At 36.9% G+C, this 72,089-nt stretch overlaps 1 protein-coding gene across 1 annotated transcript; it reads right to left on the bottom strand.

Moving 5' to 3' along the window:
* Nucleotides 1-10,624: 10,624 nt before the first annotated feature.
* ZPLD1 (zona pellucida like domain containing 1) lies at nt 10,625-55,858 on the bottom strand. Its single transcript, XM_037058903.1, has 10 exons — nt 55,748-55,858; nt 35,558-35,778; nt 32,242-32,423; nt 30,589-30,661; nt 25,497-25,594; nt 24,070-24,150; nt 19,284-19,455; nt 17,930-18,038; nt 12,050-12,079; nt 10,625-11,411 (listed from the first exon to the last, which is right to left on the bottom strand). The coding sequence occupies exons 1-10, from the start codon at nt 55,851-55,853 to the stop codon at nt 11,236-11,238; spliced, it is 1,248 nt and encodes a 415-aa protein (XP_036914798.1). The 5' UTR covers nt 55,854-55,858; the 3' UTR covers nt 10,625-11,235.
* Between the last annotated feature and the right edge of the window lie 16,231 nt (nt 55,859-72,089).

Raw genomic sequence — 72,089 nt, forward strand, 5'->3', positions numbered from 1 at the left:
GTCATACTAATGGCAAAGAGCAGGTGCGACAGTAAAGGAAAATTAGGCAAGGTAATATATTTACTGAGTGCCANTCGCATCAATCATTGAATAATCATTGAATAAGTGCCGTACTCACTTATTCCTTAGAACAACCGTGAACATAGGTCGCGTTACTCTTGACATCGTTCACCAGAGGAAACCACAGGATGTGCTGGGATTCACAGCCAGATAGGCTGACACGGCAGCCCATACTCTTAATTCCCTGCCACCCTATCTAGTCAATAAAAGCAAGTTAAGAATCCAGAAGTCATACTAATGGCAAAGAGCAGGTGCGACAGTAAAGGAAAATTAGGCAAGGTAATATATTTACTGAGTGCCAGGCCTTTACATAGATTATCTCTAGTCCTCCAAGTAACCTGGAAACTTGTTATCAGCATCTTTACTTCATAGATAAGGAAGCTCAGTAATTTCCCTCAGGTCATACAGCTAACAAATGGCAGACTGTGATCCAAATCAGGTTTGTCTGATTACAAAGCATGTATTGTTTTTCTATTATACAATATTGCAAAAACCACTTCTATGCAATCTAGCCAACAGGAATTTTCTGTGTGCAGACTCAGTCTCAGACCCTAAGGCATGTAGCACAGAAGAGCAAAGGATCCTGGTATGTGTATGTCTTGACCAAAGAACAGTCTCCATCTAAAAAGTTCATTCCCTTTAACTAAGCATATAAAGTACTGCCCACAGAGAACAAATACAGAGTGTGGATGAGGGAAGTGCACACCCGTACAGGCAAGTCTGCTGAATCAGCTCCAGTGATTGCTAAGTGAAGGTGTAATCAGCCAGGTTAAAACACTCTGTAGACAGATGCTCTAATGGAGGTGCACAGCCATTGATAGTCTGGCTCTTTCTTTCTTTGGGGGGATACAAGGATAATGACACATATCTATGGTGATCTCTTTTCAGCTTCCTGAAATTGTCTTAAATCTTATTCCAGAGCTGTAGTTCTCAAATGTTAACATATAGCAGAATCAACCATAGGGCTTGGTTAATAGAAAATATGGTGTTCCCTGCCCTGCATTTCTGATTGAGTAGGTCTGGATTGGCTTCTGAGAAATTATGTTTCTAACAAATTTTTAAGTAAGACTGGTGGTGCCGGTCAGGGGACCTATACTTTGAGAACTATGCTTCTAGGGTTATTGCAAGTTTCTCATTTCTTTTCTCTTTACTCCAGACCAGCGTTGGCTCTAATACAATTCCAGCTCTCAGGAACGAGCAATCTGATTTATAAGCAAAGTGCTCAGTTCCTTGACTTCAAGTAAGGTCCTAGGAAGTTCTAAGTACTGATTTGCAGAGTTTATGCGTGCTGTAATGAGTTCCACATTTTCCCTGAGCATAGAAAGCAAAGACATAGATGAAAACTAAGATGAAAGTTAAAAACCACCATGGCTATGCCTTTGTGACTTACACATAGGTCCTCAAAACTCCCATGTGGAGTTTTGTCCTATGTGGTTTAGATTCCTCAGGTTACCCCTGCACAATCAATATAATCTAGAAAGTTTCATGTAATCAGTAATGTAGAGCTTCTTCGTTTTCCATCCAATAATCAGATAGATCTAAGGTTTTGCTCGTGTTTTGCAAATTATTTTTTAGAAACTAATTCTCATAGCTCCACTGTAAGCCTTAGCATTTTATAGTTGTCCGAGCTCAGCTGGAGAAAGTTATGACTGACTGTTCCATTTTGACAGCTCCTCTGGAATAACTATTTAATGTGAGCATTATTTAAGTGTGAGATGAGAATGAATATATCTCAGTGCGGTTTTTAAAATTTAGTCTCAACATCTTATTTAAAAACAGCACATTATTCTTTGCTTCTTTACTTCCATTTAGAGTTAGCATGAAGTTTAGATATTAAGGGAAGTCATTTAAGCTGAAGAGCAAAAGATACACATTGATGTGCTATTTTTGGCTGTTATTTCCTTAATCCTATACGAAGAAAGAAAAATGTTGATTTTAAGCTGAGGCAAAATATGATTCTTTTTAACTATACAGTTGATAATTTAGAAAAAGATATACAACTTTCAAAGCACTATTTCAAATAATGAAATATTTGGGTATGTATAAAGTTACTTTCATTGGTTTCCATTTTGAGAAAAGATCCATTTTTGAAGAAAAATTTACTCAATAAGTTAATGAGTTAATGGAGAAAAGGTGCTGGATCTTTATTCCTCAGACCTGCAGGAATTTGGATGTTGGAGTTTCATCTGCAATGGCGTCCACAGAGCCATTATCACTGTTCTGATGGGGAGATGTGATAAGGTAAAAATGCATAGAAAATAGTTACTTATTTACTTCAAAACCTGGGTAGTGGTGGAGTAAAAGGGGGTAATCTGGAGAATATCTGTGTCTTTTTCACAAGCCATTTCTCTCAAGAATTGACAAGCAGTGGCATTAGACTCATTCTGGAAATTGCCAGTATGGACACATAACATTGGTTACATGCAGCTTTGCTGAGCTCTGAAGGACAAGAGAAAAACAGATTATTTGTGAAATAAAAAAATAACACGATATGTTTTTTCGGCATGATATATTTTTTCCTTGGGGTGAGGAGGAAAATGCCTGGATATTGTTTTCCAGCCATCAGCTCCAGAGAGCATGTACGAACATAATGTTCATTGTCAATGTAATGAAGATGATGATGCTTTCTAACCATTTCCCAGAGCATAAACTCATTGTCAGTGTGAGCCTGGCTGTGTGACAATAACCAATGCCAGTATGTAAGAAAAACAAATGTGCAAATGAAAAACAATGAGTCAGATAGCTCATTCACTGCCACCAATAGAAACCAGAGTTTCCAAAACTCTGCTTAGTATCTTCTATCTGCCCATTGTATAATCTGAAGTGCATTGCAGACCATTTCCATGTTGAATATAACGTTAGAATTGTTTAGAAATAAACAAAGCAGTTCCATTTTCACTACATCTCAGAAAAGTTTGGATTTTTATTTTCTTTGTGTATATGCTTATTAGATTAGGTATAAAGAAATTTTTCAGTAGATGAAATTACATAAAATTAAGGATTGATGCACTTATCTCAATAATACAGATAAAACACTTTCTTCAACTTCTAAACTACCAAATAACTAAAATTGTTTTCTGATGTAAATTACCTGGACATTTTCTTTAAAAAAAGAAAACATGCTAGACTGTAGTATAAAAAGACTACTAATAAAACCAACTATTTTTCCTTACTGACCAAAGCTATCATTTCTATCAATTTCCCTCCTGGTTTATTTCTGTGTGAGCTCATTTTGTATATACAGTTCTTTATCCTGCCTTTTTCCTTTCAGAATGCAGCATAAGCATTTTCTCATTTAGTAAAGTGACATTTTCAGTGTCTATATATTCTTGTATCACAGAAGATTACCATAATACATATAAGAATTCTGCATTTAGGAACATTATGTGGCATCTAATATATTTATTTATAGAAAATACTACAACAATAAACATCCTTGTACAAAACACAATTATCTAACATTTTAAAGCTATGAGTAAAGGATAACACTACTGGGTCACATAGGTGTAGGTGAAATCCTCTGATGCTGGCTGGCCACATTGTCATGCAGAGTAACAGTGGTATTTCCCAGACACTCCTGCTGGTAGGTAGCCTGACCATGTGACTAAGGTTTTGCCAGTTGGAATATGAGACAAAGTGTCCTGTGGTTCCTTAGACTGTTGGTATCTGCCCTCTGCCTCTATTTTTGGAACTTACTCTATTTTGGACCATAAGCCTACAGTCCAGGGATTGTAGCGTATGAAATAAGATTAATTATCACTATGTATCTATTGACAAACTGGAAAAAAGCATTAAACTTTCAATATGAATTTTAATAATAGATGGTGTATGACCTCTGTTTAATTTGTATTTTGAGAGTAAGGGTTATGCAGAAAAAAATGATTTATCTCCATAAGATTTAAGAAAGATGACTGGGTTCAATTTCTCTTTCCACGGGCTTCATTCTCTGCCACCTAATTTTAGCAACAACAAAATATTTGTTACAAAACAATAGTTTCTAAGAAACAAATCAGTCCAATTCCCAAGTAGTAAATAATTTTCAAAAAGTACTGTGTTTCCTCTAGAGTAATTTTTCGTTTTAGCCAATTGTTCACTACTGTAAAAAAAAAAGTTACAAACTACACACAAGAGGAGAAATAGCTTCAGGACCTGTAGGATTCAGGCAGAGTTGTGTGAATTGTCAAACCACAGCTCTCCCAGGATCCTCCAGTATGACAGGGTTATTCAGTGATGGATTCTGCTCTGGGCAATGCCAACACAGCCATGCTTCAGATGAGAATGAACCTCAAAATGTAAGCCACATTGCCTTTGAATAAACTTCTGTATAATGACGGCACTTCTCTTTTCAACAGAAAATGAAAGAAAAAATTGAGGTAATTATATTGGCAATTTTAATAAAATAAAATATCCAGATACTGAGGCAAAAAGGAATTGCAGGTTTGAATATGCAGATAACAATCTGAGCTCTCAATTTCATTTTGCCAAGAATACAAAGCATTTTCTCAAATATACTTTACTGAGCAGAGATTTCCAAATATTATGTCTAGTGCCCGTAAACAGAAAACCCCCAAACCAATTCCCTTCTTGCTATCTCAGTAACATGTGGCATTAATCAAGGCTTTTTTAAAAAACTTTTTTTATTGTCCAAGAACAGTTGTCTGACTTTTCTCCCCACCCCCCCACCACCCCAGCCCTCTTCACCACCATCCCCTGTTTCCACCCTCCCTTGTTATTGTCCATGTGTCCTTTAAAATTGTTCCTGCCAACCCTTCACCCTTTTCCATAATCCCCTCCCCTCTTCCCTCTGCTCACTGTCGGCTTGTTCTCAGTTTCAATGTCTTTGGCTATACTGTGCTTGCTTGTTTGTTTTGTTGATTAGGTTCTTGTTAATGATGAGATCATATGGTATTTGTCTTTCACTGCCTGGTTTATATCACTTACCATAATGCTCTCCAGTTCCATCCATGCTGTCACAATGGGTAGGAGCCCCTTCTTTCTCTCTGCTGCATAGTATCCATCATGTAAATGTACCATAGTTTTTTGATCCATTCATTTACTGATGGGCATTTAGGTTGCTTCCAGCACTTGGCTATTGTAAATTGTGCTGCTATGAACATTGGGGTACATAGGTTCTTTTGAGTTGGTGTTTTAGGGTGCTTCAGATATAATCCTAGCAGTGGAATTGTTGGGTCAAAAGGAAGTTCCATTTTTAGTTTTCTGAGGAAATTCCATATTGTTTTCCATAGTGGTTGCACCAGTCTGCAACCCCACCAACAGTGTGCTAGTGTTCCCTTTTCTCCACAACCTCTCCAACACTTGCTGTTTGTTGCTTTGTTTATAATGGCCATTCTGACTAGTGTGAAGTGGTATCTCATTGTGGCTTTAACTTGCATCTCTCTGATAGCTAGTAATACTGAGCACCTTTTCATGTGCCTCTTGACTCTTTGTATATCCTCCTTGGAAAAATGTCTGTTCAAGTCTTTTGCCCATTTTTTAATTGTGTTGTTTGTCTTTCTGGAGTGGACTATGTGAGTTCTATATATATTGTGGAGATCAAACCCTTGTCTAAGGTATCATTGACAAATAATCAAGGCTTTTTAATTAATAGTCCTGTACTATTCAAGTTTGCAGTGACTGGGGCTATTTACCAATAAGCAGGCAAGATAGTCTCACAAACATGAAAATATAACTTACGTTTATTCAGCTACTCTTCTTTTGAGCCTCTGGAGGAGACAGACCAACATCATGAGAAACACAGGCAACCGCTACCATTCTGCTTTTGTCTCCTACCAATGAACTCGTTCTCACTAAGAAGGTGCTTCTCCTCCTAGTATCCAAGCCTTTCCTTTTTGCATTGGCCCCTGTTACCACTGCTTTGTTCTTTTCTGTTGTTCACTGCTTCTGGCCTGTTGTCATCGCAGACGTCATCCTTTGCTCTGCTCCAGTGACTACCCTGCAGGATGTGGGGCCATCGGCACTCTGACGCCAGGCCTCCTTCAGCCTTGTTTCCCCCGAGGACATGTGATGATTATTTGGTGCGACCTCGGAGCACATCACTGCACACCCACTCATGCCCCTGTCTTTTCTCTATTTCATCCACCATATTTTGTTAGGTATAATGTGCACCCACGTCTTTGACCCATATTTTCAGAGGAAAAGTTCTTTCATTTTAATTTCATTTTTATTTATTTAAGTTTAGATGCTTGTTTTTTGTATTATAAGAGAATTTTAACATTTGTTTTTGAACCTATTATGGTACAAGAAATTTTATGCAACAAATAATTACAAAACATAAGGACAAATACAAGGTATTTCAGTCACTACTCAGGTATAACACACATCCTTATTTTTCTCTCAAACACTTGGGCAAAAACGTGCGCATTGTGCACAGCAAAATACAGTACATGGTTAGCTAAAGTGAAAGAGGACCTCTGCTCATCAGCCCCTACCTCTAGACAGTAAATATTTTAAAATCACTTTAACTGTAAACTGTCAAATTTTGTAGCATTTTAACTTATCTGTTCCCTTATTATTACCAGGTTGACTAAGACGTGGTTCTCCGCAGAGCAATACACATTAACGGTGTGGTGACTTGTTTGCCAGCTGTGATGATTCGTTTTGTGTCAATGTGACTGCGCCATGTGTTGCCCAGACATTTGGTCAAACCTTATTCTGGGTGTGTCTGTGGGATTGTTGCAGAAGATACTAAAATTTGGATAAGTGAGTAAAGCAGATTGCTCTCCCTAATGTGGGTGGACCCCGTTTCATCAGCTGACAACCTGAATAGAATAAAAAGGCTGACCCTCCTACAACCAAGAAGAAATTTCTGCTGTTTGACTGTTTTTTAGGCCAGGACACAATAAGCATTCTTATGTTGGACTCAAATATAAACAATAGTTTTGGGGGGTTTTGAGCCTGATGGCTTTCTGACGGGAAATTCTCAGACACCACCAGCTCTCCTGGGTCCTGTTGACCACAGAATGCGAGGCTTGTCAGCCTGCATCATCGCATAAGCCACGTCCTTAAAATAAATCTCTTTAGATGTATCCTGTTGGTTCTTTGTATCTGGAAAATTCTGACTAATACACCAGCTGACTTCAGTATTTATCCTGACTACTACCCAAGCATATTTTTTCTAAACTACAAATTTGGATTATTTTGTATTAAATGTCTTCCCACTAGTAAATAATTAAGGAATCTTATTTTCAGCAGCAATTTATCTATGATCCGCTTGCCTTTTTTCTTATAAATATGAAATGAAAGCAAATGGGTGTTGACCTCACAGCCCCTACTGTCATGACAGAAGGCTCTCCGTCTACTTCCAGTTCTCTCCTGCCAAGTGCTCCGGGAATCCCTCAAACTATGCCTCATATGTTTTCACAAACAAGCGCACATTTCTCACTTCTAAAAGTTCACTGCCTTACATTTTCCACAGCTGACAATGCCCCCCATGAACCATCATGCCTATGATGTTTCCAATGCTAATTGAGCATTTTTAAGAACCCAGAGAAGTACTCACTTCTGTGAGATGCAGTCTCTCCAAGTGAGAAAAAAGATTTCTCCTCAACTCTGTGTCATATCCCAAACAAGGGACGACAGTCCAGCCCTGATGAAACTGTCATAAGATGTGCAGCTCCAGGAAGAAGCTGAGCTCCTTGTCTATTCAGTTTTCACTTTTTCCTCAAAGTTTTAAAAAGGTAGTCTCAGTTTTAGTGAGAGCACAAACTGAAGGGAAAGGGTACTATTTTCTCTACCCTATGCTGATCTCATAGATGTGTGTCCCAACCAGCAAGCTCAGTACGGAGGGGATGATCTTCATCCAGCTTCATTTTGAGATCACTGCCCTTCCCTGTGGCATTAGCCAGCTTGTTATAAATTTAATCTTCCTTAAATATTTGTGGAAGAGTAGGAAGGACAAATATCTTTTTAGAAAAGTCACTATTTGGGCAGGGAGGTGAGGGGATTGAGGGATTGAGCAAAAAGGAAAAAGGGCTCCTGGACATGGACAACAGTGTGGTGATTGCTGGGGAAGAAGGTATAAGGGGACTAAATGGTAATGGAAAAAATTCAATAACGATTAAATTTAACAAGACACCATTTTAATGATATTCATTTACAATCATTTTAGTAAACAATCATCTTTTACATGTCATCACACCTTACCCCTGAAGTGCAAAAAACAGTCTGAGGTATTAAAACTGAAGAACACTTTGCACATATTTTGTAAGGTTTTCACACTACAGTAACCAAAATATTTAATATAACTAAATACTACACACAAACTGCAAGTTTATACGAAGGAAACTATAAGAAAAAATAGGTTTCCCTTATTATAGCTCTAATTCTCCCATTTATGCTGAAAGGGTGGCAAAAAAAATAAGTTGCTTGCGAAATAATATGCCTGTTATTCAGTTTTATAATATTGTGGATATAAGTTAAAAGGCCAGTAAGGGAAACAATAGCCATTCCAAAAGAACAAAAATCAAAGTGACAAACTAGTTTCAATGATATAATTTTTAGAATATTTTAATAAAATCTACCTATGTTAGAGTCACATCAATAGCATAGTATATATTTTTCTTTCTTTTAGAGTTTTCCCCTAAATTATAAAATACATATGTTGTCACAGATAAAGTTCAGAATGGCCACATCAATGTTATTTTGGAGTGACACAGAGGATGTTTGCTTTTTTAGTGGTAGACCTTTTTATGTTCAAGTTATCCAGAGACTTTCCAGATCCATGTCACTTTGACTGTGTCTACACCCTGAAAAAGAAAGTCGAGGAAATTATGCAAGGACTGTCTGAAGAAGCCCAGCCATTGTGAATACAATGAAAACAGTTTGTGTGACATTGATGTAAACTAGCAGTCAAGGAGAGTGGACTGGAATGCACATGCATGAACAATGATGACTTCACTGAACTAGTCAGTGGGGGTGGTAGACATCATTGAATGAGCCTGTTTACTGTGTGGTTATCGCATTAAAAATGACTGAGTGAGTAGAGCAACAAATTTGCATCAAATTTTGCCTTAAGCTTGAACATTCCTCCATAGAAACTATTCTGATGATTCAGAAGGCCACAGCTATGGGCAACTGGTGATTGGCAGCTTCATCATGATGTCATGCCTGCTTATGCCTCATGTCTGGTGCTGGTTTTTGGTGAAACATCAAATTACTCAGGTGACTCAACCCCCCTACAGCCCAAATCTGGTGTGCTGAAAGTATCAGCTTTTCTCAAAATTAAAATTATCTTAGAAATGGAAGAGATTTCAGGCCATTAATGAGATTCAGGAAAATACCCCAGGGCAACTGATGTCCTTTGGGAGAACTCTGTGTGGTCCCAAGGTGCCTACTTTGAAGGGGATTGAGGCATCATTGTCCTATGTACACTATTTCTTGTATCTTCTCTAATAAATGTCTCTAATTTTCATACTACATGGCTGTATATCTTCTGGACATACCTTGTATAGCTAAATATTGTAACATAAATACTTCTGAATTATTTAGGCAAATTGGAGAAAAGGCACTTTTTGATTTGATGATTGGTTTAATTACATAACTTGAGAATATATATACTTCATTTGAAACAAATCTACAATTACATAGTGATCTGAATAATAGGTTGCGAATGTTAATAGAAGTTAATTTCTACAGCAATTTTTAATATTAACATAGCAATTCTAGGATTTGGCATTTGTCATTGAACTTTTATTTTTCAATTGTGTGGATAGCTTGAAGAAAGGAAAGGTTGATTTTTTGCAAGAACAGAGTATACTTACGAGTTGGCTTTTTAAAAATGTTTTGCAAAACTGATAAAGAATCAAATGCTTCTTGCAGCTTATTATGAGAGAAAAATACTGTATATTCTATGGCAATTATGACAACTTCAACCAAAAAAAAAACTGTAAAAGAAAGACTTTTTCATGCTGTTTGTCTTGCAAGCATAAAAATTTGTGGAAAAAGGAACATTATTTTTTCTGGAGACTACAAAAACGTTCTGCAAAACATGCTAAATCCGTTTCTTCTTTGTTCTAGGGGAAAAATTACAAACCGAGATAGTTAAAAACCCACATAAGGACTCTGGGCTTGTATTTGGGGACAATGTCCTCTTCCCACAGCTGCAGGTTGCTTTCCCATGTAACGGTTCTTGAATTAAGAATAATCTTTGCAGTTGTCTCAGGGCTGGAAGCACAGCTGCTGCAGGACAGCCAACACGTGCCGACTGGACCCAGAAGGGGAAACTGAGCACGGCCAAGTGAATAATGATCTAGGGTCACTTAGTATCTTTCCAAGGTTAACAACTATTTTTACTGTTTGTTCAGAAATGGACGCTCCAGTACATTTCCTCCCAGCTGGGTGAAAAATGTGAAGGGATTAATCAAAGAGAAAAAAAAAACATGGACACAGACAACAGTTATGGAGATTACCAGAGGGAAAGGGGGGTGAGGGTAGGTAAAAGAGGGTAAACGGGGTACAAATGGTGACAGAAAGAGACTTCAGTTGGGGTAAAATATACAGATAATGTATTATTGTACCCCTGAAACATATATAATTTCATTAAACTGTGTCACCCCAACAAGTTCAATATTTTTTAAAAGATATATTACCCAAGAGGTTTTTTTTAAAATAAATATCGTCAGACATGGAAATCAGCCAAAAATACAGGAGGTCATAGAATGAGTAGTTAAATCTCAGATGTCTAAATTGCCAAACCAATTAAAGCATATCCCCAGACTGAAATTATCTGGAACAAAATGAAAAGCAATGTTAATTTTAGTACTGCAAACGTAAATGCCATTGCACTGGTTTGTAATGCTCATAGGGAAAAATGTTAACAAATTTCACTTTCTTTAAGCCTATTTTTATCTCTATAACCAATAATTAAAAGAAAATTGAAATACAATAAAATATGATATCCCATAAGATCTAAGTCCTGAATATTGTGTATTTATTGCCAGCATAGTCATTGGTGCCATACAAATATGGCTGACTGCATTCATAAGTGACAACAGCAATATCATCAACATTTTTTCACTAGCATTTTGCTGAAGAGCTACACTTGAAACCTACCAAACCTACAAATGTCAAAGGCTGGCTGGTGTTCAATTCCGATGGAACACTGCAGTTACACATGGTATAGTTAGTGAGCCTTCTCTCCGCAAGGACCTGTAACAGTCAGTCACAGACTGGGTTCCGTATGCCATTCAACACCAAACTAGTGGGCGCCTTCCTGCGTAAAAGGGCCAGTGAGCACAGGAGAAGGGAAAAGCTCATGGCTCCCAGAATGACCATTCCCGATATTAGTGCGCTGGTGATGGCATTCAGCTGGAAAGGAGGTTCATTAGGAGTACCTGCAAGTAACAAAACAAACATGGAGGAAAGACCCAATATCAGACTCATCTTACCGTATCCCAGTATATACATGCAAGACTTCTGTCATCAGTATCTTATAGAATATCGGCATGACACTGGATCATGCAACAATCTGTTTGACCATATTTCAATCCAATGACTAAAGCATTATATGGTTTAGAAGCCTGGTATCCCCTGGGCACCCCCAAAATAGTCATCTATAAAATTCTATAAAAATTGACCAACAGGTCACATATGAGTTCAGAAATCTTAAATGACCTGCTATTAAAAAATAATAACAAACTTGTAAAAGCAGAGTTCAAAGTATTTAGTTGATTACAGATTTGCAACTAATCACAAAAAAACTTAAAATTTAAAATAATCATACTTTTAGCCCTGGCAGGGATAGCTCAGTGGATTGAGCACAGGCCTGTGAACCAAAAGGTAGCTGGTTCGATTCCCAGGGACACATGCCTGGGCTGTGGGTCAGGTCCCCTGTGGGGAACGCACTGGAGGTAAGAGCACATTGATGTTTCTCTCCCTCTCTATCTCCCTCCCTTTCCCTCTCTCTAAAAATAAATAAATAAAATCTTTTAAAAATCATACTTTTAGTTTCAATATATGTTACTTATCTTACCAAGCTGTGAATTGTTGGTTGGAGTCTCATCTGGAAGGGGGGGAAAAAGAAGAGCAAACTGTGTCTCCAAATATTTACCTATGTTTAGTACAGTTCTATAATTACTTTTACCAATGTGCCTCCTCACCTTCACCCATAATTTCCTAGAGGGAAGCAATAATAAAAAATTCTCCAAAACCATCCTGCTTTCCCATTTTCTCTTCTACGTGTGTGAAATTTCATGATCTATCTATTCCCCAAGCCCACGCCCTGCCACTGCCCTGGGCACTCAGTTATGATGGTGAAATATACTGTGCTGTATTCTTTTCTGCCAGCTGGGCTTCATCATTATCTCTTTACTCATGTTAGTGGGGGCAGTAATTGTTAACAGTTATTACATTTTTATAGCCCTATCCCCTGCCATTTGTTACTTTGTTATACAGAAATATTCATTATTTAGTGCCACTCTATTTTAAGTGTTGCCAATTTGCCCATTGTAATCTACAAAAACTTCATGTTAAGTTCCAAGAAGATAAATTCACACTTAATAACCAAATGAAAAGAAAACGTGATGTCTGAGCTTCGGTCGTTTTATTTGCCTCTGAGAAGTAAAATATTGAAGATGTTGATTTGTTCACTTCTTCCCTAACAAATATGATAATAGATGCAATGAACACATCTGCTTTGCTTCACAATTTTTGTTACCCATTCTGTAATCATGTAACAATTAACCCTTGAGCTTGTACAATGAGTGAACTTCATAGTTGCATTAAATACATGTGTATGCATCAGTGAGTGTTGGTTATTGGAACAATAAAATGTGTTCAGTGGACTGATTTTGGAGTATAAATATTATGACAATTAATATGTATGTAGCGCCATACAGTTTACAAAGTACTTTTTCATGTGTTGTCACATTTAATTCTCATAATAGTCATATGGTTTAGATATGATTGCTACCCCTATTTTACAGATGAAGAAACTTCCATCTGTCACAGCCTCCACGACAAAGTAAACACATGTTTAAATATAAGCTCAGTTTCTGCACCTTTCTTCTAAAATAACAAAAATTACCCAAGTCTGAAAAATATTTTTAGCCCTAGAGATGCTACAAAACTCAAGCTACAAAACTCTAGGATTGGTGTTTGAAACCACTGACGCAAGAACTTGGTGAGATATTTATGAAACATCTGACGCCGTTTCTGTTTGGAGATGTGCGTCCTGGCAGAAACGGCGGTCCTCTCATTTCCTCCCCAAAGGATGCCCGAAATCAACCGAGCGCCCTCACGGGACCCTTAGAATGGGGCGGTGCATTGTTACAGGGCTAAAAGAGAAACAGCTCCAATTTCCTTGTAAGGCACCCTCAGGAAAATCCTAACCTCTAGCCCACACCATTTTATAGACACTTTCTTCTCCTGGAAAGAGAGGGGATGAAGGAACTGTGATTAATTCCTCCAAAAGGTCCTTGTGGCCTTTTCCTAAGGCCAGCTGCCTCACTGGAACTCGGAGGAGAATGTGTAATACTCTAAAATGCTTTTCTAACAGTTGTTTTTCATTTGTAAATCACACTTATTTGCTCTAAAACATGTTTCTATTAAGGAATAATAAAGCCCCTTCCTTCTATGTACGTGTCCCAAAGTGCCCCTACTCTTCTCTCTGCCCCCAGAGGTGAACCAGAGGTCAGAATCTCGCCTCTTCTCCCACATTATCACCAACACTCCTCTAAGGACCATATCCCGGGTGTCACTCACAAGAACTTGGTTGTGAAAAAAAATCTCTGGGTGGGGACAAATATGCCGAATGAGCCAAACCAGCTCCGGGTTCCAGGACCCTGAAAATGAAACCATCCTACCTTTGACAGGTGGCCGAAATCAAGCATGTAATACCGGAATATTGTTGGGAATTGTATTTGATGGTGGATAAAGGTGGAGGGAATAACATTGTCTGGTGCCTTTTTCTGGTGTCCTTCGATATCAGTACCATTGTAATTTTAAAAAAAAATCAAAACTTGTTAAGCCCAAAAACGGGAGGTGGACATTTTCCAGAGATTTTTGGCACCACACACTTCTGTTTTTTTTTTTTTTTTCTCACATCCATTTGTTCTTAACATAGATATGCATGCCAAAAGAAATCTCCTGGAATTACATCAGATTAGAATACAAAAGCTGGTGGGTTCTTCAAAAAAGCACAAAGTTATCTGAGGACCAGAGGAGAAAGGTGGTAGCAGAAACCACACAGCTGTCCGAGAGCCAGAAGTGGCAGATAAACTCTCCTCCTCTGCTCTTCTCTCACGTAAGTAGTTGAAATAAACCAGGGGAGAATGAACATTAGTCCAAAGATACATGCAAAATGAATGTCTTTATCTTTCTTAGCATAAGCTACTTTTTACAAATGTTCAACTACCTATGTGGTAAATGGACCACATATTTCAAGTTTAGACCTTCTACCAGGGTGTCAAAATCATTTTCACTGGGGGCCACATCAGCCTCACGGTTGCCTTCAAAGGGTCTAATGTAATTTTAGGACTGTGTAAATGTAACTACTTAACAGTTAAGTGAGAGCTTGGCGCTGCTGCTGGGTACAAACAAGGTGCTGAGCTGGATAAAACAAGGTGGAAGGCTGGGTTCAGCCCTCAGGCCTTGTGTTTGCCACCTTTGCCCTAAACTTTTTACTTTTTGCCTTGCTATGTTTGTTCATAGTCTACCTCTGCTTTGAACTCTGAGCCTGTGGCCTGTTCCCTGTTGAACTCCAAGTTCCTACCAGAGCGCCTGTCCTATGTAGGGGCCAGATAAATATGCCTTGATGAATTAACCACCCCTAAAACTCAATGATACTAGTCGAACAAGAGTTTGGCTTGAACTTGTTTATGGGAATTTATGTTAAGAAAAATGACTAGTTACCATTATTTTCCAGTGACAGTACATTTAAATTTCCGTAATTGTACCTCATGATAAGCATTTCCTTACTGAATTATTTTAGTATTTGGGAGCATAAAAGAAGAACACTTAAGGAATTTTATGGATTTTGAATTTTAAGGATGTAAATTTTTCTTAAATCAACTTACAAAATGATTTACTAATGTTGGGTAAAAATATCCAGAATAGAGTTGATCTTATTAAAACACACAAAAAACAAAATTTCGGTCTAGGCTGGTGCGGCTTAGTGGATTGAACACTGCCCTGTGAACCAAAGAGTCGCTGGTTCGATTCCCAGTCAGGGCACATTCTTGGGTTACAGACCAGGTCCTCAGTAGGAGGCACATGAAGAGGTAACCACACATTGATGTTTCTCCCTTCTCTTCCTCCTTCCCCTCGCCTCTGTCTAAAAATAAGTAAATAAAATCTTTTAGAAATAATAAATAAAATAAAAAACAGGATTTCTGAGGTTTAACATCTTATTAACTTGACCTAAGCCAGATGTCTAGGTGAAAGGACTGGTTCAACGAGTTAACAAAGCAAAATCCCAAGTATCAGAAAGGTCTGAAGAGAGCAAATCAAGCCTGCAATTGGACTTCGCAATAGAAAGTCAGCCATGGGGCCTGAAGAAATAAATCCAGCTGACCTAAGGTAAAAACAGAGCGAAACCAAGGAGAGAAGGTAGCCTTGGTCATTAAGCAGGACATTAAGTTTATATTGGGTTTGTCTGTGGATGGATACAGCTGGACTTCTGAGTTCTGTTTTATATGGAATTTAAAATATTATTTTTGCATGGATATCATAGTATTCATGTAAATATCATCATGTATGGTTCTCTACATAGTGAGGCCACCATGATCACCCCAAAAATGAGGAACATCCATTTATCTACTTATGAGAACTAAACCACAGAGAGTGAGTGAGGAATGAAGGGGACCTTCATTTCATCCCCCCTTGCAGGGGACCTGCAAGATTTCAACATGATCCTTTGGAGGACTTGCCAGGGGGGAGACTGAGATGACGAAGCGACCGCCTTCGTGTGCTGGGAAACAAATGCCACCATTCTGAGGTGGAAACATGTTAAAATTATAAAAGAAGAAATCCGGGCATGACATTCGGGCATTGTGATTGAAGCATTAGCTCCTTGGGTGTTTTACACAGATAGTTCAGGTGACTGGATATGATATGGGTGAACCCCCCAAACTTGGACAGCTGGCTGGCTGTAACAGAATTAGAAACTTCTACTTGGTAATTTTTACTGGTAGTTGGTGGTCTTAGTAATTTCGGTCTTTTTAGAACTTATCTTACACTAGCAAATTATTTAAAATGTGTAACATTTAAATTTGAAAAATTAAAAATAATAAATAAATGTATTCAATTTGGTCCAGGTAAGAAGGAGGCTAGGAGGTTAATAAGGAGAAAAAGCTATCTACCCAACATGAATGGGGAAATGTCACTTTCAAGGTTCTTTTCTTGTAGCAAACTGACTCTAGATACACTCCATAGGAGTCAAAATGTCTTTACTGTGCCTACCCCAAAGCATTCCTAATAACTGGCCTCAGAGCTGACTTTCCTTGCAGTGTGATTCCATCAGCTGTATCAGGCAGCTGGACAGAGATAAGATTTGGGCCTTTCATAATCCACAAACCAATCATTTTCAAACCACTCAAAACACCTACCACACCCTCAAGGAGTGTGGACTGAGTTTGAAGTTTGATATTTAATAGATTTCTGCATTATTTAAAAGGCCTATTAGTTTGATTCTAAGTAATGCTATGTCTATACAAACACAAAGGAGTAAGTAAAGCTATTAATTATCTGGATTTTTTAGGCCCAAATCACTTTTGGCTTAATTGCCTATTTTTGGCAAAATTTTCTTTTCACTGTGGGGTGGGAAGCATAAAAGAAAAGATTAAGATAATCTAATTGCAACATAATAGGATTATGGCTAATATAAAATAGAGAAAAATTATTAGAATATAATTCAAACCAGAATTGCATTTTGTTTTGTTTGGGTTTTTTTGTTTTGTTTTATTTTGTTTTTTACAAATTTAGAACTATAGAGTTAGAAAGAATCTTTAAGTTTATTTTTTCAAAACCTTTATTTAAAAAAATTAAGAAATATTGCCCAGAGAAGTGAAATAAAATCCCAAGTCACAAAATTTGTTAAGACAAAAGCTGGAGTCACCCGGTTTTCTAAACATTTAATTCATATTGTTTACACTGCATGTCTGCCTTATTTTGGATGTCTGGGTTCATGCTGATGTAAAGCAATCTCACTTCGCAGGGGGAGAGAGAGAATACATGCATGCACAAATATTTGTGTACATATGGGTACTCATATATGTGTATAAACACATGTCTATTAGATTCATGAGTATGATGAGAACACTAGGTGGGGTTATGTAATATTCAGGATCCTGGAAGGAAACAAATGGTGCTCAAACTGGGCAATTTAAGAAGAGAATAATAGGACTATTAATAGAAATACAGGGGATTCACAAAAGGAAGAAAAGTTACTGGAGCTATGGGTGAGGGGTGGATACACAGAACTGAGAGAACAGCTCTGTGGAACTACACTCCGATTCTCTGGCAGCGCCACCTATTGGCCAAGACCAGCCAGAAACTAGATGGGAAGATCACCCATGGACCAAGTTCAGAGACCAATTTTCTGGAGTAGGTCAGGGAAAGGTATTGTAAACTAGATCCAGAGAGGCAAATGAAAATTTCCAGGATAGAATACTTGTGTGTGTGTGTGTGTGTGTGTGTGTGTGTGTAAAAAAGGAAATGTGGTATAGATGATATCGCCCTTTGTCCAAGTTGAGTAAACAGGAAAATACTGTGAAATTAGCATTGTTTGGCAGTTTATCTTGTCTCACAGTTCATTAGAGCTCTTTAGGAACCACTTTGAGTTCCCCTTAGAAGCCAAGTAACGAGCCATTTTGGAACTGTCTGTTATGGCCCACAAAATCAGGGGCACTCTTACCACTCCGCGTAATGATGGGCCCCGCCGAGAGGATGGCATTTCCAGAAGTGCTCTGGGGTCTCCAAGTGGTCCTCCTCCCCTCGTCCCTCCTTTCTCTGTGACTGCAAGTCTGAGGAGTTAATGAGAACAAATGAAATTCCACCCTACCACAAAATGGTTTCTTTATGGCCATTTGGAAAACAGATTCTTTTGGAAGAGATACCACATGTTTAATTTTATTCACTTAATTGTGCGCATTTATTTAATTACTTTACATATAACTGCTACAGTGTTACTTATCCCGGCTTGGTCCACATTTCTCATTTCCTCCAGTTATAGTAGTTCATCGCCTCATTAATTTACGGAGCTCAGTGGCTCTCCTGAAAAAGAGCTGTGTTTATCAAACTTCTCAACTTTTATTTCTCTCAAGACTTGGACAAATCTTTCCCCGAAATGTTGGTCAGTACAGAGCCAAGGTAATGTAGACTCTCCTTTTAACCCCTTCTGACATAGTTAGTTAGGACCAAACTAATCAATAACTATAAAGAAATGCATGGATTTGAACATAAATATAAACATACTAAAGTTCTTTCAAATTAAAAAACATGCCTGCATTTTTCTTAGGTTATTATTGGTGTGAGCACAGCAGGTCTGTCAGAAACATAATTTTTATTCACTAGTAAATAGATCTATATTCTATGTGATGGTTTTAGGCATTTCACATCCACACTTTTCGTAGCTTTTCATTTTTAATCCAGGGAATTCCCAGGTCGTCTGGCCTCAATCTCCCTTTCTGTTGCTGGCTGTGTCCTGTCCGCAGATTGCCCATCACCTTCCAGTCTGCTCCATAGCCTTGCTAAAGGACTGGAAGTTGCCTGGTTACTCCATTGTATGCACTTGTCACTCTGACTGTTCTTTGGCATGGGGTGTCTCTCACGTCTCCCACATCTTGATTTTGTGCCTTTGGGGTTCGTTCATCTCCAGGCACCGCCCAAGGTTCATCTCTTCCACCCACCCTCCCAATATCTCCTGCTTCATCTCTCTGACAATAGTGAACACTGTGTCTTCCTGTAGTCCGTGTCTGTCTGCCTTTGTGCCATAACATTTTTGTCTTGTTTCATTTCATGACTATTTCCTGCTTCTGAATGATAAGTTAATTGAATTCAGAATTCATGCATGCATCTCTGTATTCCCAATATAATGCTTGGCACAAAGTAGGTATTCAGTACATCTTTGCTAAATGAATGCATAAATCCTACTTCAAGCAGTTTGACCTGATGCATTTCCCCTCTCAATAAAATTAGTGTCTAGCATTTGATAACCTTTCAGCTTAGACCAATGTGGCAATTTAGAATAAAGTTGCTCAGAAACATACTGGCATAAGGAAAGGGCAGTCATCAGCTCTGCAGAGCTTGGTAACGCAGTGCAGGAAGACGGTGGACATTTTCTGATTCTTGTGCTTCACAAACCGGAACACTTCAAAGGAAAATCGGCCTTGCTGGCTTCTGCCATTTTCAATAACAGTGGTCTGAGGATCTTTGTCACAGCTACATTTTAAGGAAATGTGAAAACAGGATATTAATAGAAATTACCAGCCCATGTGGACTTGTAAAAAATTTCTGCAATATTAAGAGTACCCCACTACATTAACAGTTAACAAAATCATGCCATGTTATAGACATTTATTAAGAGAATAAGCTAACTCAACAGACATGACCTACATCATAAAACATAAATAGATCCGTTTCTGATTATAATATTACTGTCAAACTTTAGAAGTAATTTCACATGGTAAACATCCAAAAACTCTAAGTACACATAGTGAAAAGTCTCCTCCCATCTTTGGTCTGGTCCCTACCATTTGCATCCATACACAAACCTGCCAGAAGTGATCTCACTTGCATTGCATCCTCCCAGGATATGTGCAAATAGAAGCACAGACAATATACTTTCATCGTTCCTTCCTTTTCCAACAAACTGTAGCAGAGTCTATATATTTTTATGTCTTGCCTTTTTTTAAACTTAGCAGTGCATCATAAGCAGTCTTTCCATATCAAGGCTTAGTGAACCTCCTCATTGTTTATCTACAGTCGTACAGTATTCCACTGTGCACATGTGCTGGCTTATTTAGTTCCCTATTCATGTCCCCTTGAAGATTTTGCTATTTACAAAGTAAATAATAGGCAGCTTTATAATATAGCATTTTGTACATGTGCAGGGTATCTGTACAATATATCTGGGCTTGCCACATTTCCCTCTATAAATACTGTTACATTTCCTCAGGAATGTATGAAAAATCCCAGAGTTACATTAACAAAGCCTATGGGAAAAGTTTGGATTGTTCCGTTTGATAGGAAAAATAAACTATCCCTATATAATTTCAATTTACATTTTTCCTAGTAGAAATGAATACGTTCATCTTTTCATACACATTAAAGCCACTTGGTATGTCTTTCCTTCTTACTTTCCTTTAGAGAGAGGGGAAGGAGGGGAGACAGGGGAGCAGAGAAACATCCACCGGTTGCCTCTCATATGCACTGAACCCGCAGCCCAGGCGTGTGTCCTGACTGGAAACGAAACCGAAGACCTTTCACTTTGTGGGACAACACCAAATCGAGCCACACTGGCTAGGGACACTTGGTGTTTCTAAATTTGAATACCGTTTATGTCCTTTGCTCATATTTCTATTATTGGCCTTTTCTCTCTGATTCTTACTTGTTGTTTACACATCAGGGAGAGTGGAATCCTTGCTTGTTATATAAGTTACATATTGCTTTATTTTGTTTTTCGGCTTTGGGCATTTCTCACACTGTGAGTGTGTGCCCACGCATAGGCACTCATACAATTGATTTTGATATTTTGAATATTTTATTTGATGATATCTAGTATTTCAATATTTTATTTTGTGGCATCTAGTATTTGGGTTGAAGACAGATTTTCTTTACTCCAAAGTTTTAAAAATATTTCTTATGTTAATATGAATATTTTCTCCTATCACAGTTAAAGTTGTAGTTTTTACACTTAAATTAATAATCTATGTAAAGTTTATTATGGTGTATTGAGTGAAGTACAGATCCATGGCTATTTTTTAAATAATATCCATTACCCAGCACTATTTTAAAAATCTCTGTTTATCCCACTGGTTTGTGCTATCACAGTCTACCATATAGTATATTCCCACAGGTTTTGGATCTATTTCTCAGCTTACTATTCCAAATTTTTGTCCATGTGTCTACTCTTGCATAGTATCACATTTAAAAAAATAATTTTAGAATTTATTACTATAGTATCTGGTAGAGCCATACCTTCCTCATCTCATGTTTTGTTGTTGTTTTTTATGGATTTGTCCTTTATCACTTTTTTCTTGATTAGAGTAGCTTGTGATTCTTTTATGTTTTTTCAAAGAACTTAACTTTTTCTTTATTTTTTGCAAAATGTTGAGTCATATTTCCATTTCTGGCCCAATTGTTATTTAAGAGTTTTAAACTTGCAAGTGGTGGTCACTTTCTGTTTCCTAATATTGTTTCAAATTGCTAGCTATCAATATATAACTTATTTATTATGTCATTTAAATCTATATCCTTACTTAGTTGTTGGCCACCAGAACTAAGTTTCCTGAGAGAGGGTAATTAGTATCTTATTTTTATTTTATTTCTGACTATGTCTTTTTATACTTCCCCTAGTTTCCACTTTATGAAGGCTTTAGTATTATCCAAGGCATCCTTTCACTATGTTCATATGAATTTCTTTTAATTTAGAAAAGTGTTTCTGGATTATATTTTTAAATATTTGTTCCATTCTATTATTTTGGTCTCTTTGGGGGGAACCTGATTATGCACATTATACAGATATTGGATTCCTTTTGCCACCTTTTATTTCTACACTTCTACTCTAATCCTTTTTAATCTTTTTCCTTTCTATGTGGTTTTTTAATTGCATTTCTTATTTTTATCTTCTCTGTCCCACACTGTATCTTTCTGCTGTGTCTATTCTCCCTTGCACACCATTTAATTATTCCATTCTGTATTACATTCTGTTTTTCCCATTTCATCTAAAATTCTTCCAATTCCCTTTTCACATCCTTATTGTCTTACCTTTTACTGACCTATTATTTCTTGCCTGAGTTCTTATAATTATATCTTTATACTTTAATTACTTTTTAAATTATGAAACAAAATTATTGTTGGAATGTTCAATTACAAATCTATCTCTTCCATGGCAACATTTTCCCAGTGACTTTAATTCATCTTTAAATTTTTTTTCTGCCATTTTGCATATTTTTCTTGTAGTATGAAGGAACACTGCCAGAAATGCCCTCATTTGTCTACCATTCATACCTGAAAGAGCTGGAGTTTCCTAGACCTGTTTTTCTCAGAAACCCCTAGGGCAATGTGGAACCTAATTCCCTTCCTCAAGGGTTTCCCCAATTCAGGGGCTCCCTCCTGTTTTACAGTGACCAGCAAGTTTTCTTTGAAAATTATGTAATTGGGTAACAAGTTTTCTCTGCTCTCTCCCCTGAAGATACTCATGAGGGTATCAGCTTCGTGTTTCTCAGCTTTACCCTTGAGTCCATTCCACCATCCTCTCCTAATCTTAACTGCTTTTATCAACATTAACACATATCTTGGAACTTCTTTGGGCTTTCTTTCCTCCCAGTTTTACCAAACTGGCATTTGGGGGACTTCTTTTAGCTGTGAAGTTCACTCTTCTTTAGTTTCCACAAGAAACCGGAAAAGACTGAAGCCTGAGCTAAAGCCATAGTTATACCAAGGTATGAGTCTGATCATCGTAATCCACGTTATCAATTTTTGACTAACATAGACATTTTGGGAAAAGATAGTTTTCAAAACAAAATTTCCCACAATTCTAACATGCATAAATAACCAGTGTGAACATTTTAATGTATCTCCTTACAGTCTTTTCTATCATATATATAGTGACATAAATGATGTCAATTGTAAATGCAATTAAAGACTGATTTTTTCACTTCACATTTAATATATTTAAATTGTAAGAATTATATACTTTCAAGGATAGAAACATTGAGAAAACAGAAATAAAGGAAATAAAAGAGAATCAACATTTTTTCTAAATTTTTAATAAATAATTACACGATCGGGGTGCCTTTGTGAGCTCTCACTTTAGTGATTCTCCACAATTCACCTGTCGTTTCTTTATTGCTGAACATCGAGTATGTTCCTATGTTTTACTATTTAAATAGCACTGGTAGACCAGAAAATTATAAATATTTTAGAACATACTCTCTAATTTGTAAACACAGAATATGAAATATTTTAAGGCTTATGATAAATTTCCCCAAAATTTTGCCCAAGCTAACACTTCCAGCTATATGATGTGAATAGCAGTTAGACCATACCCTCTGAACATCATCTAAGCAGTGACTAGCCAATAAAACATACTCTTTTGGTTTCTCATCATATTACTCCACTCACGTGTCAATAAGCAGCGGCGATCTGAGCCAACTGTATTTTATAAACACAATTAGAATCCATTGCTTGACTCTCAAGTCCGTTCTACTGTCAGATAAAAATGCTGAGAGGGAACTGAGATGATTGAATGTTTTTATGGTCCATGCTCCCTTTCCCCAAATGTAGATTATATTCACTCTATCAATGTCTATGGGGAATGAAGCTGAACTTATGGATCTGATAAAAAAGGAGTGGTAGGCCGTTTCGTACTTCCGTATTAAATACTGATAAATGAAAAAAGCATTTTGGGATCTAAATTATCTAGACCATTGCTTTAACTTTACTCTCCTTTTGACATGCGGTTTGACAGTCTAGCTGTGGGTAAATAGCACCCTCCCATTGACATTCTCTTATTGCCAGTAATAGCCTCGCCATGCTTTTCCTAATACAGTGAAATATTCCCACATGACCTAACCATGAATAAAACATCTTTGCTAAACCTGACTTACTTTCAACTCTCACTCAACAACAGCCTTATCCGCATTTTGCATTGAAAACTGTTCTCAACTTTCGTACTTCCAGCTTTATGAGGACTAAAATTTCAAAATGTAAAAGTTTAAACTTAAATACTACAAAAGCACTCTATAATTTGTTTCGCTGATGCATGTTTTCCACTCGCGTGAGCTACGGTTGGGCCTTTGCTGTCAATGAGAGACTCAGTCAGACACCTACCTAAGGAAGAGGTCATACCGAATACCATCGTCTGGGTTCCCTGACGGGGTCGTGTAGCAATAATCCATTAGGACATTCCATCTGCAGGAAGAGGCAAGCATGACCTAGAGTCAGAACTCCTGACTGTTATGCACTAATGTAAGGCAAGAAAATATTGACAGATATCTTACCTAGTCGAGTATTATTAATTATTTGCAGAGGATTCTTAGTTATTAAAGCATTATTCTAAACTCAAATATATTTTCAAATCTGCAGTAGGATGATATCCTACATCAAATGAGATGGAGCCTAATAAATACAGTACTACACGAACACATACACAAATTTCATACCAGGCAAAAGGATGGTAAAAGCCTGAGGAAACAAACCCAAAAGCGAACTGCATAGATGCTTCTAAGTTCACTGTGAACAATGGCCTTTTGTGTCCAGGAGTTACTGTCTCTAACAGATGACTAAGTATATCCTAATACCACATTCAGCAAAGGAGTTCGGTGCATAAATTATACACTCTAACTTATACCAGAATCAGTGGGGGTGGAGTCCGTATAGACACCATGTTAAGTATGTAGAGGAAAGCCAGAAGGCAAAGAAACAGCCTTCCTCCACGAGACCTGGTTGTGCCTTTTAAAATATATCACTCCATTCCAACTCTGGTGTTATAAAAGTTACTAGTCCAAGGGAACTGAATGCCAGTACAAAGAAAAAGAGAACTCTACATTTAGTAAGACTATTTTTAAAATTACATATATCCAAGAATAAAAATACCAAGAAGACAGAGGGGAAAATTAAAGTAAAACCAAATTTCCAGAGTATACTAATCTCTTTAGGATATGAAGTTTAAGTAATAATATGTGAGAAACCCAAAATAAGTCATATCATGCTACACATTTTTATAGGGCAGGACTGGATCTTTAGCTTTTAAATTCCCTTTCAATTGATCATTCTGAACTTTCTAAGTATCATGAAGATTGAATTTTTTTTTGCAGAGTTGTTGCTGGGAATTGTTTTATATAAATTTGGCCCAGGTTCTTACAGAGGGAGTTATTTGACTTTTTAATAAAAGTTTATTGAATAGTAACATAGAGATAGAAAAGTGCACAAAACATAAGTGTCCATAAAAGGACCGCATCTGATAGATCCATTTTCAGATGAAAAAATTAGAACATTCTAGTATCCCAGAAGATCTCTTATGCCCTCTTCCAGTCACTACCCCTCCTTCTTTATGGAAAAAGTCATTTTCCAATTAATGACATAAAATGAGCATCACCCTTAATCTTCATAACTTGTCACTTCTGTTCGTCAGCATGCCTCGATGACGTGGCAATGACAGTATCTTTGAAATTAAAAATGAATGAGCTAACTTTTTGATTCGTGAGGTTTTAGGCAGCCAGATGTTTTAACCAGCAAAAGATTGAGTTTGAAAGTACCTGCCATCCAGATTAGTGGCTTGCACAGCTGCAAATACTTTGGTTTTTAAAGGTAATCCTATACTCGGGATAATTAACTGCTGGCTGTAGGTTGAATCCTAATGATGAAAATAAACAATCCATCACTGCCTTTTTAACAACAGCATATTTACCACTTAAAGCCATAATGTCATAAAAAAAACAGGCAAATCAACATAAATTTACCAAACCAACTCTGTAAAGGACCTAGTTCATCTTCTAGTTTTTGTCAAAGCTGTCCTAACCATATCCAAATAACAAATTCATTTCCATGCATAGCTCTTTTTTCCCTAGTTTACCATATATGATAGTAAATGTTCAGAATATTTAAATATACCCAATTGTTAATAGTCAATGGTTAATATTTTCTTTGTTGGATATTCAACTATCAACATTTAGTCTACTTAATTTAAAATTCCATTTATTTAAGAAGTTTATTTAAAGTATATCTTTGTTAGTTTAAGCCCCTCACTACTGGAGTTGTATATCTTTGTACACGCGATAATATTTACCCAAAATTACTCATCTGGCAATTGGAAGTTACCAGGTTTAATAGAAAACCACAAACAAGATCAACAGGTTCTCCAAGTTGCCAAAATGCATGCCATAGAGTTCCTGACCCAAATGTCTTGGTGGTTGCTTAAAGAAGGACAGATACCTCAGGATGGCATTCTACTTTTTTATCCATATTTGACACCAATGCTAGAGAACTTATTTATATCACTCCCCAATGTACAGTAGATTGAAGTAGCAGATTAGAAATTAAAAAGTGACCTTTTCCACTTGTTAATAAAGAGAAAGGAGGATAAAATGTAGAATACAAAAAAATCTCCTAAAAACGTGAGCTGTCAAATCATTTCATCTGGAGGCAAATTATTTCCCCGGACTCAGTAACTCGGAAGATACTGTCATTTTGCAGCAAAGGCATCTATTTGATGTTCATTATGAAATATCAAGGTCATCAAGCAAAGCAAAATACAGGGCGTACTTTCTTCCAAAGGTGGAAAAGGAAGCAACAGATTTTGAATTTTTAAAATTAAATCACTTATCGTTCATTTTTATGCTTCACTTGTGAAAAAGTTGCATTCATGTGAAATATTTTATTTCCCTGAAAGCCAGATAAATGAAGGATTATATCCCATACTTATTTTCTATATTTCTGTGATAAATGATACTGGCTCTTCCAGCCGGTTCTTATAGATATTTTTACTTAATTATTTTCCTGGCTCTCTTTTCCAGGTTCTCCAAGTAACCCCTTCTTCATTAACTATATAGCACTTTCCACTTACATATACATTGATACTGTTCAGAAGAAACTTGCTTTCCTTATAGGTGTTATACTGTTAAGTCTCTTGCAAATGACGTGGTTCAGCTGAGGTTTAACCATGAATTATCATTTTTTTCTAAAATTGTTTCTAAAAGGTAATTTGCTGTCTTTATTTTGGATCGCTGCCTTTATTCTTATTAGTACAATATTGTCCCCCCCAAATTATATTTATTTTAGATTTTTTCTTCAACTTTCAAAAATATTCATAATTAGCATAACTTTATCTTAAATTTACTGTTTTTTTATCTATTCAGATGACACTAATATTTAGATACAATTCAAATTCACAAGCTCATGCTCATTTTCCATCTTGGGAGAGGAGAAAACTGATATATTTATATTTCTCAGAAATAAAGCCACAGTACAACTTGAAGCAGGCCACGTATATGGAAATTGCATAATCAATACAATCCTTACTTTTTTTGGTAAACTTTCCTGAGTACATTTACTGAATCTAAGAATACACACAAAGCAACAATTGCACTAAATCCAAATTAGGTAGGTACAACTTTCCTCTCTAAAAGAATAATCAGAGAATAGGAGTAATGGGTATGCAATGCAATTTTTCATCATTCCTGAAGGTTAGAAATAAGAAACTGCATGTGAAATAGGAAAATGTAGCACCTCATGATTGAGAAGGAATATTTAATTTGAAAGGCTATAATAAAATTACATTTGGGTAGCTAAATGTTAGTGTTGAAAACAAATGACAAGCATGATTTGGGGTCAATTAGTGAAAGTATGCTAAAATCCTTTTTCTGTTATAAATTACTAGCATTTTAATATCCTGTAACATGGCAAAATACAGTGATGGTACCGTGTTTAAAAAAAAGTAATTTTGGGCAGTGAAATTCTTCTGTAATAATGGGCACATATCATAGACATTTGTCAAAACCCACAGAATACACAACATTATGAGTGAACATAAATGTAAATGACGGACTTCAGTTAATAATGTATCAATATTGGTTTAATAACTGTAACAAGTATACCCCATAATAAGAGAGGAAATTGGGCTCAGGCCGAGGAGGGCTGTACTTTCAGATCAGTTTTCCTGTAAACCTAAACAGCTCTGAAAAGTAAAGTCAGCTAAAAAAATTGTTTGTGGGGAAATGGTTGAATTCTATTAAACAACTGGTTAGTAAATGACTTTTAAAATTCAGTTTAATTTTTATTCAACCACTAATAACACTGGTATTGCAAACTGATTAAAGACAAGAAGTATGTTGGCATTACCTATTTCGTTGAGAGTCCGATATCCAATAATTTACCTTTTACTGTAGAATTAAAATCTGAAGGTTATCATTAAATTATGGGCTTTTATTTAGCATCTGGATTCTAGAAACTTTTTGAAGAATTGTGTCTATGTTTTCCTTTCCTGAGTAAAAACTATTTGGTTTGCTGTATCCCATTTGTTTATCTTTTCTTTTATTTCCCTTGCCTAGGGAGATATACCAGATAAAATACTGCTACAAGCAGTGTCCAAGATTTCACTGCTTATGTTTCCTCCTACGATTTTTATGGCTTTGAGTCTAATATTTAAGTCTTTAATCCATTTTGAATTTATTCTTGTGTGTGGGGTAAGAAAGTGGTCTAATTTCATTTTTTGCAAGTATCTGTCCAATTTTCCAAATACCACATTGAATAAATTATCTTTAGCCCATTGTATGTGTTTGCTTCCTCTGTAGAATATTAGTTGACTGAAAATGTGTGGGTGTATTTCTGGGTTGTCTATTTGGTTCCATTGATCTGTGTGTCTATTTTTATGTCACTACCATGCTATTTTGATTACTATGGCCTTATAGTATAATTTCATATTGGGTAGCATGAGTTCTCCAACTTTGTTCTTTTTCAGAATTGCTGTTGTTATGTGGGGCCTTTTGTGGTGCCATATAAATTTTTGGAACATTTGTTTTAGTTCTGTGAAATGCATCATTGGAGTCTGGATAGGAATTGCATTAAATCTATAGAGTATTTTTTGTAGTATGGACATTTTAATGATGTTAATTCTTCCTATCCATGAACATAATATATGCTTTCATTTATTTGTATCTTCTTCTATTTCCTCAGTGTTTTATAATTTCCCGAGTATAGGTCTTTATATATTTGGTCAGGTTTATTCCTACATATTTTATTCTTTTTGAAGCAATTGTGAATGAGATTATTTTCTTGTCTAATTAGAAATGCGACAATTATATTATTTCTAATGATAAAGAAAAGACCTTAACAGCAAAGTTCTCCTCAAATTCATACTTTAAAATTTTGATTTTCTTCTTTTCCAGTGACAGAATAGTTTAATTTCACAGAAAATAATGTTATCATTAAATTCTCTGTGGGTATATTTTACACTTTTTTTAAGATCAGAAATTGTCAATCTTGTTTCACTCAATTATAACAAATCATATTAAACTCACACTATTCACCTCAACTCAGGGAGCTTACTTCCTTTTTTAATTTATTTTAAGCATATTTTATTGATTATACTATTACAATTTTTCCAATTTTTTTCACCCCTTTATCCCCCCTTTACTCTGTACCCTGCAATTCTCCAGCATTCTGCTTCTCCTTTTGATCATTAAAAAATATTGTTCACAACAATAATTATCTGGCCATCTTGGAAATAAATATCAGCACATACAGAGGAAAGCAAAAGTGGTTTACAGTACTGAGCATGCAAAATAGTTAATTTTTATATTATTAGTAACTAATTATTGTATCATTCTCCACATGAGCAACTGTTTAAACCTACTTTTGCCAACCCCTGCGTTTCCAGAGATTGTAAAACCAACAAACTTAGCAGCTTCTTACAGAAGAAAGTTTAGAAGTGACAGAAAATCACTTCTTAAAGCAAAAGCAATCTTCATTCCAATATGTTTTAATTTGTTGTTTAGAGCTCTGTGGTGTCTGACTACAAACTTACAAACATGATTTTTTTAAATGCCTTTGGAAAATGTCCTACTACAGTATTTATAGCTCATTATATTCAAAGTATAACACAATGACTTTTAAATCAGTTGTGTGAATTATAATTAAGTGCCATGGTGACATGAGTAATACTGTAAAAATCAGGTTAATAATTTACACAAACGTTGGTTGGTAGATTGGAAAATTGATATTTAAATCAGATATTTAAAATGTGTGAATAAAAATTTTAATCAACATGAAAATATCATTTAGATGATTAATGTTAGAGTTATAAATAGAAATCCATGTATTTTTCACATTTTGCTGCCACTGTTGATATTTACATGACAAAAGTTCAGATAATACTATGTAGTCAATCCAAATTATTTTAAATGTGGTAGAATTGACATTCATCAAAAGCCATATTAAAATATTTAACACATTCATCACCAAGCTTCTCTCCAAAAGTATTATTTGGACTTTCCCTATACTTTATCATAAAATTATTATTCCCCAAATCTTGAACCTGGCTATAGCCACACACACACACTCATAAATAAATATAAACACTTAAAAGCAGACAGGCACTTAAAATAACTCTGCAGAATCAGAGTCACAATTATGATGTGAACTTAAATCATTTATCAACCTTTAGGAAATAATGAAGTTTCTATTATATCTTTATCACTAAGGATATGAATATGGCAAGAAAGATAGACAAAGGTTAGCAAGGTGTAATGAGGTTAACATGGCGTTCGGTAGATTTTTATGTAAAACACACTCACATAAATAGTTCCTGAGAATGGTAAGAGAGAAAGTAACATCTCTCACCCATCGACTTACGTTATAAAGGAGCAAGTTCAAAGTGCTGACAAATGTACCATTGTTCTCTCTCACAGAAATCGCAGCTGAGGATCTAAAACAAGGTTAGAAAAACAGAAAGCTTTGAAGAGATTTTAAAATAAAAGTTTCAGTTATCCCTTACTGTTGCATTTCAGGCACTAAAACCCTTGAGTAAGCCTGACATACTTTTAAGTGGGCTTGGAGTGGGCACGTGGTTTAAATGACTACAGATAGATAATCAAAAAGAAAGTGCAGCCCAGTAAAGGCAAACTTTTTTATGATACTTTTATTTACAAATGCATCTTATTTCTATTTCATGTAACTTATATGAGACATTTTTCAGAAAAATATTATTCTAAAAGAATTTGAATCTGATGCTAATACATTTTCATCAACTTCATTAATATAGAAGTTTCCCTGGCTGGTTTGGCTCAGTGGACCAAGTGCCAGCCTGTGAACCAAAGGGTCACTCGTTTGATTCCCAGTCAGGACTCGTGCAAGAGGCAACCACATATTAATGTTTCTCTCTTTCTTTCTCCCTCCCTTCCCCTTTTTCTAAAAGTAAATAAATAAAATCTTTTTAAAAAAATAATTGAGTGATGTTCATGCACAGTAAAGCTCAGGCGTAAGTTTAGTGGGGCAGGAGGCTGGGCAGAGTAAGAGACTGAGACACCCTAAGGACCTACTTTCCTCTGTACCTGTATCCTTTAGACCCGAGGCATTTCTTTTCTTCTTTTCCACATTAAAAACTTACGGTTGACCAAGGTGGTAATAATCATTGTGCCATTAAAACCAGCTATGAATACTTTTTTTTATCTGAACCAAAATGTGTTCTTCACATTCCCTTGTAACTAAGACTAAACAATAATTAGAAATTTGTAATAGCAAAGCCTAGAATTGGAGAGAAAAAGTTTTCACTCAATCACCCCATTTTACTTAAAATATTTAAAAATTTAGATGATTATGTTGTAATGTGGATATAACTCTGTCTTGAAATATGTGCTTTGGCAATAATGAATGAATACATAACTGTAAACAAAGGCTACGACCTCAGTGTGTATCTGGAGCCCTTTGGCTTTGGGTGATACCACTTTTCTTTGGGAATTGTCAGATCTTTTGCAGGGGGACACCTCAGCAGAAGGAACTGAGACTCCAGATTCTGAGACAGCAGAATACAACAATGAGAGCATATGGCAGAGACTGAGGCCACGCAGGACCCCATAATGTAGCAACTGAGATTTCTGCACACTGGGAACATGAGAGGCCTTCTGTGCTGCTTAAGGCCCCAGAGTTCTCAGGTTCTTGGGAAGTTCTGAAGGGTGCAAGGAGAGCCCAAGGCAGATACCTGATAAGTTTGAGCCAGCTTACTTTTGAGAAAAATATATATAATAAATATATAAAATATATTATATATATTATGTCTTGAGCTTTTGGTTTGGGTAATAGCAATTTAGATAGATAGATAGATAGATAGATAGATAGATAGATAGATAGATAGAAAAAAATCTGATAGAGTTCCCATTGCATTAGGTTGGATACTTTCAAAAAAATCTTCTGAATAAGCCTTTATAAATCTTTATCAGTCCTTTAAGAATAAGAAGTGATTCAAATATAAAGACAGGAAGAGGCAGCAAGAATAAAATGCGAACTTACGAAGCAAGCTGGGTATTATTAACCAGGTATTCCAATGGATAACTACAACTGAATTTGTAAAGAAGCCCAGGTAGATAGCTGATGATTGTCGGTGGATCTGGAGTATCAATATATCCCGAAATATTTCCTATTTGTACTGAAGTTGTGTTTCCATAAGCACTGAGTCCAGGAACTGTGGATACCTGTCAGAATGGTAGATCAAATTCAATGTTTAAATAGATATATATAAATCAAGGCATTTCATATTCAAAATAAAATATTAGACTACATCATTTATAGTCTGTCTTTCAAATATAACATATCATGATTTGAAGATTAAGCAAACATAATGTTATCTTTAAGTAATTATATGTGTCCTAATGAAATGAAAATTTATATTTTCCAATGGCAGTTTATAAACAAAAAAGGAGAGAGATTGTATGCTCAGAGTGCTGCAACAAATAATCCGCAAGCGTCCATGATAATTCCCAATTCTGTGGCATGGTATCAAAGACCCCTATTAATCTGATCTTGCTTTCTACTTTAGCTTCGTATCTCCAGGCTCCCACTTTTGTTAATAATGTCCCAGCCCCAAAGCCTCATGGCTCTGGCCTTTGTGCAGACGCCTTCTGCCTCCTCTTCCCCCCACTTCACCATGACCTACTCTACTCCTCCCCTGGATCGCACCTTTCCTAGGAAACTTCTACCTCCGCCTGGGAGTGCCTGGCCGCACTATAGCAGCATCACGGTGCAGGGGCAGCCTCCTGACCCGGCAGTCCCCAGCCATCATCAGGTCCCCTTGTTCACCTGTGCATCTTCAACACAGCACAGTGAGGCCAGCATCTTGGGCCCCAAAGTAAATTGTGAAAACATGATTTAAGGTCTTAAGTTTTCTAAGTCAATCTTCACAGTCAGTTTTCCTCTGTGGCCCGTGGAGAGTCCCATCTCCTTCCCGGGCAATAGTTTGTGCATGGGTTTCAGGGGGGTTGTGAACTCCCTGAAGTCACAAAATAGTGTTGTCTGTGTGTGTATTTTCCTGGGACTGGTGAGCTTTCATTCTATTCTCCAATCCCACTAAAATTTAAGAACTACTATTTTAGGAATAATCAATAATATTCTTGACCTCCATAAACCACAAAGGAATACAGCTTCTTTCACTACGTCAAATACCCATGACACTCAATAAATATATTAGCACATATTATGGAGACCTATAATACTTAATTTTTAACAATAGAATAAATGATATGCATGAGCCTAGGAGCAGATGGGCAAAGCTGAGGCAATTATCTAGCTAATTCATGAATAGAGCCAGAATCATTATGAATGAAAACACTTTTATTCTAACTTGGTGATTTAGTAGTCTACTTAATTTTTCCCATGTAGGACTGTCCTTGGAACAGAACCCAGAGCTGGTGACATCTAAGACAAAAATGGAAAATAAGCAGATCTGGAGAGCATTATGCTCAGTGAAATAAGCCAGGCAGTGAAAGACAAATACCATATGATCTCACCTATAAGTGGAACCTAATCAACAAAACAAGAAAGCAGGTCAAATATAACCAGAGACATTGAAATTAAGAGCAAACTGACAGTAACCAGAGGGGAGGGTGGGTGGGATAATAGGGGGAAATGGAGGGCAGTGTTTTTAGGAGCATCTACAAAGGACACATGGACAAAACCAAAGGAGGGTAGGATCAAGGGTGGAAAGTGGGGTTGGCTGGGGTGTGGGGGAGTGGTCAGGGGGAAATAGAGACAACTGTACTTGAACAACAATAAAAAAAGTTAAAAAATGAAATGAAGCAGATCTTTCTCTCCTCTCACCACATACCTGACTGGCTAGCTAAAAATAACAATCTGTCTGCAAAATACATATACACACACAGGACAATTTTTATAGCAGAGTTACTGCACTCTGTAAAAAGTAAAAGTCACATATGCACACACATGCACTTTGCCTGGCATTCCATGTGAATTTTTTTGTAGGCAGCAGAGCAAGACTACCCAGAAAATAAAGTTTAGTGAGGCAAAGGACTTGGGCTGCTGGTGGGAGGAGAGGAAACGCTGCTGCTCGCCACACAGCCCCCCCACCCCCTGTCCCCGCAAGGAAACACAGATGAGCAATAATTAACCCACACGACTGCTCCTTAGGCCTGCTTCATAACCGCTCCGCACACAACTCAGAGCGATGAGTAAATGTTTCTAATAAAGAGTCAACAATACTCACGCTGCAGGCTTAGGATGGTCATGGGTACAATATTCTAGCTGACCTCTGGGAAAAAATAAAGAAATCTCTTTTTCCCGTCATCTCTCTTTCACCAAGTCTTACAAACTCTGCCCTTAGAACAAGCAAGCCTTCCCCCTTAACCCTAAACAATAATCTACAAAGAGGAAAGGCCAATTTCTCTTTCTTCACCAAACTAAGTGGTCATGCTGTTGTAGCTGCTTTTAGTCTTTGCTAGGATGTATCAATGAAATCACATTTAAACAGGCAAAGCGAAAAATCATACTTAATGAATCTCAGCCTAACAGTCCCCAAATCATACCATTTTTACTTCAATTAACTTTAATTGTCAGGAGAGTTAATGACTTACTCAATTCTATTTTTGGTGTTCAGTGCATGAATAAGTAAGTGAATAGCATAGACCAGCAGTTCTTATTCAGGATGGAAATACCTGAAGTGATGTTTTTATATCCTCAGTGACAGAGAGAACGCTACTGGGATTTCATGGGTAAGACTGAGAATGACACACATTTTGGAATTCAAAGGACAGTCCCACACAATGAAGAATTTCCCACCAAATATGCTGACGCCCCCCCTTTATTTTTATAAAACACCAGTGTGAATTATTTAATGTTAAATATAAAACCCAGATAATTCTAAGTTTTGCATTCTCTATTTCATTTTTTCTTTCTGAATGAGGTCACTAAGAAGTAATAGTCCAAGTGATTCATTGCCAAACTCACTGGAACAAACAATTTTTGTATGATAAGATACTTTCATAAAAAGCATGAAGAACACAGCTAATGACAAACTAGAGAGAAATACTCAATGTCACACATACACAATGAAGTGGCTTTGAGTAGCACAGCCCATCTCAGGCTCCTCAACTGCCCAGCTACAATAAAGAAAACCATTTTTGGAAAATAAAACTATATGTTTGGGAGCAGAATCCTCAAGCAGGCAAAGGAAAATGATTTCTTCAGTTTTATTGGAATTTTTTCTTGAAAGATAGATTGAACTTCTGATTATTTCATGAAATGGGGAGCCGTTTATTTTTTGTTTGTTTTTTTTGCTATGACCCCAACCTAGCACACTATTTCATACGAATCTTACCACTAAGTTATTGCCGCAGCCCTCCAAGGTGCTGAGATTGATGATGAAAATAACCACTGCGGGGAAGGTGTTGTTATTGATGAAACCCCTGCAGTGGGAATCCCCATGCCTTCCGTTCAGGGCCAGATCCGTTTCCGAATAACCGGAGAAAAGTACTGTGCAAAAATTAATCTTCATTGTAATGGTCTGCACCCCACAATACACACTGATGTCTCTTTCAGCTGAAATAAAAATACATAAAAAAACGTAAGTCACAAACGCATAGTAGAGTGTACAAGAACAACTTGTTAACATCCTTGATGTATTTGTTTGCCCCCCTCAATCTTTTTAACTCAATCCTATATTTGAATACACCCTAATCCAACGTTAAAAGTATTAAGAAAAGTAACCAGGACCAATGGTCTTTGATTTAGTTATTTAGGAAGTGGTGTTTAAGTAGAGAGATTATAGTTTATCTCTGTTTTCCTATATAATAGATATGCACTGAATGTTGGCTGCATATCACCAAATGATTAGAGAACTGAGTGGAAAAAGTCAGGTTACTGAGGAAATTGAGAACTAAAGTAAGAGAATTATTCACGTCTTTTGTCTAGAGCAGCAAGGCTCACAGCAGTGACGTGTACTCCCTGTGTAAGAAAGAAAGAGTTAAAATCCCTCCTAAACCAGAATTGTTGAGCACTTTGCTACTTTGTAACCTATGTCACTCGGGATGTAGAATAGAAGCCACCCCTCAGAATTCCATTTTACTTTACCTATATTAGTCACACTAGAGAAAGAAAAAGAAAAAGAAAAAGAGTGTGCTGATATCACAAACAAAAATGCATAGCCTACTCTAAGAAAAATTTGCCAATCACCAAAACATATGTTTTATGTTTTTAAAACATAAAACGCAATTGGCACCATTTTCCCGTGACCCTGGCTTATCTGTGATGAGACCCATTTTAGATCTGAAGTGAGCGAGTGCACACACACACACACACACACACACATACACACACTTTTCATACCTCTCTGTTCAGTTATTTTTCTACATGTAATGAAGAAAATACATGTAGAAAATGAAGATGTTGTCTACTAGGTAAGTCTCCAGAAGCAGAAGTTTTTACTTTTATTGGTCTTATGACTGTTAAAAGTTGAATTGTGCCCCTCCCCACAGGAAAAAAAAAAAAAAGATGCAATAACATCCTAACTCCCAGTACCTCAGATGGTGACCTTATGTGGAAATAGGGTTACTCAAGTGTAATTAATTTAACTAAGGTCCTACCAGAGTAGGGTGGGCCTCTAATCCAATATGACTGGTGTCCTAAGGAATTCCATGTGATAAGACAGAAACTCAGAGAGCATGCCATGTGGATACAGAGAACTGATGTATCTATAAGCCAAGGAGAAGCAAAGGTGGCCAGCAAACCATCACCAGAAGGTAAGAAGAGCCAAGGAAGAATTCTATCCAGAGTCTCAGAGGAAGCATAACATACCTCTGTTGATGCCTTAATTTTGGACTTCTGATTTCCAGAATTGTAAGACAAGACATTTCCAACATTTTAAATGATCCTGCTTGTGGCACTTCATTATGGAAGCCCTAGGAAGTTAATGCAGTAACCTTGCCACTTTTTAAAGTAGATTTTTTCATTGTTTTTAACTTATTAATTTTAGGGAAAGTCAGAAAAGGGGAGAGAGAGAAAGAGTGAGAGAGAGAGAGATGGATTGGTTCCATTTATTCATTCAATCTTTGCTTGAATCCCGCACGTGCCCTGGCCAGGGATCAAACCCACAATGACGGTACATCAGGATGTTGCACCCACCAACTGAGCTACCTGGCCCAGGTGACCTCGCCACTTGTACTACTCTGCTTTACTACTTTGACAAAGAATCTGAAATAGGCATTAAGGTTCCATATTGTGGACATAAAAAAAAAATCTGAGTAGACTATTTGGAAAAACACACTTTACTGTTCAAAAAAAGAAAAAGAAAAAGAAGTTAAAAGAATTTATCTTTCTGGTAAATGATAGAATGTTAGGATGTTCACCTAAGTAAATGTAAATGTCATTTAAGGCACTCTGACATAGAATTAATTTTTAAAAATATGTCAGTTCTAATATAAGGTAGGAGCAGAAATTTTCAATGGCACATTTCTTTGGAATATTTGTTCTCTACACTGTTTTTTTCCTGGCAAAGCGAATTATATTTTGAGGATTTGAGTATACCGATATGGAGACTTCTATGTTTGCTTATGATTTTAAACTTATTACAAAACAGAGAAAATCTTATGGCGAAAAGGTTATGGTAAGCTAATTATCATAGAAAACTCCAAGAAATATTCCCTCTCTAGGTAGAAAAATAAAACAAATTCATTATATAGTACACTCTACTAGCATAGAAAATAATAAATATGATCTCAGCCGGGAGAGTATATTAGTCTTTAACAAAATTAATGTTTAAGTGAAACCATGACTATTTTTATTATATTTTATTGATTATAATATTACAATTGTCCCAATTTTTCCCCATCCTCCGCTCTTGCACCCAAGATTCCCCCTGCTCAGGCAGTTCCCCACACCATTGTTCATGTCCATGGGTCATGCATAGGTTCTTTGGCTGCTCCACTTCCTATACTGTACTACACATCCCCATGGCTATTCTGTAACTACCTATTTGTACATCTTAATCCCCTCACCTCTTCACCCATTCTTCTATAGACACCTCCCATGTGGCAACCATCAAAATGTTCTCTGGATCCATGATTCTGTCCTTTTTCTTTTTGTTTACTTCATTTATTTTTTAGATTCAATTTTTGATAGATATGTATTTATTGACCTTTATTGTTCATAATTTTGATCTTTTTCTCAAATATCTCTCATTAACATTTCATATAATAATGTTATGGTGGTGATGAACTCCATTAGTTTTTCTTGTCTGGGGAGTTCTTCATCTGCCCTTCAATTGTAAATGATAGCTTTGCTGGGTAGAACAATCTTTGCTATAGGTCCCTACTTTCCATGACTTTGAATATTTCTTGGAAATTCCTTCTAACATAAAAATTTTCTTTTGAGAAATCAGCTGAAAGTCTTACAAGAATTCCCCTCTAAGTAACCAACTGCTCTTCTCTTGCTTCTTTTAAGGTTCTCTCTTTATCTTTAACCTTTGGCATTTTAATTATGATGTGTTTTGGAGTGGGCCTCTTTGCATCCATCTTTGGGACTTTTTGTGCTTCCTGGACTTGCATGTTTACTTCCTTCACCAAATCAGGGAAGTTTTCTTTCATTATTTTTTCAAATATATTTCCAGTTTCTTGCTCTTTCTCTTCTCCTTCTGGCACCCCTATGATGCAAAAGCTAGAATGCTTGAACTTGTACCAGAAGCTGTTTACATGATCTTCATTTTTTTAATTATTTTTTGTTCTTGTTGTTCTGATTGGTTGTCTTTTGCTTCCTTGAGTTCCTAATCATTGATTTGATTTACAGCTTCATCTACTCTACTGTTATTTCTTCATATATTGTTATTTATTTTAATTAGCATATCCATCATTTCTGACTGGATCTTTTTTTATGTTATTGAGGTCCTTGCTAAGTTCTTTGAGCATCCTTATAAACAGGGTTTTGAGCTCTGCATCTGGTAGATTGCTTATCTCCATTTTGTTTAGATCTTTTTCTTGAGTTTTGAGCTGTTCTTTCATTTGGGTTATGTTTCTTTGTCTCCTCATTTTGACAGCTTTCCTGTGTTTGTTTCTATGTATTCAATAGAGCTGCTATGACTCCTTGTCTTGATAGCCTAGCCTAAGGTAGTAGGTGTCCTGTACGGTCCAGTGGTACATGCTGCCCTATCACCCAAACTGGGTACTTGACGTGTGTCCTTCATGTGGGTTAAGCACACCCTCTTCTTGTAGTTGTGCCCTGATTTCTGTTGGCAGGTCAATGGTAGGGATATATCCAGGCTAGTCAGTTGCAAGGACTAGCTGTTACCACTGATCACCAACCTCCACCCTCTGAGGAGTATCAGCTGTGTGGGGGCAGGGAGGCGATTCCCTGATGTGTTATGTAGCTGTCCACTGGGTGCTCAGGCTCTGGGGCTTCCCAAGTGGTGCAGGCAAAGATCACTCCCACCTGGTTTCTTTGCCTGGGGCCACCCTGCCTGAACAATCTGAGATGGCTGCTACTTGTGCTGGACTTGGAGAATCCTAGGCAAAGTCAAGCTGTGATCTAGGCTGGTTGCTGCTAGTGCTGGGCCTGGGACCCCTTTAGCCAGAGGTATGGGGGATGGAGGCTTACTGAGGCTGGCTGTTGCTGGTTGGAGAAAATGTAGGATGTTGTGAAGCATGAATTAAGACCAGCCATTCATATTAAAAAGTAGTTTGAATGGGCCTGTAGGTTGGGTTGGACGGAGTCTCTGGGGATCTCCAAAGTGGGTCAAACAGTGTTAGCCAAGTTAATGGAGTATTAGATACAACTAGCCCACTGGTTCTGTGGCTTTGTGCAGGAATAGTTCAGAAAAGAAACAATGGCCTCTGTCTGCCTTTCTATCTGAGAAAAAGCTGTTCCCCAGCTCTCGTCTTGATGCCAGACACTTCAGTTTCCCCTAGTATGCCTCCAGTGCCTTTCAAACTGCTACCCCAGTGCTGGAGCTCAGAGGAAGTGAATCTGAGTTAGTCTCTGTGTGAATTCTTTAAGAGGAACTGCTTGAGACTCTAGAAGTTTCTTCTACCTACCTAATCCCTGCTGGATTTTGCAGCCAGAAATTATGGGTGCCTGTCTTCCTGGCACTAGAACCCTGGGCTGGGAGGCTCCCAAGATATCTGTCCTGAACTTCTATTCACCACACATGGTTGTGGGACCAGCCTGTTCCACATCTCCATCCCTCCTATCAGTCTGGATGGATGTAGTTTCTTTAAGTCTATAGTTGTCAGACTTCCACTCAACTGAAATTCTTATGGTTCTAAGTGATGGTTTTTCTATATTTTCATTGTAATTTTAATGTAGTTGCATGAGGAGACAAGCCATGTTTACCTGTGCTGCCATCTTCACCAGAAGTGGATCAATCCATGGATTATTTTATTAAATTTGGGGGGAGACATTGGTTAATAAACTTTCATAGGTTTCAGGTATAAAATTCTACAATACATCATCTGTATATTTTATTGTCTGTTTACTACCCCTAGTCAAGTCTCCTTCCACCATCGTTCATCCTCCCTTTACCCTCTCCTACCTCCCACCAGAGTTTTCCTGTGGCAATCACCATACTGTTGTCTGTGTCCATGAGTCTTTCTTTTTTTTTTTTCCTTTGCTTAATCCTTTTATCCTTCTCACCCAGCCCACAGCTGTCAATCTGTTCTCTGTACCCAGGGGTCTGCCTCCACTTTGTTAGTTTATTTTGTTCATTAGGTTCCACATATAAGTGGAATCATATGTGATTTGCCTCTTTCTGACTGGCTTATTTCACTTAGCATAATACTCTCCAGGTCCATCCATGCTGTCACAAAAGGTAAAGTTTCCTTCTGTTTTATGGCTGAGTCACATTTCGTTGGGTAAAAATACTATGGCTTTTTTATCCACTCATCTACTGATGCGCACTCAGCCTGCTTCCAAATCCTGGCTATTGTAAATGATGCTGCAATGAGCATAGGATTGGGATATATATAGTCTTTCAAATTAGTGTTTCAGGTTTCTTTGGATATATTCCCAGAACTGGAATTGCTGGGTCATAGACAGTTCCATTTTTAAATTTTTTTATTTTTAAAAGATTTTATTTATTTATCCTTAGAGGTGAAGGGAAGGAGAGAAGGAGAGAAATATCAATGTTTGGTTGCCTCTCTGAGTCCCTTGCTAGGAACTGGCCTGCAACCCAGGCATGTGCCCTGACTGGGAATCGAACCGTGATCATGTGGTTCTCAGGCCCTCACTCAATCCACTGAGCTACACCAGCCAGGGCCATTTTTTAATTTTTAAGGCAATCATGACTTCTAAATAATTCTCTCTACTAAAAGAATAGAGTTCATTTCAGCAAAGCTTTATTGAGTATCTACTAACTTCAAAATGCATCTTTTTTAATGTATCTTAAATCCATTGATTTTTCTCTATATTCATGCTATTCCTTGGTCTATGCCATTATCTTTTCCCCTGAAATATTACATTAACTTCCTAACTGGTTCCTTTATTTATATTCTTAACCCCCGTTATTAGTACAGCTGTTAATACATGAATCCAATCATGTCACCTCTTTGCATAGATCATCAATAGCTACTCACTTGGGTCAAAATCCAAATCTTGAACCAGATCCTCAAGCCTCTCTGTGATCTGCCACCTGCCTGCCTCTGCACTCCCCTCTCTCTTTACATCCCCCTTGCTTCCTACATTTGTTTCATTGAATATTTTCAAGTTCTTTAAAAGCATCACACTGAGTGGTAGAGGCCAGAATAGTGGTCACCTTCAGGGACAGAATTCTTTAGAACAGAAGAAACAAGGACATTTTAAGGTGTGATAAAAATGTTTTCCTTCTTGAGCTGGGTAGGGGTTATAAGAGTGTATATTCAATTTCAAGATATACCATGGAAATTGTTGCATCTTATTGTATGTAAAGTATTCCTCAATAAACTATAGTGAGAATTTTTGAAAACCTAATATAGGTTTCACCCAGAAAGTCTTCAGTCAGTGCTCTTTCCTCTGCTTGGGATTCTCCTCCTCTCCCCAGTATTTGTCTGAGTAACTCTGACTCTTCCTTCAGGGCTCATATTTAATAGTCCTTTTCCCAAAGACTTCCACAGTTTCCAATCTAAATCATGACATTCTGTGGTAAACTGTTATTTCTCCCTGGAATTGTGCATGTATTTTTGTATTTGCCTTTCCGTTAATCTTTTCATTAAGGCAGGCAACTATGATATTTGTCAATTAATTAATTAATTAATTAATTAACAGCACACTGTACTGAAGCAACAGAGGATTTGTAAATCCTGCACTGAGGATTTACGAAGTAGATCCTTGTTGTCAAGTAGTTTGCAGTGCATAAGGAGAGACAGACGTGTCCCACATCATCAGAAGGATTGGACAGAAAGCTATGGGATAGTTAGAAAGTGAACCTCACCCAAACCAGCTGGTTAAGATTGGCTCCTAGAGAAGAAGGTATTGATCTGAATTTTGAGGTATCAGTCACAGTTAGCTACACAGATTAAAAAATGTATAGCACAGAGGGGATTGCGTAAATAGTGACACAAGAGTGAATATGCTCAGGCTGGTTAAGAGCTGGACAGTTCAGTTTTCATTAGAATTTGAAATGCAAATAAACAAATGGCGGGGAATGAAAGCAACTGACAAGAACTCAGGCCAGATCGCAGGAAGCCTTATGTATAAAATGATCTCTGTAAGGTAACAAAATGTCTACCCGGTGTTCCATCAATTTCTCCGTCACTACACAGTTCACTAAGAACTCTTTTTATGCTCAGTGAAATAAAGAACAAGTAGCACTGCATTATTTGGCATATCATAAATGTTTCCAAGTGAATACATAACATTACTTGTTGCAAAAGAGAAATATCATTAACTTAAACCAACTGAAGGCTTTAGCTTCTTTACCTTTGTTTGAGAGCAATTAGTTGACGCTTACAACAGCTTTACAAATGGCAGTGATCACTTTGTCCAGATGCAGAGCTCTCTTCTCTTTTCTGCTTTGCCAGTGAAGACCTGCAACCCCAGCAGCGGAACTGAATTTGCTACAAGCTGATCCCACTTGGAGATATGACAACAAACTAGAGGGTTTTTGCAGTGTAAGAAAAGAGATCTGTTCAAATCCATCCTGACCCAGTTTTCTAAAGGCTTTTCCCTGCCCCTTCCGAGGAACACATTTTTTCCTGGTTGGAGTCACTAAAAGCATCCATTCAGCACGGTTTTTCCATTTGTGAGGCTCTGAGGAGTAAAAATGTTACTTCAGGTTGCCAATGGGCAATTTATGCTGAAAGTAGATAATTTTTTAGACATACGGAATCTCAGTTGTTCTCAATAACTAAATTTGTTGAGCATTCTTATTATTCAATCCCTATTATCCAATTCAATCCCTGAATTGTGACATTTCCTGGGACAATACTCACGTATAAAACAACCCAGTGAGTATAAGCTAACCAAAAAATCAATGAATAAATGAGTTTAGATGTTTGATTTTAAATGTTTTGTGCTTAAAAATCATATATATATATATATATATATATATATATATATATATATCAAGTATATTTAAGATGGCAAGCCTGCTTACAGAGTTTACATGCTATTATGTTGCGAAATGGCATTTTTTCCCTTGATATTTTAACCAAGCCAACCTTTTCGCAGAAATTTTAAAAACATGCTATATGGTTGAATTTAGGTTAAAATAAAGAAGTGTTTTGCACTGGCTTAGAACGAATAGCATCTAAATGAAGCTGAGCATTCCTAGCTTGTGGTAGACTGAATAATTTTCTTCTCATGTCAATACTGTTAAGTTTGAGAACATTTGCTTTTACTAGTGTCAGAATATTTATTTCAACGTTTTTATTACTACCAGAAATAATAAGGGCACCAATCAATGCAATTATTCAAATAATGTTCACACACATATTCTACAATAAAGCAAACACAGCAACGCCCCCAATTGGGCTGTCTGCTTGTGCCTGGCACTGCAGTGTAGTCGCTCAGAGTGTTCCCTCACCAACGACATAAAAAAGTGAAAATCTGTATGATAAGCAATTCAGGGGGTCAGTGTATAATACACAAAAATAATGAGGTGCATGGGAACAGGAATTAAAAACACAAAATCGGTGCCATCGGTTTTATACAAGCTAAAGTCTATTGGTTCTATTTATTTCAAGATCTATACTATATGCTACTTCACGTCAACAATAAATTCAATCAAAGTATTTATTGTATACATATTATGGAGCACAGTGTCTGTGCTAGACTGAAGAGAAAGACATTAACCAGACTCCTTTACTTCAAGGAGTTTATGGTTGAATAGAGGAGATGGAAGAAAACCAGATGATTATAACGCAGCCCGATAACGACATGATGGAGGTTTGTATACTGCATTATGTGCGACCATGATTTGATAGGGCAGAGATACTTGGAAACGACTGTTGGGAGGAAATGAAATAGTTCCAAGTGGCTAAATTTTGTAGGATATTGAACCAATTCTGTCGTGAAGAGAAAGGGATGTTAAACTGATACTCAGGTTTCTAGCTTCAGGGACTGAGTGGATTATCAGGAAGGAACGAGATAAGCTCCTGTTCTGAGAGGCTGGGGTGCATGTGGGACAGTCAAGCAGAAATGCACAGCAGGTAGTGGAAGCATGAGTCTAATATTTAGACGATAGAAAAGAGTAAAAAATATAAATCTGAGAATCAACAAATACTGAATGTATCAATAATATGCAACAAAATAATAAATTCACTACCTATGAGAACATTTGAATAAGAAGAGGAATAGGCTGAGAACAACAAAAAATAATCACATCTACCTTGTCCTTTAATGAGACTTTCCCTCATTTCCCTGAATGGACTACTCATTCTCCTGTGTTCTTTCTCACATCAGTGTTGGCTATGAGTCTACTCTATTGCTTGCACCACATCTAGGAATGTATATTTCCTTTCTCACCAAATTAGGAACTCATTGCAAGCTCTGGGTTTTTCCAGAATGCCTAAGAAATGCTCAGGAAATGTTTATTAAAATACACTTGACTCAGTTCTTTCACAAACAGCATGCATGGTTTCTAACTTTTTAATATTAAGGTCCAAGATTCACAAGCAAAAAAACTATGTACACAATTAACAGGGATTTGTCTGGATTGTTCATCCAGAACTCATCTTTCCTATCTGTACTCTGCCAACTGCCTGAGATGATTCTTGTTTTCAGAGTTTTAGACAAAAAACAAATCATTAATGTCAGATGTTTTCTGACTTCTAATTAAGAAAATTCAACCCATTAAATAATATGAACATAATAAATATTTGTTAGTTGTTTGAGTACCTAACGTTTTTAAATGCATTAGTCTTAGAAATAATTATCTTCCCTCATTATTAGTAATTAATTTTTTCCACTTGACAACGATAGATTTGCTGATCCCTATTGTCGTTAATAGCACACAAGTGCATGATAGCCTCGGAGATTTGCATAAGCATAGGGGCCATGTAGTGACACAGAACTAGCAAAACACCCCAAGTAGCATATCTAACTAGCACTTATACTTGACTGTGCATATGTGTTACCAGAGTCTTATTAAAATGCAGAGACTGATCCAGCAGGTCTATGTGGGGCCTGGTTTGTGCATTTGTCACAGGCTTCCAGGTGATGCCAATATTGAGTCTCTTATTTTAACCAGCTAAATTCCTTCATCACAAATATATATACATACACATACACATACATATACACATACACATACACATATACATATACATATGTTTTGACTAGGCAGAAGCCAACCCTTAGGTGCATCCTATCTGGTAAGATTAAACATTCCCGCCAAACGTCTTTTTGTATGATCCACATCTTACAAGAGGGAGAAATCAGAAACAGAAGAGAGTAAGATAGAGAGAGAGAGTGCATCATGAAGGAGATGGACATGTGCCGTCTTCCTTTTCTGAGGAACTAACTGGTGTTGAATCTCAGTGAAAAAATGTTTTATGAAAAGCTTAGTGAGCCTTAGCCCAAATAAGTCTATTCTAGTACTCAGGTGGATGTGTGGAACGAAGTTGGAAATAGGATTCGTCTTCTATCCCCACCTCTACTCCATTCCGCAAACCACAGCAGTTTAATAACTGAAGGAACAAGACAGTCAGCCTCACACAGCGGCTATGCCCTGGGCACTCTCTGAAACTGTGGGAGGAGACATGAGGAGAGGGTGGGTGGGTCTGTTGTGAGCAGGTGAAGGCTCTATTGAGGTTCAGGTGCAGGCATTCCCATGAATATGATTGCACCTGTATCCATGGTTTATACCTTAAAAGTGGCATTGGTTCAAAATTGACAATATGAGTCAAAATCTCTTCAGTCAGAGGAGCCCTTTTGCATGCGAAAAGTGCATTGCTTTGTCGTGCCATAGAAACCTCACCTGGAAATAATTTACTTCCTGATAGGTATCCCAAAACTAATATGTACCATCTAATTAGGTTGTAAAGTAATTTATATATCCTTTTTATTTCTATCTTATAGAATAAAAGCAGTGATATTTGGTACTACATAAGCAGAAGTGCTTAGAGAAAAATGTTATACATGCCTCTTCCATTCATTTTTTAAAGTTACTTTCCTCTTAAGTTTTTATACAATATTGAGGTTTTGTCGTTATACAACATGGCTGTGGCTGATAAAGAATTCAAAGTGGATTAGAAATTTGTTTCCTCTGTATATTGAATAGGTTTCTTGCCACCTTCATTTTTCACATCCATTTCTCGTTAGCAAATGCAAGCTGTTGTTTGCAGTGCTGTAGGAACTTCATGGGAAGTCTGAGGCAAACTTCGCACACTTATGTTCACACTAGCTCCTCCAAGCTGAGAGTTTGGTCATCTTTTTCAGGAAGGAAAAAGCATGTGGGTTTTACCTCTACAAGCAGAGGAAGTGAAAAATTTGCGCAATAAAGAACTTTGTTATTAAAGTAAAGAAGGGCCGGGACCCTGAGTTATTCAGTCATTGAACTTGCTGACTAACTGCTCTTCTCTCCACTGCACTTTATCTCTCTGACCAGCAGGTGCTGCCCAGGTCAGTTCTTCTGCCTCATCTGGTACTGTAAGTACAGTCAAATTGCTGTAAGTGCAAAGTGGGAAGCAGGCCCCCTCTTCGCTGCTTCAAAGACCAAAACACAGCTACAGAGAAGGCAGGAGAATTGGCCTTTCAAATCTACATAGCGGGCCAGACCATATCCCCTAGGATAATTATTCCATTATCCGCTTGAACTTCGTCTTTGGGCAGAACAATGCAATGGCTAAGTAACGCCTAACACAAATTAGACATTTCATTTTGCATGACCCACTCATGAATTATATTGATTAAATGGGTAACTCTCTCTTTTATTTCCTTTGGAACACTAGTGTCCACTTAAATGTTTTTCCCCCTATGATGAGAACTTTCGGGCTTTACTCTCTTAACAGTTTTTAAATATACCACACAGCAGTGTCGGCTACAATGTTGTACAGTACATCCCAGGACTTATGAATTGTGTAAATGGAAGTTTGTACTTTTTAATCACTTTCATTCAGTTCTCTCACCCTTCACTCCCACCTCTAGTAACCACAAATCTGGTCTCTTTTTCTACATTTTTTTTCTTTTTGCTTGCTTGTTTGGTTTTAAGATTCCACACATAAGTGAGATCATATAGTATTTGTCTGTTTACCTTTCTCTGTCTGGCTTATTTCACTTAGCATAATGCCCTCAAGGTTCATCTAAGTTCTCACAAATTGCAGGATTTTCTTCTTTTTAGTAGCTGAATAGCATTATATTGTGTGCATTTCTATACCACAACTTCTTTACCCATTCTTCTGTCGATGCGCAGTAAGGGTGTTTGCATGTCTTAGTTATTTTATTTTTTTTTTTAAGATTTTATTTATCTATCTTTAGAGGGGAAGGGAAAGAGAGAAATATCGATGTATGGTTGCCTCTCATGAGTCCCCTGCTGGGAACTGACCTGCAACCCAAGCATGTGCCCCTACTAGGAATCGAACCACAATTGCGTGATTCGCAGACCCTCACTCAATCCACTGAGCTACACCAGCCAGGGCTATCTTGGTTATTTTAAATAATGCTGCAATAATCATCGAGGTGCAGATATATTTTTGACATAGTAATTTTGATTCTTTCAAATATATACCTGAAGTAGAATTGCTGCATAATATAATGGTTTTATTTTTAATTTTTGAGGAAACTCCACACTGTTTCCCATACTGTTTCCTACTAAGAGTGCAAAGGGGTTCTTTTTTTCTCTAAATCCTTGTCTGCATTTGCTCACTGACTTCTTTTCGTTGATAGACATTCTGACAGGTATACAGTGATATCTCATCGTGGTTTTGATTTGCGTTCCCCTGATGTTAGCGATGTTAAACATATTTTTATATACCCGTTCACCATCTATATGTATTCTTTGGACAAAAATATTTATTCAGGTATATGGCCCATTTTTAATTGGATTATTTGCCTGTTTGTATACATCATTGTTTAAACTTTATATTCAGAGTTCACTCACTTTTAGGCACCATTACTTGATAGACAAAGTCCTAATCATTGGTGTTTTGTTTTCTTTTTATTTATCTTTGTCAATTGCTAACTTTGCAGCATTAGACAAATTCCATTCTTCAATGTTCTCATCATAAAATAAGGACTAAAAAATTACTTTGTCTTCCTGACATTCCCTCCATAATTTCAAATGCATTTTAAAAACCTTGCAAAATATTTGCTCTCTGGAGCATTTCAGACCTTGTTCTATGGCATGTGTCATTAGTTCGGCTCAAACAAAAACTCCAACAAAAATTCTCAAAAACATCGTGTTGTGTGTTTGTTATAAGAAATGAAAGAGAGAATTATGTAATGCAACTAGCATGCAATATGTGGAACCTATTATTTTCATTCTTGTTAATGGTATTTTAAACAGAATACAAAATGGTAAGTCTACACTGACTTCCATTCAGTTCCCCATGACTGGTCAGTGCACAGGGAAACAGCATCGGGCCACAAAGGTGTTGGTGCCAGAAACCTAAGTTCTCCTTGATTGTTCTTGTATCATTAAAGACTTCTTTACAGATCTGAAAGTTTAGGTGAACCCTCATAAACTATCATCTTTCCTCCAAAAGGGCCTAGTTCCAGAAGGTACCCACGGAGGTCAAGTGCATTGCATCTGTATGTTTCACTCTGGCCAAATAATTCCTTGGTACCCTAAAAGTGAACTGTGGTTTGAGTTTTATTCTGGGAACAACACAACTACAATGTTAGTGGGGCATATGCCTATTTCCTACTATTAGTTTGGGAAGCCAAGAGTTAACGATCTTAAAATTAAATGGTATCCCATTAAATCTGAAATGAATTAGACCATGGCGTTTCCTCTGACTCAAGGATAAATGCCATGGAAATTAAAGAAAATAGTTCCAATGTCATGAAACATAAAGGTCAGATAGGGTGAGAGGACCACTTTCGTCGTTATTAACATTACTTTGCATTTAGATAGCCCCTCTCCTTGGCCAGACTTGTTCTCATTCTAGCCCACTGCTTAGCATCTGAGCAGCCTGTGAGTCTCCCGATGACATAAGGGTGGTCCTGATAGAGAACAGGAGAGTCAAGACGGTGTGAGCAACGAACCGTTAGGCTTTATTTGTTCACTCTGGACTTCTTTTGCTAACAACATGCAAAAGCGGACTTAATCTATAATAATGCCCATATAAACTTAAAGCCTCTCCTGAAACTTCTGATTGATCTGGATTTCAGATTTTTAAATATAAATTTTAAATGGTAACTGTGTATGCATGTCTGTGTAGGTTCAGAAAGTTTGGATATTTGTTGTCCCAGCCAGACTGTACAAAAAGAGCCAAGATGAGGTCAAATATGAGGATATATGAGGTCAAATACAAACAAAATAAGAGGCTTAATATCCCTGTTAAAAATAAAGAAAAAGACTTCTCCTCCTTTCCTTTCTGAGATCCTTTGCCTCAGAAGACTGGATAATGGTGAAAAGAAGGGGAAGGGACGAGTCAAAGAACATGTATGAATGACCCATGGCCATGGGCAACAATGTGGGGATTGACTATGGAAGCAGGGGTGGGAGGGCAGGGAAGGGCAAAGGGGGAAAAATTGGGACAAATGTAATAGGATAACGCTAAAAATAATAAAAGAGACTTGTAATTGTAACTACTTTCTCCTGTCTTTGAAATATATATAAATCCTGTGGAAAATTAGATAACTCTTTTGTCAGCTTTATGACCTAGAAATGTCTTTTTTGAGGACTTGGGAAGCATGTTTTGGAAATGTAAGCATCAAAGAAAAAAGCCCCCCAGTGGGAACATGGATGCCTGACTTCAGGAGGATCCTTCCTCCAAAAAGTACCTCTTTTCAAAAGGACATGAGAATTTTATTTCTCCTCTGGGTAAAGCCAGTATGCTAACACTATTACCAAGTAATTTTATGATAAACTATATGTGACAAATGGTGCTGTCAAGTCCTCTTACTTTAGGACTCGTTATTGTTTATCTTGAAAACATATCCGTAATGGGTTGCATTGCTTGGCTGTATGAAAGAGTGAGATTTCCTTCTGTCTTTGCAGCCTCTTAGTGCACTGCCTCTAATAAAGCACCACATTCTGGTGTAATGCTTATTCAGTGATAAAAGTGTTTTCATCCACTGTCTTTGTGTAGAGTACTTCTGGATTGAGGGATTTTGTTTTTAATTATGTTTCCTCAACACATGACTGAGCTATTAATTGGAATAATGAACTCAAGAAAATAATACCCTGTCAGTTGTTCTTAACCATAAATGTATATTTGACTCATCTCTAAGGTTTAAAATTTTTTAATTGATTTTAAGAGAGAGAGAGAGAGGGAGAGACAAAGAATTTGTTGTTCCACTCATCCACACACTCATTTGCTGATTCCCAGATGTGTCCTGACTGGGGATCAAACACGCAAACTCGGTGCACAGGGGACAATGCTCCAACCAACTGAGCCATCTGGCCAGGGCATCTGCAGGGTTTAAAACACAGATTCCCAGCCCATACTAAGAGATTCTGCCACGACATATTTGAGGTGAAGTGTTGGAGTCCACTGTTTTAACAACTAGCCCAGGTGATTCTGCTGAGGGGTTCAGTGGGCACTACTGAATGATGATTTAACATAATTTTAAAAATTTACCGTATGAAAATGTTTTCCTTTACTGTCCTAGTCACTCCGTGACTCATTTACATGTTTTATTTATTTTTATAAGTACATAACCACAGTATCAGCTAATCCTCTCTGCTAACAAATCTTTTCACATTTTGGCTTTTTTCATCCGTAATAGAATGAGACTTGGCCACCCACCCAGGCACAGGCCAAGGCTCTGGCCCATTCTTCAAGTGAGGCCCTTTGCATCCCACTCCAATATGGAGAGCAAAGCAATCTATATATTCAATGCAATCCCTACCAAAATACCAATTTCACACATTTCACAATTTCAAATTTTTGAAGTATAGAATAAATATTTCAAAACTTTATGTAGAATCCTAAATGATCCCAAACAGTCTTAGCAATTTTGAGAAAGAACAACATAGGAGAGATCACAATATCTGATATCAAATTACATTACAAGGGCACTGTAATTAAAACAATCTTGTACTAGCATAAGAACACATACATAGACCAATGGAAAAGAATGGAGAGTCCAGAAATAAACCCATGTCTCTATGGTCAATTAATATTTAATGAAAGGAGCCCTGGCTGGCGTAGCTCAGTGGATTGAGCACGGGCCTGCAAACCAGACGATCATGGTTCGATTCCCAGTCAGGGCACATGCCTGGGTTGCAAGCCAGTTCCTTGCAGGCTAACTACCAGCAGGGGATGCACAAAAGGCAACCATACATTGATGTTTCTCTCCCTCTCTCCTTCCCCTCTAAAAATAAATAAATAAAATCTTAAAAAAAAAACCCAACCAATAATATTTAATGAAGGGAACAGGAGCATAAATTGAAGTAAAAATAGCCTCTTCAATAAATGTTTTTGGGAAAACTGGACGGGTACATGCAAAACAATGAAACTAGACCACCAACTTACACCATACACTAAAATAAATTCAAGATGAATAAAAGACTTAAAGATAAGCCATGACACCATAAAATTCCTAGTGTAAAACAGGAGGTAAAATGTCCACTATTCCACACAGCAATATCTTTGCTGATATATCTCCTAGAGCAATAGATAGAAGAGAAACAATAAACAAATGGGACTACATCAAAGTAAAAACCTTCTGCACAGCTAAAGAAACTATCAGCAAAATGAAAAAGGGAATCAATGGTATGAGAAAAAGTATTTGCCAATAATACCTCAGAAAAGAGTTTGATCTCCAAAATATATAAAGAACTCATACAACTCAACACCAGGAAGACAAACAATCCGATTAAAAAATGAATAAAGGACCTGAATAGACACTTCTCCAAGGAGGACAAACAGAGGGACTAGAGACATACAAAAGGATGCTCAGCATCACTAGCCATCTGAGACATGCAAATTAGAACCACAATGAGATATTACTTTATACTTATCAGAATGGGCATCATAAACAAATCAACAAACAACAGTGCTGATTGTGCAGAAAAGGGAACCCTAGTACACTGTTGGTGGGATTACAGACTGGTGCAGTCACTGTGGAAAACAGTATGGAATTTCCTCAAAAAACTAAAGATGGAAATGCCCTTCAATACAGTGATCACACTGCTGGGATTATACCTTAAGAATCTTGAAACACCTATTCAAAAAAACCTATGCACCTCAATATTTATTGCAGCATTATTTACAAGAGCCAAGTGCTGGAAACAGCCTAAGTCCCCATCAGTAAATGAATGGATCCAAAAACTATGATACATTTACACAATGGAATTCTATGCAGCAGAAGGAAAGAAGGAACTCCTACCCTTCATGACAGCATGGATGGAACTAGAGAGTGTTATGCTAAGTGAAATAAACCAGGCGGTGAAAAGACAAATACCATATGATCTGACCTATAACAGGAATATAATGAACAAAACAAACAATCAAGCATAATAGAACAAGAGACATGAAAATTAAGAACAAACTAACAGTATCCAGAGGGGAGAGGGAGGAGGGTAATAGGGTAAAGAAGAAGAAGGGTCTAGTCCTAGTCAAGGAACATGTATGAAGGACCCATGGACATGGACAGCAGTGTGGGGATTGACTGAGGGAGTCGGGACATGGCAGGGAAGAGCATTGGGGGGAAACTGGGACAATGGTAATTGAACAATAATTTTTTAAAAAGAAGACAATTAACATCTCTCAAGTTCTCTAACTGTGCCTTTTATTTCTCCTTCTCTCCTAAACCAAGGAAACAGTTACCACTTTTTCCAGATTAACTCCTCCACATGTACCTTAAAAATGGTCCATGTTTTATTTCCTTATTACCACAATTATTCCATTATTAGTATTCCTGATCGCTGAATGTTTTCCCTTTACTGATGTATAGACTCAGCTCTCTCTAGTCCTCTGATCCTCTCTTCTCATCTAAATAGACCTTTTCCTTCACCACCAGTTATTTAGCTAGTGGTGTATTTTCATACTTTCATTTCCCTATTCCCCCACTTCTTGCCCACTTACTGCATGGAGATTCCACTCTCACACAACTATTTTCAGTTTCAAATTCTCTCCTCAGAACCAAGTCAATTATTTCCTATGACTCCACAGAGACCCCTTTAAATTTTAAAACCACCTCAAATTTATTTTTTCCAAACTCACACTTTTTAAAAAAAATATGCAAGTGCCCTATACTTTTGTTTTCAGTTAACAGTAGCAACTTCCAGCCATTCAAATTCAAAAGTTCCTCTAGTCTTCCCTTTCTCACACCTCCCAGATTAAATAAGTCCTCAAGTGCTGGAGAGCCTGACACAAATTGTCTCTATTCTCCCCTTCTGCTGTTCCCACTGCCACTGCCTCCGCGGTACTTCTCTCTGCCTCCAGTCTCCCTAAACATGATTCTGTACTTTTCCCAATGTCAGCTTTCTCAAACAAAATGTGTCAGAATCGCAGTCAACCAGATCCTGAGCATCAGAGTTCTACAAAACCAATGACCAAATTACTTAAAGGGATAGATACCACTTTAGGAAAGCAAAGGACAGAGAGTAACTGTCATAAATTAAAATAGACAACACACTTATTAAAAAATGTGCTGTTTTAGAAGTTAAATGGCTAAGTGTTAGATGATACTAAAGAATTATTGTTAAGTTTATTGATTGTACACATGAAGTATAATAATTTTTATTTTTTTTTGTATTTTACATGTGTTATATATATGCATGCATATAAATTTATTTTAAAATATTCCAGAGATGGGGGTGGCAAGAAGGACAGAAAGATAATACAAAATTTGCACATTTTAATAACTGATAAAGTACATTGTTGATTACTATAATCAATAAAGTACACTTTTTATTAATTTCTTCTTTTGCATATGTTTGAAACTTTCCAAAATGTAAAAAAAAATGTAAAACAGAAACAAACAAGAAACACTTATCATTTTCAGTGTTCAAAATAATTATAACCCTGCTTTAGCATACCTTTCTGAACTTACCTTTAGATGCTCCTATCCATATTTTACTTAACATGCCAAGCACTTGCAGTCTAGGTCTGGACTTGTGGGGGGACATTGCCACACACTTTAGACTTTATTCTGGAACAGACCGGATTCCCTCTCTGCAGATAAACTCGAAATCTCACATCAGCTCCGTGACAACCTACCGAGTGCCCTATGCAAGTGTGTTGCCGCCCTGGCGTGCTCCACACAGGAGTACTGGCAGGTTCGGAGACTATGAAATGGTGCAGAAGGTATTCCAGTTTGCATGGCAGACTTGAAAAAGTAGTTTCAGATCGACTGACTTGGATTTTGGAATGTTGATCTGTGATTCTATAATTTTATCTGATATGAAATAACAAATACCCGAATGAATTATTCAGTTACCTCTCCTTGAGTGCAGGTTTTAGGAACCTGAGAGACAGGTCTATCAAAAAGGAGAAAATCAAAATCACCATATTGATGGGCTGCTGTGACATGTACTCTAAAGCTGGCCTTGGAATTTGATGGTGGCCAATATTTTATTGACATAGTATCTTTTGAACGTTGCATAATATTTCACAATCATTTTCTTACGTATTATTCCTAAATAAGTCAATTAGCATAGATGAGCAGTTTTGAGAGTCTAAATTAACATGAGAAAAAAAAGGTATAAATTAGACAAACTTTGAATGAATTTAACCTCTGCCAATTTTATCATCCACTAGCCAATATTTTCCATGTCTGTGAGCAGCCATTATAATGATATTAACAATGATGAACACTTTGTATGTTAATGTGGATATAATTTACAATTCCAGGAAAATATCTTTTGTCATTTGTCATTTGTTATTGTCCACTTAATATACCCACCCCATTCTTCAGATGTATTTAAATGATTTACTTTTCAAACATAATAACTCTTTCCAGATACAATTACAAACAAAATTAGGCTCAGACTTACCAGGAAATCTACTGTGGAGGTTGGCATCACAGTTGTAGCCATTGAACTGAGCAGACCCCGGAAGCACTCTAACTGTTAGAAGCAACAGCAACCATATCTGTTCCATTGCAAAACCTGGAAAAGAGTTATGTATGTGGACACCACCCGCCTTCACTCTTACATGCTGGAAAGACCGAGGCTGTTCTCAACTCACTGGTGGAGAGGTCAACAGACTATATCCATGTAGTCAAAACTCATTAAAGGCCTAACGCTTATAAGAAATAATTATTAGTAATGAGGCAGAGATTTTGGTTGGTTTCAGTTTGTTAATGGTTACAAAGCCAGGCTTGTATAAAGAAGAGCTAGGTATAAGTCATAAAGTTTGCAAAAGAAAAAATTATTTATTATAAATAGGAAGAACTCAAACCAAGTACTTGGCAGATTAGAATGGCATAGTTAGGCAGATCGAAATATTTGGAGGCAACTCTGCTCTTCAAAATACCGATATGCACAAAGGCAGAGGAATTTAACACTCAAAACCTGGTTCGCAGAGTACTCTAATAACCACAATGACCAAACAATGTCAGGAAAAATTTCCCCTCAGCAAAGGCATTCCAGAATACTGCTACTTCTCCCAAGTGACAGTTTGCACGTCTGTCAGGAAGCACAGGAATAAAGCCAAAGGGAGAGCAGACCAGCCCTGTGTGAGGAATGACCCCGTGGCTCCAGCCATGCCTGTTCAATGGTGGGCGAGGAGGACTGAGATAAATACATGAAAACCTTGAATTCTTAGAAAAGAAGTAAAAGAAGGAGACTTTTTAAGTTGTCAATGTGGGTTGAAGAAATGAATATAAATTGACTTTAATACTTAAACACCAGTCTAGTGTTTAATCTTTTTTTTTTCTCCTCAAGGCCTCTTTATTGACCTGTTAAAGTTTTTAAAACATCCACCAGGCATGCCCAATGTATTCTTATAGTCTGTTCACTAAAAAAAAAATCTTTTGGGTTGGTGGTTTAGGTTTTTGCATAAAAAGCAAAAATAAAATTGTTAAGTGGTTTGTTCAAATAATTTAGTGTACTTTAAAAGCTTGAGGTTTGGGGAAGAAAATTATGTTTTAGACGTTCTTAAAGATCTGCCCTTGGAAGATTAATCAAGTCTTTGGCAAAGGGAAGGAAATAAATCTTCCTTTTGAATCGTCATTTTAATATAACAAGTTTATGGTGAACGAAGTCACTTGGGTGAGGATGTGGGAAAGGAAGGCATGATTTGATGCTCAAAAATAGACTGCAAAGGTATTAACGAACAGGCGCTTCCTTCCTTCAGCATTATAGCATACCACTCAGGCACAAACCTAATGACTTCTGGGAGAAAAGCCGCAGTCCGGTTAGTTCTGCTCCCCCAGGACAGTCCCTAAACAAAAGGTTTATGCAGGCAGCTCACCTGGGCCCTGGGCTGGCTTGGCCACACCTACACCGTCACTGTCTAGCTCCTCAAGGCCTGTCAGGTGGTCAGCCCTGCCCCACTGGAGACTTTGCAAGACTACTAGGAAAAACAGCAACTTGTTTCTGAGTGGCACATTCTACTTCCCACACCTGTCTCAGCCCTACCACTCCCTTCTCGTGACGGGTGCCCCGAATTCCCAGGGTCTAGCCCCACACGGTTGTCCTCACTCTAGAGATGTCTCCAACCCCTAGGGATTCATAGAGTCAGGAATTTCCAATGATGACTTATTTTATTATTCTACAATGCTTTCTAGGTTTTATATTCTCTGATAAAAGTAACGTTTATTGAGCGCACATTAAAACACATGGAAGGCACCAGGTGCCATGACATTTATCTATAGTCTCTCATTCGTGTTCCTTATGATAACTTTATGATATTGGCATTATCACTCCAGGTACAGAGAAGGAAAAAACAAGTCTTAGGAAGTTTAAGTGACATGAAAACAAACAAAGGAATTAGAATTCAATTTCAAGTCTTTCTGATGACAGAATTTGCTACATAAACTACCTAAATATTTGTTACTAAATTAATTCAGTGGTTATTTCTTCTGGATGCTATTTATCACCAGTTATTTTCTTTAGACTTTTAAATTATGGACTCTTTAACAGATGTTTCAAATAAAAATGAATAAACAAATTTTTATGTAATATGCCTAATAGATGCATGTTATAATATGGGCATAAGAGGGAGAAAGTTATTTTTTAAAAGAGAAAGGAAGCCTTCATTCTGAAAAGAGTGAGAATCATTATTAAAGACTAAGCTGGATACATATGTGTGCACCAAAAATGGACAAGACACTCACACCGTTAGAAATAGCCCACGGACAGCAATAGCAAGTCTCAGCTTTTCCACTTTAGATTCGATCTGAGGTTGTCTGAAAGGGGTATGTCTCTGCCCTTCACACTATGAACAGGATGTCCAGCACCGACATGGACACTAAACCTTTAACAAATATTTTTAATGAAAAGAAAGTAGAAGTAGAAGGCAGCTTGCTTTAACAGAAAATATATTGATCAGCAGATATGGGTACAAATCCCCCCTCAGTCATTCATTCTCTAGATTTGTCATTTGAAAATCAAGATGGTGATTAGAACACAGCATAGTCTGGACATACAGAAGGTATTATGTTAGTTTCAGGGCCAGTATACAGTGATGTGCAGGTCATGCCCTGCACGAGGACATCCGAAAGAGAGCTGGGGACAAGGCCTGTGCTCCTTTGACCTCACCATATGCTCTGGAACTAGACTGCTTGACACAAAAGTGTCCCGTGGAAAAGTGGCAGTCCTGATTAGTCAAATCACATTACTGTACTTATAATGTTATTTGTACTGGCCTGGATTTTAGCATTAAGATACACCAAGCAGGGCATTTTTAAAAGATACCCACATGTCTCGTATAGGCAATATCCACATGTTGGTCCCTATAACATTGGCAGTGCTTATGGTATTTTCAAGACTTTGAGAGGCTCTTTGTATATATTCCATCCACAAGTTAAAACAGGTTGAACTATTAACTTGCAAACTTCCTGTTCCCAGCCCTATTTCCATCAATTCCCCTGCACATAGAAAACCTGAGTTATCATTCACAGGAACAAACTCGGGGGTGCTACCCTGCCACAGTTACTAAAGTTCTTTTCTGAAATAAGATTGCTTGGGATTTGGGAACTATGTTGAGACTCAACTCTCATCAAAACATAGTGTCCTGTTTGCTTGGACTCTCAGCCCCCAGGTGGGTGCATTGTTAGACATAGTACTCCAGCCTTGTTCTGGCTCAAAGACCTCAGTGGAGCTGCATGTCACAAGGTAGAATCTGATTTCTGTGGCCCCCTGTGCAGCAACCTGAGCTGCCTGTTGTCCCACTGCAGCTCCCACAAACTCTGGTTAGAGAACCGGAGCAGAAACCCTTCTCATCTTCTCCATCGCAGCCAAGTGCAGGAGCCAGCACCCCACTTCAGCGCTGACAGTGGTGTGCAGGGCTGTCCAGCACAGACAAGGCACAAGTATTAATCATAGATCATTAGATAATACTCACCTTGAAGATATGTGCGCACAAAGTTTTTGTACACACTTCTTAACTTAGTACTTTCATAAATTTAAGTGGATGAGGATGGGGGAAAAGGCAGACTGTATATACCACATTGAATTTCAAGGAATTCAGAAGTGCTGATTTTAAAGAGAAACGTGCAGATCTCTTAAACTGGTAGTTTATAGGTTCTCTATTTTATACTTAGTAGTGTAAAAGAAACACTAGGTAATTCTGTCAAATATGTCAATATTTCTCATATTAAAATTTCTTTTTAAATAACTTCTTCCAAAATATGAATTTCTAATTTATTTCATTAAGATAGAACTCAGAGTCAGAAAAATATAATTTCACTTTCAAATCTCATTCATTTTTACTTAAAGTGGTATGCTGCTGTCACCAACAAGGTTCTGTAGATTTTATATATTTCATATTTTTAACTTTGTTTTTATTGAGATTTACTATGTGCCAGGCACTGGGCTTTGTTTAATATTTAATGATCAACACAGTTTTAATTTTTACTCATGTTACAAATGTGGAAACACAAGCCCACCGTTTTTCATTGACTCAGCAAGGGCCACATCCCTCGAAAATGGCAGAACAGCCTTCAAAGCCAAGCCTGACCTTCGGAATTGTTGTACTACCATTTCATTTCATTGGAATTGTCAAGTAAAAAAAAGTAATGTCCTGCTAATTTTCAGAAAGTATATTATATTAATAATGTATGCTTAAAATGTGCTTTGAACTAAATGATTGAGATGAGTGAGGCAAAATATTTTCAATTTCTACCTAATCGTCATGACTCACTTCACTCAGAAAATGAGCGCACAAAGAACAATGTTTTTGCACAAAGCAATGTAAAGACAGTACCAGTGAATGTTAAGTACTTATAGTTTACCAGAATGTACTTTCGTTGTTCTGTTAAGCACTTTATACATGACATAGGCAAATTCTCTCTTTACCTTGGGGATGAGGAAACTAAGGCGCAGAGACGTTACATAACCTGCCCAAGGTTGAACAGCCAGCCAGTGTCAGAATCAGCATCCAGGGCACGATGACCACAGAAACCACCCCGACTATTAAAGGGCACAGCCTTCCAGGAAATGATTCTTAGAACAGGAAGCCACATGCAATTTGGCAATTATTTGGTAAATTTGAATAATAACAATTTATCCCTACATTTATTTATTAATAGTTACTGAATGCTCACATGTACCTGGTTACTGTCCAGGGAAGCTGAGGGACTGCCATTAGAAAATTTTTATCTGTGTAGAACTTGCATTCTAGTGAAGGAGGTCAGAAAACAGATATTACAAATAAGATACAAAGTATATTTCTGGTAAGCACTATGGAGAAGAATAAAGCAAAGAAATGATGGAAATTCGGGGGTAAAGGGAAGAGAGTATTGAAATTTTGAATTGGATGGCCAGGGGTATAAATCAATCCATAGATATGAAGCTCCAGGGGAAAAAGAAAGAAAAAAATGTAGTTATGGACTACCAGATCTCCTTGTCTTTAATTTGTACTTAACTTTTTTCTGTATAGACACTTCCCAAATAAAATAGACTTGTAGTGTATAAATTATCTTTTGGGAACAACTTGGACACTTTAAACAGCTATATTAGCATCTTCAAATGAATAAAGGTGCTCAGGAAAGGTAATTCATTAAATAGCACCATGATCTGAGGGGAAAAGTGAACTCATTCAAAAGTGCCTTTATTTAAACTTGTGAAATAACTTTTCTAAAAACAAATGGGGCCCATGATTTATCACAGTTTCATGTTTCTTTAATTTTATTGCCTTCATATAAGCCAGTCTGTATCATAATGGTCTGGTTTTGGAGAAAAACAGAAAACCTAAACTAAACAGCATTTCCTCAAATATCTAATTATCTAATATCTAATTACCTAAATATCTAAATTAAAGATTTATGCATTTTCCACTAAACTAAATCTGCTTGTTTCACCATGCAGATTCACAGGGGCGTGGAATGGGCTCATGGGCACTGGCCATGGCCCAGTCCCCTCATTCTCAGTCTTCCTCCGCATTGATCCACCAACCAGCTCCTCAGCACAGCCTAGCTTGTCTCTACAAGGGGCATAACCTCACTTCTGGTGCTTCTATATTACCCACCCAAGCCTGCTCCTCAGAAACTATCAGAAACAGCTCATTAGGCTTTAAATGACTAAAAATAGTTTTAAAAGTTTCCAGGAAAAAGGAAAGAAATGTGTGTATTTTAACAGAGATCAAAGTTTAAGTTAGGAGAATAAAGGCCTGCTCTAGCCTTCAAAGCAACCAACAGGACCCAGGTAAGATCTAGGGCAAAAGGCAATGAAATTATACAGATAGGCAACTGTCTTGCTTAGTTAGGTCTCAAGGTATTACATACTCTTGCTTTTAGTTCACCTTCTAAAGTCATCATTTTTAAAGTGCTGCAAAACATGACTATTTAATGAGGAAACATGTTTTCTGATGAAGTGTCTACACTGTAGTTCTATGTTCTTTATTTCTGTGGTGCATTTGAACATTAGAGGCAACATATATATTCAAAGGAAAATGAAAACATAAAACTTTCATCAGAAATATCCATTATTATATACATACACATCCTTTAACATAGCGTGTCCTTGCCTTGCTACAATAAAACACACTTGTACTTTTCAGAATAATGGCTCAAAGAAGGAAATACATTTAGCCATCAAGAAGACATTCAGAAATTTTATAACTCTAAAGATGCTGATGTATACCAAAAGGGAATATGAATGCTCAAGACTATCTGTAAGAGAAAAACCTACTCTAATTTTCTCTGACACAAAGTGAGTGTTCATTTATTTCCCTTTGCTTGCCTTTCTCATTTGTCTTTCTGTTCAGGGTTTTCTTGAGTCGTCTCTAGCATTTAAATGATCTACAGTGTTTAATTTAGAACATTTGTTCTAGGACTTAGTTTAGAACATTTTTTCTAGCACTTTCATTTTGGGGGTACTGACAGATTGAACCAAGTCATTATAAAAGTTTTTTCTAATAATTTATTAGGTTCATTTTCAAGATATGTGTATATTTTATTCTTCCGAATCAGCTTTGAAGATGTTAACATATTGACTTCCCCCTTTTATGACGTACTCATTTAATTAATAATTAAAGTATTTATATTAAATGCTCATTTCCTTTTAATTAACTTAACAATCAACCATTGCTATGATTATTTAAATGTTTCTTTCTCAATAAAGATGATATACAAAATATTTATGAGCAGCCACAGCACAGGAATTGGCAATCAGAAGGGATTCCCCGCTGATATATTCTGGGTGAATGGCAACCATTTCCAAAACATCAAAGGTATTTGTATAGGCACCAATAATGAGAATAGAAAATAATTTCATATCCTGGTGATTTTTGTTTAACAATAAAAGAGTGCCTATCTATTCACACTCCACTATTTTATATTCCTCTGTTAATTCATTCAATTAGTTATTCATTCCACAATTATTACTGAACAGTTTCTAAGTGTCAGATTCAGGGCACTGGGAATCCAGTGGCAAGCAAAACAAATGTGATCTTTACAGAGTTTACAAACGAGAGCAGGAAATAGTCATGGAATGAATAATTGCATAGATCAAAATATTCCTCAAAATATACCTGTTAAGTGCTATGAAATAAAAGTATACTTCAAGAAAGTATAACTACCAAACCTAACTTAGTGGGGAGGTGTCAAGAAAGGCTGTCTCAGAAGTGCTGCAGTTGATAAGAATTAAAGGGTTAATTTGAGTTAAGTCACATGAAGTCTGAAGGTTAGCACTCCAGGTAGAGCTCACGGCATAACCATGGGTCCCAAAATATAAAAACAGTTTGTGTGAGTGTGTGAGTGTGTGTGTGTGTGTGTGTGTGTGTGTGTGTGTGTGAAATTTGAAAGAAGGTCCTTGAGGCAAAGCAGTGCGGAAAGGCCCGGGGAAAAGCCTGAGGTGCCCACAAGGAGACTGTGGTGCGCCATCCTTCCTGAATGCAATGGGAAGCATTCGAGAGCCTTTAAGTTGAGGACTAGGATTGTAATAGCATGAACAAACAAATTTAGAATGTTATTTTTAACAGAAAATAACACGTGTTGGTGTTGAATTCTAAGTGCAGCGTGAGCAAGAGGAAGGAGCCAAGGCATCCTCTCAAGCTTGTCAGTCTGGGTACACCACAGTTCACATACTGAGATGGGAAAAAGTCTGCAGGAGGCACTCATGGGAATAGCAGCAGGATGCAGAAGGGACCGAGATATCAGTGGATTAGGCCCAAATGCCTGGGGACCTAATTTTTCTGTAATAAACTGAACTATTGTAAAATATGAAACGCATAGTAAGAGGCAGTATAGCACTCTTGCTTTAAGGTGCAAGGGTAGCCTCGGCTGCTTATCCCAGAGGGTCTTACGTAAGTGAGATGCACTGACAGGAAAATGTTTCTAACACAGCTGGAGGAACAGCATCTTACTGAGCAGTTAGGATCAAAAGCTACTTCCTCTACCCCCTGAAATTTCTTAAATTTCCTATCTTTATGTGAGATTCATGAGTAATCAAATAATGTTTTCAATTAATTTCCTCCTGCTNGCAGTATAGCACTCTTGCTTTAAGGTGCAAGGGTTAGCCTCGGCTGCTTATCCCAGAGGGTCTTACGTAAGTGAGATGCACTGACAGGAAAATGTTTCTAACACAGCTGGAGGAACAGCATCTTACTGAGCAGTTAGGATCAAAAGCTACTTCCTCTACCCCCTGAAATTTCTTAAATTTCCTATCTTTATGTGAGATTCATGAGTAATCAAATAATGTTTTCAATTAATTTCCTCCTGCTCATTTCTGTTGCTCTACCCTTTGAGGAAGACGAGACTAGAAATAGCCATAAAAATGCATGGGTTTTGCCTGCCACAGACGAAGGAGATTTGGGTTCTCCAGAATCTGGGCTTTAGGAGTCAGGTTTGGAGATCTGAGCTCTGCATTCTCACGGAGAAGATGTGAAATAGGATACATCATAAACGAAATGCTCTGCTCCCTGCGAGTGAAGGAGCTTGGAGAGGAGTGGGAAAAGTAAGAGTGTTGAGACTTTGATATGGGGCTTACTTTTGGCTCCCCACTTTAGATACAAATATTCAGGCAGACACATGGAATCCGTAAGTAAAAGGAACACATGCCTGGCTTTTTGCCTGCAGTGTGGTGGGAAGGGTCTGTCCAAGTGCGTGAACCAACATGAGGATGTCAGAATTGATTGGCTATGATGATAGGGCAGATCTAGACAAAAAGAAGTCTTGATATAGCTTCCTAGGCGGTCTCCCAACTGGCCCAGAGACATCTCAAAAAGCTTTTGGAGCCCTTCAAGGTAGAGACGATCATTAAAAACCAAGATGTGTTGTAGCTTGCTGGGAAGCCAGTGGGAGGTAGAGAGCTGCAAAACAGATGGCCCGGGGCCAGGGACAGCTGGGGAATGCGTCAGAAACTCTGAGTTCCACCAGAGCAGTGCATTACACGGATAAGGGAGGAGACGGAGTCACTGATAAAAGATAGGATAAACCCCTGTGCCTTCACTGTTTCGAGAAAAGAGATCATAAATGACGCCAGCCATGGGGGACACAGCAAGGGCAGTGGCGATACCTAAAGACCAAACAGACAAGAGAAAGCCATGAAGCCCGATTAGAATAGCAAGATGGAAAATGAAGTGAATACCCTCAGCACTGCCAGGATGATCAATGTCTCAAAGTAGCTAATATACACACTAATTAGTACTATTTATTTTATTTACATATGTTTTGTAGCTTATTATTTATATAATTATTAATTATTATTATTAAATGATGTATATTAATATTACCTTTTCATCCACTGAAACTTTATGATAGAGGTACTATAATTGCCTCTGTTTTACAGGTGAGAAGACTGAAGCACAGAGTTAAATGTCATACTCTGGGCCACTCACCTATGAAGTGACCGAGATAACATGTGAACCCAGATAGTCTGGCTCTAGGATCTGTGCTCTTCAATCTGCACTATGCCATCTCCCTACCTGCCCTTCCACACATGAGACATGAAGAGATTAGAAGTAGGGGGATCAGGTGAATTTTTACTATGGCTCAAGAGTGAACCCCAAAGAAATTAAATTTCAAACCAGCAGTGACTACTTTCTAAACCAGAATTACCTTGCAATGGCACGATTAGCTGTTTCCTGTCGTGGGCAAAAGCAGTCTCTTGCCTAATTTGAGTTCACTTAATGAGAAATAACAAAAACTTCATTTTGTGCATCCATGATACAAATGGATTTTATGGACGAAACCCTGTACAGAAAAACACATGCTCTGGGAGCTCTTTTCAGCTAGTTTTTCTTCTCACAATTGAGTAGATTACTGTCTTCAGAGACAAGATCTACGTTGTCAGAGTTATATGCTCAGAAGCTGAGGCCACAAGAACATCTAACACAGCCTTGAGATAAGGAGATTCCAATCAGATATCATTTTTTCTCATATTTTTATCTTACTTTCTCTATCCATCCATCTATCTGATGTTACGCTGATGGTGATTTTCAAATAATTTGGAATCAAGTTTTAGATATCTTGATCCTTAATACTTTAGCCTCACAAAAAAGACTTTTGCCACATAACCACAATACTGTTACCAAATTCAATAAAATTATAATTAACTAATAATAGCATTTAATATCTTTTGCATATTCAGATTTTCTCAATTCACAAAACGATATATATTATACCTGTTTTTTTTTTCTTCTCCACAATCCAGGATCCAAAAGCAAAGATTTATTCATGCATTTAGGTTGTTACCATATTTTTTGGATTATAAGATGCACTTTCTGCCCCCCAAATTTGGGAGGAAAATGGGGGTGCATCTTATAGTCCAAATGTAGTTTACCTGGCTAGTAAATGTAGTTTACATTTATATTGGTAAAATATTATGTTATTTATGTCATTAAATATTTTACCACATTTTTGCTTCAAAAATTTTTTTCTATTTTCCTCCTCTAAAACCTAGGTGTGTTTTATGGTCCAGTGCATTTAATAGTCCTTAAAATACAGTATATCCCTTCACTTTTTTATAATACAGAAAACCCTACTGCTCTGGTATCATTCTATGGTCCTATCAGACCAAAAGAAAATGTAAGAAAATATAAGATTCTGCCAAAATAAAAAAAAATATTTAAAGCTGAATAAAATGTATTCAAATATCTTAAGAGCAAACAAAATGCAAAATCTAATCAAATATTAAAAGTTGCATGGTTGGGGTCACAGAGAGGAGAATTGGGTCACGTGTGACATGAATGTAAACGTTAGAACTGTGGGTTACACGGGTTGGATGAGCTGTGAGGGTTTTCACAACAGTAAAACCCACCTCCTCTCTAATTCACCAGGTTCTTGTACAGGCAATAAATAAAGTGATGTTGCCTGATGGTTAAAGATAAGATTCTGCCCATTGTCCCAGTCAAAATCTCTAGCTAATAAGCAATTGCAGTCATCTTAGAAGATAACTATTTTTCAAGTGTGTTAGCATCTCTTTAGCCCAGGAGTATGTAGATATAGAAGTGTTTAATATAATCAAAAATTAGAGAATCATTTCTTTGTGGTAAGGAATCTATGAATGTTGATATTTTTAGTAATTCAAGTGTGTTAGAGAATGTGACCAACATGTTAGTCTTTTTATTCCTATTTAAGATGTGTAAATAAGAAAACAACTGAGACTTTTTATGTGAAATTGACAAGCTACCAAGATTACATATACTGTTTTGGTACTATTGTGATACTCACAAAAATGTAGATTAAACAAATTTGTACTATTGTGATATAAAAATATAGATTAAACAAATTTAAAATCTATATTGTATTGATCAGCATTAAACACTTGAGATACTTATTATACTAGATAATTAAGCTCATTCAAACATATTAAAGTGCCTTTAATAAAATTTAGAGTATTTGATTTTCTTTCCAGTACATGAACTACTTTTGCATATAAAATAAAATATTATTCAAAGATCCATTCAAAATAATTGCTAGTTTACTGGCCTTACAGATACAAAGTCAGGTTTTTAAACCTAAAATTTTAAGAATAGCTAGGTTTCATTATTTATAAATTTAATTAAATATTAATCTCAAAACTTTAGAATATGTTTTTAATTATTTAATATAGAGCAACAAAAAAAAACCCTCGCCTTTATTCACAGAATAAATGGTTGTTATGCCTCAGGAGCTATGTTAGACAAAGAATTCTCACCTGTAAACACAAAATCATCCATCATATGTTGAGACGCCTGCACTCAGAGAATTATGGAGGAACTAAGGTCAATTGAAGGATATCAGTTTGATGTTGTCTATCTCACATTTACATTGAGTTATAAATAAACTCATTGCCTGGAATTACAGGAACACTACACATATCATTGAATTAATTGCATTTCTTTTCCCCCCAAGATTATGTAGCTAAATTTGTCGATGATAAATGTCAATTTGGTGTAGCTTCACTAAATGCACAGAATCTGCATCTCTGAAGATGAGTTCCTGCCCTTAAAAAAGTTTTTAATCAAAAGGGAAACGCTTTAGCTTCATAGGCTTAACTCCATTAACAACATTAAAACTTCCAGGAGTTAATTCAGAAAAGTATCTTTATGACCTTGGGGTAATAAAAAATTTCTTAGGAAAAATATTGCTTTATCATAATAAACTTTAGGCTGGGCCTCCCAGCAGCTTCTTAGAGGCTCACTGAGATATTTTTGCTTCATGTTGTCTATTAATTCATATAACATGACATTTATGCAATGTAAACCAAGATATCCTTGAATAAATAAAACCATAGGCTTGGGCCCTCACTCCATCATGAATTATCTGTGTGGTCTTGGGGAAGTCGCATAATGTGCCTGACTCCAGTCACCTCATGTGTGAAATGAGGTGTTGGACCAGAAGATGACTAAGATGACTTCCAGCTATAAAGAGCCAACGAAGCCATGACATTTTAATAACTGCAGGAGAAAAGAGTGATAAATTCCCCCAGGCCTTCTTTCTAAAATTATCTCCCTTATCAGAATTTAGGCTCTACTACATCAGGAGGTTTTAGAGATCTTCTACCACTCTCTTGCCCTACCCTTGACAATCAATGAGGTGGCAAATGGCACTGCTAGGACACCCTCATATCCATCTCTTGTCATTTCATAAGAAATAAAATCAGTAAGCGGTCTCATAGCCTAATCTCAGTGGTGTTAAAGGAAGGCTGTAAGCCATTTGCTTTCAGATGGCTTTGTCCTTCCACAGACAAAAATGGCAAAATTAAAATTACATGAAATAAGCATAAATAAGTTGCTATTAGTTTCATACTTTTGCTTTTTCCCTATCATGTCTACATTTTTCTTTCTCAAAGGTCTCAGAGGCCTTTAGGAAACAATAATCACAAAATAAAATAGGCTGCTGGTAATTTAAAAGAGCGCTTTGTTCTGCCCCAAATACATTTTCAACCCTGTTCTCATTAATGTGCATGATTCTTTTTTATTATTTGTTGAGCTGTTTTGGGGGATGTAATATTAACCTTCATGACATCACTCTGAGAAATACACTGAAGCAAACAAAGATGCCTTTGTTTTTCAGATGTGGGAATTGATTCCAAGTGGCTAAATATTTTCTCAAGTAGTGCAAACTTGTTATAGACTATTTTTAAAAGAATATAGATTATATTAAAAAGAAGTACTAAAAGCAGGTCCTGAAATAATCATTTCTAATATCTCTAACTCAGCTGTTGCCTAACAACAAAATTTCATCCACAAAATACTATATATTTGGGCACAATGAAATTAGCTTCACAAAAGTTTTAGCCCATCAGGACAAGCAGCATGTATCAAATGCATTACTTAAGAACAGATGTTCAAATCAGGGAGAATCTAAAATTTAAATACTTCTAGTCAAATATTTCAATTAGCACCATAATAATTATTTCTATTTTATGAATTAAAACAAAATTCAGACTTTATTGGAGGTGATCATTACATCAAATCCTTACTTTGAAAATCAATAAATAAAAGAAAATAGTTAAACATTTTGACTTTAAATAGCAGCAATATTTCTGTTTTAAAATAACCCATCAAAAATTGTGTATGCAAAAATATGGCAAAATATTAAAGATTATGTTTTTATTTTAATCTCATATATTTGAAATTTATTATTAAAAAACTCAAAATCAAGTGACTGGTACATAACTTATTCTAACTTGGTATCTAAAATAAGTCACTTCGCCTCTCTAAGAGTCTTTTGTTATCTATAAAATAAGGACCTACATGATGTAAGTGACTAAATAACTATGAGGTAGAACCTAGTTGTAGAACCTTTTTTTAAAGGACATTTCATCCTTTATGTAGTAGAGTTAGGGACAGAAAGTCAGAAATCAGCCTCACTTATTTACATGATTCAAGACATTGGAAAGTTACCACTGTTAGAAGACAGCTTATGAGCATTTATGTCTTGGATAAGATGAACATAATTCTAACAAAATCATAACCCTGAAAGAACAGCGTTAGGAGTATGAAATATAACTCTAGACATAACTTTTCAGCTTCTGTTTCATAAACCAAATGGTGTCTGGGATCCACAGCACAAGGCAAGATCCAGAGATGGCTGTGGGCCATGGTGGGTGAGGGGAGCTGTCCTTGCAGCAGATCCCAGTCAAAGGTGAGTGTGGGTGGGAGGAGGTGAGTGGGGAAGAACATACTGTGGATGAGATGTCAACAACACTGCATTATAACTAGTAAATCAGGGCCTTTGGAAAATTTGAACATGAATCTTTACTTGCACGGAGATTCTACTTCTTCTGGATCATTTATTTCACTTTATTTTGGTAACTAGTTTATCAAGAACAGTATAAAAACCAAGACTTGTCATGAGAAAAAAGAAGTCTCTCACCCAAAGATTCACACTAAAGGTATCACCCAGCAATACACAATTAACTGTTAAGCAAATTTCAGTGAGTGTTTAGTTTGGTTCATTCATGGATGAATCCATGAAAAACATATATATAAATGGTGCTTGTAGAGGAGTAAGAATGAGATCTTTGAAAACAAAATAATCTCATTTACTCCTATATATGATACTTGACAACCTAAATAAGTTAACTCTCTTTATTAAACATGAATCAAAGTAATGGAATAAAGAACAGCTTTGTTTTCAAACTATCTGCACACCCTTGAGAGTTTTCCTAGTCCCTTAGAAAGATACTAAATCCCATAGATCCTGCTGAAAGTCATGGATTTGATTAGAATAATTTTTTAAAAATAATTATTGTGCTAACACATTAGTTTAGTATGTCAAGAACAGCACTTTTCATGAAATAGAATAGGATATTGCATTATAGGTTGGAATGGAATGGAAAGTTTTTGTAAAATATAAAAGTGCGGCCCTGGCTGGTGTAGCTCAGTGGATTGAGCACGGGCCTGCGAATCAGAGGATCGCGGTTCGATTCCCAGTCAGGGCACATGCTTGGGTTGCAGGCCAGTTCCCGGCAGGGGACACATGATACATTGTGTGTCCTCGGCAGAGGCAACCATACATTGATATTTCTCTCCCTCTCTCCTTCCCTTCCCCTCTAAAGATAAATAAATAAAATATTTTTAAAAAAAGTGCTGTGTTTGTATATGTGGGTATATGTATACATTTACATTTCACAATGCAAAATATCAGACTGTGAGTTACAGTAAATAAATTTGAAACCCACTTGGTTTTGAACATGGTAGTAACGTGCTACCCACGGGCTCAGTGTCCCTAATTCACAAACACGTTTTGATGGGCCTCACAGAGGAAGCAAACAGAAGGAAAATGGCATTGTCAGACCGAACTACCCACAAGAACAATGTGGACAGAAAATATATTTCCAATGTTCTGAGGAAGAACTCAAAGTCAGACTACAGTCAAATTGATTATTTATTTGTTTATGTCCTAGGAGGATGTTTGTTACAAATTTACATTAAGAAAATAGAAGCAATAAATACTTGTTTAAGGAAGTTTGTGAATTGAAGGAGAAAATTAAGAAAGTTTTTTTTCACAGAGGAAAACTGATGACAGAGAAAATACATTCAAAGAAAAATATGTAAGAGCCTGGGAGGAAACAATTTATAACAATACTATTTTCTCTTTTGCTCACTGGTCCAAAGTCATAAACAGCCCATAGAGAATGAAGACTGAAACTGCTTTTCCTTTCTCTTTCCTGACTGATGGCAAAAGGCCATCCCTCTTGCGTAAAACAGATTATAATTATCTGCTGAATAAGCAAAAAGTTAGGATTGGTAATTTTACTTTTTATAAGAATGAATCAGTGTTGATATAATCCCATAGCACAGTACAATCTTCTATGACACATTAACAAGAAAACATCACATTTTCAAAGCCTCTGTCTAGGATGGGGGTATGATCTAGAGTTAAAGAATAGCTAATGGGCTATAGAAAGACCAGACTCAGGTTTTACTTCATTTCACCATTCTTACTAGCCACGCCAATCACAGAGCTGGGCAATACAAGACAAGACCTTTTAAAAGTATAAATATCGCTGTTCAAAGCACTATGTTTCAATCTCTAACTATTTCTCTGCTACCTATGTGAGATTCAATCAACTTGTAAATGTATGAAAAATTTACAACTTGTAAATTTACGAAAAATTTACAAGTGACAAACCAAACACTAGTTCTGTCTTGTTCCGTGACGTTGTCAGAGAGCCACCATTTCATAGTTGGTGTATACTCAGAAAACTGAAAAGGCGACTAACTTAATGGAAAGAAGACAGTAGGTTTACTAGTGAACATTTTAAAATAGAAATCATTGCAAAGCCAACTCAGAAATGT

This window comes from Sturnira hondurensis, unplaced genomic scaffold, assembly GCF_014824575.4.
Source record: "Sturnira hondurensis isolate 20B ecotype Veracruz unplaced genomic scaffold, ASM1482457v3 Scaffold0010428, whole genome shotgun sequence".
Taxonomy (NCBI): domain Eukaryota; kingdom Metazoa; phylum Chordata; class Mammalia; order Chiroptera; family Phyllostomidae; genus Sturnira; species Sturnira hondurensis.

Bases quoted from the DNA above. Each gene is read 5' to 3' on its own strand.
- ZPLD1 (XM_037058903.1), bottom strand. From the start codon at position 55,853: ATGGAACAGATATGGTTGCTGTTGCTTCTAACAGTTAGAGTGCTTCCG. The intron at 30,662-32,241 runs GTAAGTTCGCAT...ACCTTGTTTTAG, and splicing joins AATAATACCCAGCTTGCTTC to ATCCTCAGCTGCGATTTCTG. The intron at 25,595-30,588 runs GTAAGTCGATGG...TTTCATCATTAG, and splicing joins TGAACTTGCTCCTTTATAAC to GATTCAACCTACAGCCAGCA.